The sequence below is a fragment of the Carassius auratus genome, unplaced genomic scaffold (genome assembly GCF_003368295.1).
Source record: "Carassius auratus strain Wakin unplaced genomic scaffold, ASM336829v1 scaf_tig00027369, whole genome shotgun sequence".
NCBI lineage: Eukaryota > Metazoa > Chordata > Actinopteri > Cypriniformes > Cyprinidae > Carassius > Carassius auratus.
Genome location: NW_020525587.1, coordinates 1 through 59,517, shown reverse-complemented (window position 1 = coordinate 59,517; position 59,517 = coordinate 1). Strand labels below are relative to the sequence as shown.

General features: G+C 37.8%; 1 protein-coding gene across 1 annotated transcript; it reads left to right on the top strand.

Moving 5' to 3' along the window:
* Positions 1-308: 308 nt before the first annotated feature.
* LOC113079214 (rho GTPase-activating protein 32-like) lies at positions 309-59,213 on the top strand (the record flags this gene model as incomplete). Its single annotated transcript, XM_026251432.1, is given in 27 exon segments — positions 309-464; positions 7,125-7,233; positions 9,790-9,881; positions 10,030-10,114; positions 33,041-33,127; positions 39,043-39,180; positions 41,788-41,880; positions 42,013-42,135; positions 42,242-42,319; positions 43,931-44,012; positions 46,501-46,551; positions 47,122-47,196; positions 51,828-51,977; positions 54,166-54,268; positions 54,789-54,933; positions 55,488-55,570; positions 55,853-55,960; positions 56,089-56,234; positions 56,324-56,525; positions 56,631-56,776; positions 57,151-57,225; positions 57,304-57,879; positions 57,882-58,073; positions 58,611-58,645; positions 58,647-58,710; positions 58,713-58,855; positions 58,857-59,213. Coding segments are annotated over 27 exon segments (3,627 nt in total), but the record flags the coding sequence as incomplete, so codon positions are not given.
* Positions 59,214-59,517: the final 304 nt, after the last annotated feature.

Sequence of the window (59,517 nt, the reverse complement as noted above, 5' to 3'; positions counted from 1 at the left end):
ACGGGTACAGGAATCAGCTGATAAAAGATAGAAGATCTCATTAAATAACCTGGTTAATCTGCTTGGATTTAAAAAAATTTTATTATCAGTTCAAAATTAATGAATTCAATGTCACCATTTGAATACAGATGAATAACATTTTCCTAAAGTCTAAGCATCACCCTAAAAGAACCTAATAGAGTATGAAGATCAGAGTTTCGCCCTGGTTTCAACAATCTTCTAGAGACACTAGTCCATCTTGTTTTGCCTCTCATTTCTAACTCTGTACTGACTCTACATCTTTTTTTCTCTCTCTCTCTCCCTTGCTCTCATTCTCTCCCTCCCTGCCCCTCTTTCTCTCTCTCTGGCAGGCTGCTCCTGCAGTGATTCAGTATCATGGAGGCTGGCAGTGGGGCTGCTGCAGTGGTGGGAAGTGCAGCTCTCGGACTGCTCGGAGCCACAGGGAGTCATGACATCTCTGACAGGTAAGACTCACCGTCGTTCCTCATCAGATCCCGTCAGGGTCTTCTAACTCACCCAGCTTATTTGACTCATTTTAGGTACCTGTTTGTTTCTACTTGTGTTACGTTCTTGCTCCTGTGTGAATGAATATGTGTGTCTCTGCCTCAGCATGCCCTCTGCTTCCTTGCCGTTTCATTCATAACTGTAAAGGTTATTTCTGCGTGTGTGTGCAGCGAAGTCTTGGGCACGTACATTCTATTCCTCTCCAGGGGCTTGAGGAGAAATGTCAGAAGTGCAAGCGCTAGGTTGGTACAGGCAGATGCAGTGGAAACAATGTAGGCTAAAGGTTCTTAGAGTGATGCATTCATATATCCAACTCATTGTGCGCAGAGCTACATCACCAAGCTGCAAGCATTGATAAATACCCAACTTTAGATCATTAATCACTTAAGAATAACGTCTTTCCCCTCATAAATGTATCCCTGTTGTCATCAAACTCCAAATTTTACAGTCAGATGACATGGTGCTGAGTGCACAGCCTGTATGAAAATCCACGATGCTGAGTAGTAAAGCTATGGCAGCCAATAAAAAGCATTTCAGTGCCAGTACACTCCCACACCCACCCACTCTCCCGGCTGAGCCCTGAACGCAAGTCACATGATCGGCTTCACTCACGAGAGCCTGCACGCTTTGGCATCCTCTCTGATATATTCTGCCCTAAATCCCTCAGCGATCACCTTCCAAACAAAGGTTTCGTGCCCTACAGCGACTGTCCTGAGTTTTGAGGATTATTGTCCAGCCATTTAGCCCTCAGCCTCACTTGAACACAATCCAGATCTGGTATGTGGAGGGTTGCCATGGCAGCCACAGCTTAGCATATATTAGATATTAGCACAACATCAGTGAAGGAAGGCAAGAAAATGGACAACCTTGGGGAGGCTGCGTGTTCTCTCAGCTGTTGTGGAAAGCTTTCCAAATGTGGTCGTCATTTTCATACACACCCATGCTTATGATTCATAGTCACTAGGGGAAATGCTTTGGCTGTGCTGAGGCTTTTCTTCCACAGTCCCTGATACTGTGATGACCTGGAGCTCTGCAATCCTTCAATATTTTGTCCTGCCACTGCACTGCATGTGTGTCTTAAATAAGCGGCTAGAGTAGGACTCTGACATTGAATAGCCTCATGCTAGGCATGTAGTTTGCTTTTTTTAAAGTGCAGAACACTCTGCTAAGAATATGTAATAGTTCATTTTGAAGACTAAACTTTGTTACCATTCTAATCGATGGAATCTAGTTTCAGTACGAGACCCCTAAAGTAGATCAGTTGTTCGTGTGGCCCATTTACTTGACATTTAAGAGATGGTTATTTTCCAAAGCGGCTTACTGTGTGCTGATTACAGGGCCAGTTTGCTCCAAGCAACTTGGGGGGTTTAGTGCCTCACTCAAGGACAATGAAGTGAATTAAAACAGGTTTTGTGATGTCAGGCTCCTTGGATTTTTTAAACCACTATCTTTGTGTTAGCAGTCTAGACCATTAACCATTAGGTCACTGTTTCCATGTAAGACTCATTTTTCACCCAGCTCAACATCCAACTGCTAAAGTTATTGCAGATGAAATGGGACTTTTTGTATATCTTTTCCTTGTGCAGAATGTGGAAAATATACTCATTAACATTTTAAATTAACATTTACAATATTACTGACCAATAGTTATATTATCAATGGAATCTGTACATTTTGTTCTTTTGTACAGATGGAGTTTGTACAGATGGTGTGCCAGAAGAAGATTTGGTTTTGGTGGTGGTGGTATTAAAAATAAAGAAAGTGTTATCATACAACTATTATTTTTTTTTGCTAATAATAAGTGCAGTTACTAAAAATAATTATCCATAATAAAACATGTTTAACTACTTGGTAATACACATTTGACAGTAAAGCACTGAGCTTGAGTTGTGAAGCATACATTTACTTTTATTAATCATTGTTATGGGAAGTCGTGGCCTAGTGGTTAAAGAGTTTGACTCCTACCCTAGGGTTGTGGGTTGAGTCTCGGGCCAGCAATACCATGACTTATGTGCCCTTGAGCAAGGCACCAAACCCCCAACTCCTCCCCGGGTGCCCGCAGCATAAATGGCTGCCCACTGCTCCGGGTGTGTGTTCACAGTGTAGTTGTAGTCCTGTAGGCCTGCTATTTATTGTCCATGATTCCATTGTTCTGTGTGTGTGTGTGTGTGTGTGTATTTGTTTCTTCCATCAAATTCAATTCAGTCTTCAGATTCACAACTCTGATAAAATATAATTTTGTTTTGCTTTGGTGCTGTAGATTCATAGTGGTGCAGAAAATCGTATTATTTTATTTGAATGCTCTATTAGACAATCCTCACAGATTTGTTTTTATAGAATCTGTTAAAATAAACTTGTGTTAGACCGGAATCCAGTGTTAATTTTGGCAGACATTTTTTGATTTAGTCTTAGTCTTCATCTCGAGACAGAAAAAGCTTAATAGTCACATTTTGGTCATTTGAGTCTTTCATAGTTTTAGTCGACGAAAAGGCATTGCATTTTTGTCAACTTTTAGTCATTACTTTTAGTCAATAGTTTTAGCCAAACTGTAGTTACCAAAATGTATTTTGGTAGCTATTTTTATTTACAGTCTTTAAACTAAATAATCATTAATTTGTCTCTCTTTAGACTAAATCAATTAAGATTATGAGAAATTTGAATCAAGGACTGAATTTGGAAAAAACGTGAATAAGTTATGACAATTTTCAGTTTTTGGGTGAACTATCCCTTTAGTTAAAAAGGAGGTATCTTATAAAAATATTATTATTATAATTGTTTTTTTTTAAAGAACGCGTTTCCTCGTGTGTTTTGGCCAACGCGAATTACCGTAGATGCTCTTACCCGCGCTCATGTTTGATAAATTTGCTTCCGGCAAAGAAATAATAATAAAAAAATAATACAAATAATAAAATCAAGAGCAAGATCACGTAAACGGTTAATACTGGCTATTGTAATATCAGCATCAGGTAAGATTACTCACGTTCATTTATGTACTCAGTTACATAATCAAAATTAAACATAAAGGTAGGTTTAGCCTACTACACCAAAAAAGGAAAACAAGTTAAACTGAAGGAACCACACATTAACATGGCTTTGTTATACTAGCCATTTAGTATGTAATAATACTAATGGCAATCATTCTGAATGAATGCAATGCACGCATACAGAGCGCGTGATCTCTGTGATGCCCAGATGCACAAAACAGACCCTCCCACCTCTTTAATAAACACGGAGATGTTAGTCCCGTCCGAATTGGTACATGACGTCAGGTGGTAAGAATCGAAACTCAAACGTAGTTTAGAAAACTAGTCCCGTCCGAATAGGGCTTATAGCATGCATTTTGAATATCCGGTAGTCCTCAAATAACATTATAGTCTAGTTAATGAAGACGCAGCATGAATTTCATCATAATTTCGTCATCATATATTATTTTTAGCTCATCAAGTCTTAGTCACAGAAAAAATATTAGAATATTCAGTAACGTGTAATTGTATTCGTTAACGAATATTTTTCATCGTTGTCTTCGTTAACTAAATTAACACTGCCAGAATCTTCTTGTGTCAGTGATTGGGTAAGACTGAGCAAACAGTGGAGAGTTCTCTGCTTTATGATTCACAGGGTGCATATCTTACAGAATTTTCCTGTCAGTTGACAATTTGTTCATCGTTGCAGTGACAAAGCATTCCTGCAGGACTCGGCCCTGCTTGAAACCGACAACTGTTTGTGAAGCATTAAGTAGTCCACTCAAAAATTTACATTTAGTCATTATTAACTAGTCTTGTGTCATCACAAACCTTTATGCTGAAATTCATTGAAAACAAAAGTAGTATTGTAAATTATCTTCACAGTGATATTCCATAGACTAAAATCACCAATAGCAATGGCCAAAAGCATAGCAAAGTGGTTGTACAATAAGCTTTGTGTACGCATATACAATTATTTACTATAACCTTTATTGTTTTGTAATTGTATGATAAAAAACACTTTGTGTTCCATGGAAAATTGTGTTCCATGGAAAAAAGTCATATGTGCATAAAGGGAATAAATAATCAAATAATATATATATATATATTTATTTATTTATTTATTTTGTATAACTGTGAGGTGCCAATCCCTCCAGAACACCATCATTTAATTTCTCTAAAATACCTTTTCATGATGGAAGAGATGTAGAAGCCGGCAGCCTCTCGTGTTAAAAAAATAAATTTTTTGGTAATTTTAATAGGAAAGCGTTACTCTGTGTAGACTGGTTTGACTCGCATTACTTCACTGACACTCTGCCACTGGAGTTTGCAGATAGAAAGTGCCATGCAGGACACAGTGAGTTCTAGGCCTGGTGCTCCTTTAGACCAATTATCTAAGGCTGTTTTGATCATTCCCACTCTAAAATGCCAAAATGTGTATGTGATTAAATTAACTTCCATAATCGTATTTAACAATCCCAATTACAATTTCAAGGGAATAATCAACAATTATGATTTTTTTGTTGTCATAATCGTGCAGCCCTACTTAGTCTAGAGGTCCCAATTACAGACACTAGAGTGCTCGTATCTGCAGGTAAAAGCATGGGTAGTGGATTTGTAATGATGAATGACCAGAAAACTTCAGACCTTACTGTGAAGTTCTGTGGGTGCAGATTCCGTTTGGGCCTGTTATTAGTGTTTTAGCATATCTCGCTAACCTCACCCCAAAAAACCCTGCTAATCTTCACATGTACTCTATGGAATCCCATGGTCCATCACGCCATGCCTCATTGAGCACTCTTGTTCTGTGAATGATTCACTAACCAAAATACACATGGGCCCATGGCTGCTGAGTTTTGTAGCTCTAGTAAATGTGATCAATCGTGTTATTGATTAAGCACTGCAGTTGGTTGCACCTGGATCAACGAAAAGTCCTGGCATAGTGTCATAATGCAGCATGCTGTTGCTTTCTGTACATCCTCCATCCTGGTAATTATGGATGCAAACTCTGCTGTATCAGAACTTCGTGGAGGAGATGACAGTTTGGTGTCAGCAACATATGGATAACCCAGCCTCTTCTATTCTGCTTTGAAATGTTGGTTCAGTGTGCATGTGAGCCTGAAACTGACAGCAAGAGGGGGAGGAGATGTAGGTGCACTACAGAGACCTGGATAAATCCCGTTTTCTAGCATACCGCGCAAAATCACTTAATCTTTATTTTCAGTAACAATATTGTATCTAAACAGCCTCCAAGCAGGATCAATTTGCACAGTGAAATTGTGTATAGTATTAAGATTTTTGTTCAGAGGATATGTCTTGAATTAAGTTCATTTTTCTCACCCCATTGGCAATTATTTTTCCTCTTTTAAACTGGAATCTGTCAGAATTTAGTGTTTATGCTTAAGAAAAAACTGTTGGCCATTGGTGTAAGAAAAGTAAACTTTATTTAATGTAGATTCTGTGTGTAGAATATTAGTCTTGTAGTTTTGCTTCTCAAGTGAATTGATCGTGTGTTAAAGTTTTTATTTTTGCTTTGTAGTCCGGTGTCCTTGTGCCAGGACTGTTCTTTGGTCATTTTGTCAGATTTTGAAACAATATCAGATTAACAAGAATAATTTTAAATAACCTAAATGTCTATATATTGCTGTTGCTCATCAAATCATCTTAAGAGCACTCTCCCTGGCACATCCCTTATGGCGAGAACCATTTTTACTGAGCTCCATAAATCATCTGCATAATTAAAGGTCTTACATTGACCCAAACCGTGTCATTAATTTAGCTCAGATTTGTGTGGTGGTGTCAAGTTCTTGTTTATTGCAAAATGGCAACATATAAAATAAAATACAGACATACTCTCACAGTTAGTGACATTTGCTGGGCGTACCATTGTGTTTTAAGATGCCCAATCACACATTATGCTCAACATTCAAATAAGCGTTCAAAGCCATTTTCCAGGTCATCTAGATTGATTTAATCCATATCTTGTAACTTATGTTATTCGTTCCATTCTTTTTTTATGGAAACAATTACACGTTCTGTCCAAGCATCCCTCATTTTGGAAAGTGTAACGGTACCACAGACCGCACTGCACTTTTCATCTCTGATCAGTGGTGGTTTGTCATTTTGCCCATGTGAGGCGAGCCAGACTGCCACTTTGTCTTTCCCACCCTCTCAGCAAGGTTGGAAGGAAATAGTATCTGCGCTTTCTTTCATATAACCCATTAAAGACCATATGATTAAGATCAACTTTTCTAGACTACTGGCTTTTCCAAAGAAAACTGCAGACCCCCCCCCCCCCCCCCCCCTTTATATTGGCAGACATCCCTACATGCTGTTGTAGGGATCTCGCTTTGATTGCCTGCTGTGCATGCTGGATAACATTCTTTCCCTTTTATGTCACTGTGATTAGTTTCGACATCTTGCCTAATTGAAATGATGCTGCCATTAACACTTTTGTGAAGGATGGGACGTTCTAATTCACTCTTACATTGAGGACGTGTCATTTTTACTGTCACACTGCCTATTCCACTCAGCTCCACTGTCGTAATTCTCAAAGGCAGCTGCAAAGCAGGCTATATCTGTATATTTCACAGGCTATCAGACTGAACCTGCCTCCCTTCTCTCTCTCTCTCTCCCCATCCCATCCTCTCCCATCAGGATCCTGAGGCCTGGACGGCACCCGGAAGAAGACGATATCGTTCCAGAGCTTCCCAGGAGCATCCACCCCCGAGAGCGACCTGACTGGGAGGAAACCATCAGTGCAATGGTGAGGAGCCAAGTTCTCTCGGTCTCGCACAAATTTAGTGACTCCCTCCCATGCCCAACCTTTACAAAGCCAGTCGTAAAGACAGGAGATAGCACACCCTCAAATTGTACAAATTAAAGATCGACTGCTTGGTGTTCGATAGAGACAATATCACATCTGTTGTTTCTGAAGGATAATTCTGTTCTTTTTTTGTGGGTCCTTGATTCTTTTACGTAAGAGCCATATTGCTGCTGTAGACTGTCAGCCATTACAACCAGTCCAGTTAAAGCATTAAATCAAAAATATTATGCAGAAAAACAATCAAAAATACACTACCTTTTTATGCTCACCAAGGCTGCATCGGTTTCATCTAAAATTCACTAATATTGTGAAATATTACTACAATTTAAATAATTTTCTATATGAATTTATTTTGAAATGTATTTCTAAATGTATTATTTATTTCTGTGATGGCAAAGCTGAATTTGTCAGCAGCCATTACTCTATTGTTCAGTGTCACATGGTCCTTCAGAACTCATTCCAATGTGATGGATCGATGTTCAAGAAGCATTTCACTGTCATTATGTTGCAAACAGTTGTGTTGGTTAATTTTTTGTGAAAACTATGATACTTGATGATTAGAAAGTCCAAAAGAACAATATTCACTTAAGAAATGATCAGTTTGATGCATTAATACAATTAAATGCTAAATAAAATAGTTTTTTTAAAATAAAGAACCCCCCAAACTTTTGAACGGTAGTATACCAGTAAGATTATAGCATAGAGTCACAATTTTGTACTTATTTGCTAGGTAGTCATCTTTTTATACCACATATTGGTTCTTGATTTAGTGTTCAGCCATGCCGTTTTGCTATCAAATAGGTAAGATGTAATGCAGTCAGTTGTTCATTACTGCAAAATACACCCTGACATGAAGCAGCTGACTATAATATGACTTTTCATTGTTGTGCAATAATGAGTGGTGACACATTTGATTGGATTGTAGAAGTCCCCTGACTGACCTATCAAAACGGAGTTATCCAGAGAGCCGTGCAGTAATGGATGATTTTATTAAGCTGCTCTGAATATCTACAGCATCTATAACACTATTTCCCCAGTCTTTGTTCAATACTGCATTAGTTTCAATTCATGATTATTTCACCAGCACTGACATACTTGCATTCAGTGGTGCTGATAAAAAAAAAAAAATGCAACAAAAAAATCTGTCTCCATGGCAACCTGACTGTTGGCTGATGTTGTTTTGAGCACAAACAGATTAGTGAGGACATATCAAGGGAATCACCGTGTATCAGCTCACTCGTATGACAAATTAATGTAACTCTCTTTTGCTCTGTTTTATAATATTGTGTACCAGGATATTAATTGAACTCGTTAATTGTACAGTCAAGGTCATCAAGCTCTAGTCGTCTTTTCACGGTTGTGACCTAGTTTCAGTGTCACTTTTAGTGAAATGAGACTGTGATGATTATTAGACTGGCTGTTACGAATAACGAAATGGAACCAGATTTGGATCAGACCCAGTTGAGTTTTCACACCATGTTTTACACCAGCAGAAGCTGGTCTGTTCAGCCGCACGCTCATTTGAAGGCTGCATGGTCAAGAGACTTTAAATAAGCCCTTGTCTCGGAGCTAAGAGTCACACTTTCAAAGCATTATTCATATTTCATGGAGCTTTCAAATCACTGGCATGTTTTATTTGGCCTTGCCAGATGACTGCATGTCTCTCGTTTGTCTAGGCATTGGAGAAAGTGGCAACAGAGTTTTATAAAGCATACCAGCTGTCAAATGATTTAGAGGCAGGGCACAAGCTTAGCCTTTCTAAAACCAGAGTTCAGGGGCTCTCAGCTTTTTGCCATATCCATTTAACCTGTCTTTGACCCTGTTGTAGATTTCTCTCTCCTTCCATTACTCAGCAGACTTGTTTTATGGTGCGTACAGGTAGTCACTGATATTAAAGGATATTCTCATTATACTGTGCTGTTAACTCGAGAGGTTCGTCTTTTTAGCTTTTATTTGCACAAAGATTTGTGTAGAGATGGAACAAGACTGTTCATGTCGTTAAAAACTGATTTTCAAGTGCTTTATCACATTAATGTAATGGATACATGTTATTGATGGTATTGTAAAAGGCTATTCACATAAAGTCTGAAATAAATATGGTTGAACACAATTTTTTCAGTGGCAATACTGATATCTAACAAGCACAGTAGTTGATGGACAGTTCAGTTGTAGCAAATGAGTGCACACGAAATCAAAATGAAAGTTTTTTAGACAAAATTCATTATTCACAAAATATTTAAAACATAACATTGTATAATCTACGATTACCTATTTTTTATAGTGTTTGACGAAAACTCAGTATCACAACTGGTAATAATTAGCAAAAATATATTTTACATTTTTAATGCAGTACTTTTATGTTGTTTTGTCACATTGGCCCTGGTGTGAACAGGCCATAACTGTTTGGTGAGGATGGGTTATTGGAATATGTCCAGAGACACAGACTGTCATGTCCCAATCATGCCTTGAAAAGAAGCATGTGCATTTTTCTTTCAGGCACGGAGTGCTGAAATTCCAGAGCTGAGCTCTGAGCCTCTCATGCGCTCTTGCAGCAGCTCCGCCAGTATGAAGGTGAAGAACGTCAAAAAGTAAGTGTGAAAAAAAAAAAACAGCCAAAGTCACAAAGGCTTATGCTTTTTTTTCATATTAGCAAAAAGTCATTCACTGACTAGCCCTCATGTTTATAATAGTTTAATATTGAACTGAATATTGGATATTGTCTTGTGATCTTTTCAGGCTCTCATTCACCAAGGGACATTTTCCAAAGTTAGCCGAATGTGCCCATTTCCACTATGAAAACGTTGACTTTGGGACAATACAGGTAAGATCTTAAGCCCTAAATAACAGTGGACTTCAGTGCATTAACTACAGAGGTGACCTCAGTGACCAGACTTGAAAAGGACAGCATTGAAAATGAGGCACATGAGAGATTAAATTCTGATGTGGATGCGTGTTTGTGCAATTAAATGTCAGGGGTCTGCAGATAACGCCAAAGTGCCACAGCTGACAGAGGGACAGTAGGGCGTCTCTAATGCAAGGCTTTGGGGGATTGAAAAATGAGGATCAACATGATTTAATATCGCTATAGCAGCACTAGCACTCTTGCAGATGACTATTTCCTCTGCTGGAGCTGGGTATCACCAACTACTTCACAATACAGTACACATCTCAATACATATGTCACAATTCAATCATGGATGCATCACTATATTATAATTGGATCTTAATTGAAACTGCATCAAAAGCGTAAGAAAAAAACTCAACGCGTCTACGAGAGAGTGTGAACCTGCAGTTTCAGTATCTCTTCACTTTTGAATGCTGAGAAAGACCAGTTTTAGATTCTCTCAATGTTGGTAATTGTGTGTGTGTGTGTGTGTGTGTGTGTATATATACTTATGTATATATATACATATGCATTCATGACATGAAGCACCATTTATTATACTTGTATTAAATTAAATATATTTAAAGTATCATATATAAATTAAGTTTCATTAGCATAAAAAAAATTCTCATTTTGAATAACAACTAATACAAATACACCAAAATGTGGCCTCATTATTAATTTTGTTATATTGCAAGAAACGTTGTGGTCTGCTTGGTTAGAGAAGGGTTTTTATGACCTGGTCTTTGTTACCCCATTCAGGGCTCTTTTGGGGTGAAAAAAATTATTAGATTTTAGTGGAACTAATGATTATCCTTGTAAAACTTGTTTGAATAATCCATTTTAATAAACAGATGTCTTTCATTGATGACGAAAAGGTAGATTCTTGGACGTGTCTTGATTTTTTAATTCTCCCAATATCTCTAGTAGTGTTGTCACAGAATCAAAATTTCAGTATCCGGTACCGATACCAGTGAAAATCCACGGTTCTCTGTACCAATTTCGGTACCATAGCAAAGCACAAAAATATGCTAATTAACAAAAAAAAAAAATCACTCAAAATAAAACCAATGCCATTCTTTATACTTATTTATACTTATACTTTATACTTATACTTACTTAACAATTGTGTTTAAAGTTTTTCTAATAGTAATATAATTATGAAAAACAGTAAACAAGTTTCACCAAAATTGAATTTGTCTTTTAATTAATGAAATTTAAATGTATTTATTGGTAAAAGGGGATTTGCTATTAAAATTAAAACATGGAAGAAATATTGTGTGATTTCTTTAAAAAAAAAGTTTTACATACACATACATTCTACTAAATAATAGTAATATTTCTATCACAATGCCTTTATGTAAAAATTTACTTTTATTTTGACACTGGTTTTACTCAAATGAAACGGTAAAATGCTTGTGAAGTGACTGAAATTACTGCAACCGTCACACGTAGTTGTAAACAAACCCGCACTTCTCTGAACATGTAGTATTCATATTTCAACCAACTTTTGTGGCTTAACATTTACAGATACTGGTCCATATGGAGATTTGATTTGATTAATTTATGCTAACTTTGACAAATTCTGTGACTGTCCATATTAAAATGTTTCATTTTCATGACTGGATTTTGAGATTCCGTCCGCGTTTTCTGCTTCGCTGAAATCACAGAGCTGTATGCGTCAAGAACCGGGTTGACCGGGTCCTCAGGTCCCTTTTTTTAAAGATGTTTCAATTCAAAAGTATTTAAACTTCTAAAATCTACTGCATTCTTTTCCATTATGTTGAGATCCATCTAGCTGCAAAAATCATGACTAAATATAAAAATTCTTAGTATTCAGTTGTGTTGAAAACAAATGATTCACAGTCTGCAATGTTATTCATATAGAAATGGGTAAAATCACTTTTTATTCAACAGTGAAACAAAGCCGGCATGTGGCTCTCGGTAAAGATGAACTTGCAAGTTAATTCGATAAGCAAATTTTCTGCAAATGCATCTGTAAAAGGCCTATCTGCAGAAGTTTGCTTTAAAGTGGGGGTTGTGTTGTGAAGCATATTACTTTTTGTGAAACACATGACTCATGAAGCATATGACTTGTGTCCCCTGAGAAACAGGGTGGGAATCACTAGGTTCGAGGAGTGTGACAGCTTAGGTCAGCGCTGTACATGGTGACTTCGGTTCTGAGGCAGTAACAGAGCTCAATGCTCTGGAAAGGATTAGAGGGCATTTACAGGATGTTATCCCTTTCAAAAACAGGTAGGCAGGGTTAGAGCTGCACGATATTGAGAAAAAATGACATTGCGATATTTTATTTTTCTGCGATATATATTGCGATATGAAATCTAATCAAAAATCTTCTTACAAACAAAAATGTGGTGAGCACAGTTACATTCTCATTTTAAATTATTTAAACATCAACACCATCGTGTCAATTTATTAATTTTATTAATATGCGTGAGGGAGAGAGAGCAAGACAGCGCTCTTGCTCTCTCTCTCTCTCTCTCTCTCTCTCTCGCACGCTCTCTCTCTCTCTGCCCTGTCAAAACTTTCACTCTATGATGGTTAAGCTGTGCAATTAATCCGCGAATCACATTCGTCAAGGGCCGGGGAGCAGCTGGCCTGTACAGTTAATGAATAACGGATCAACTACGACAACCTACATTGTGCATCCTGCGATGTGACTATCGTGGATTCATACATTGAGATATCGATGCTTAAACGTCACATCGTGCAGCCCTAGACAGGGTGCAGACGGAACCAGAATAACTGTGTTTAACTAAAACATGACAGTGCTAGACCTGATGCAATGACACAATTGTACATAATGCCCACTGTACCCAATCCTACTTTCGACATTCATCTTTTGAAGTGGTAAAAAAAACCTTTACTTATCTGTATTTCAGACTAGGTGAATAGGTTCAGCTTCTTCAGTGTCTTTTCAGAATTGCTGTTCCCTTTCACATATTTTACATTTCTCATTATAAACTGTATCAAAGCTCAGTGAAAGCCTAAAAGGATTGGTGGGAATGCTGAATAGTGCCTTGTTGTGTAGGGACAGGAGGTGGGGTGCTGTGACAATGTCGGGAAATCTCTGTGCCTCTGTGTTTGGGATTAAGGGTATAATGGAGCGCTCACAGAATGAGAAAATAGATTGGCATGGTGTTGAGGGCAAGACAATTGGGAGGGAGTGAAGCAGTGGTTTCTTCGGGGGCCTTTACACTGAATAGTAATCCTGCTTTTGGAGGAATCGCCCTGGGAAAGCCAAAATATGAGACAGCTATTTCACATTCAGATGCTGCAGCATCTATATTTCTGTATTACTGTTTATGGATTATTGTAGGTACAACATGCGTAAACCATCAAATAGATACCTCAGATTGTAGCCTGTGCTGGTGTCCAGTAGAGGGCGGCAGCTTACTGCTTTTACCTGTTTGCAGCCCATCAGCAGGGTACCATGGCGACGATGAAGAACATCAATAATTCTTTTTTCTCTGCTACATAATCATGGTTTATGCACAAAACATCTAAACCCAGAGAAGTCCTGCAGCCCTGAATGAATGAGCCTGTGGTTGTACAACAACAGCTGGCACGGGAACATCAGCCATGTTTGGTGTTTTCCTACTAGAACCCTAGATGTCATCCTTCTGCTGGTGATTTATGAATGGTTTGTAATTACAGGCAGATCACTTGACTGATACTCCCAAAAGAGCAGCAGAATGACTGAGTTTCTCTGCATGTTGTCCATACCAGTTATCAGTGATTTTTATATGTATTTTAGGGACGTGCATCTCCATAATGAGGCCTATGAGATGCACATCTTGATGCATAGCCAACAATACGATACATTAAAGATACATATGATGCAGCTACCGATGCCATGAGTCACCCCATTACGATTAGATTCAATTCAACACAAATGCGATTCAGTGCAATATGATGCGATGGAAATAGCTTATATTTGATTTACCCATTACAATAGTCCCTTTACAGTTACTGCTATCATAAAATACATTTATATGTAGGTTTAGAATTCTACAAAAGACACATTTAATGTCCAAGGAAAAATATTTTAGCAAAATTTATATTTTACTCAGAACTATTGTGCTGCTATTCCATTGCACTCCGTCTGTTTAGTTCGCATGTGCGCAGCAGTGCTCATTAACTCAGGTAATCCTCGCCCACTCCTGACAGCAAAATGGATATATTTGCATTACTTTTTATCATTTACAGATGAATATATGATATACATATGAAATTCAGTTATGCACTGAAGAAAACACATCTCAAATGCATTAAACAGCACAAATTTATTTGCTATGAAATTATTTATTTGAAATGGTGGATCAATTATGAAGGGCTACTTAAGAATAAGCGTGCACAAATTAGTGAGATTGTGTGAATAAAATTTTCGTTTATGGAGCCGCTTTAGAATGCAGTTTTTGGTAGGTTGTTTCAAACCCCGCTTTTCTTAGTGTCTTTCATGAAACAGACCTCGGGTCTCCGTAGTGTTGTGATTTGTCAGATTCCGACAGCAACAGCGGTGATGAGAGCTAGAACGCACTTGAGAAACAGTTTAGAGAGGAAAAATCAATCTATATATAAAATATTGGACACAGATATTTGGTCATAAATAAATTATATATAAATCTGTTTTTATTGTTGCAAATGTACTGGTGTGAATCAGTGAATCTTCCTATCATTAATGTACTTTATGTATATGTGTGTAGAGATATATATATATATATATATATATATATGGTCGCGCCAGTGCTACGATCGCTACTCATTAGGATAATGGATTGCGAACAGCTTGTTTTCTCCCAGCTGTCAAATTATCTGCCAAAACGCCGAATTGCATATGTTGTTAATTTTTTTTAATGATTTTCAGGGAGATGTGACTAGATCCATGTTGGACGAAGGCTACAAATTATTTTTGGAACAATTTACGTTTGATTATCAAGGTAACGTTATGTATAATAAGCCAGCTGCAATGATAATGATTTTAGAATTAATTTACTTTTATGGATTATTTTCAAATCGGTTTAATAAAATCTTACTTCTTGTTAACTATATGTGTGTGTTTGGACACACTTCAGACTCAAATATTATTGCAGGGAAAGTGGTAATTAAGGCCATAGGTTAAGAAAGCGTGAAGAACCACATGAGCTTGAGGTAAATACAAACAGGATTTAGTTTAATTATTCATTTTTATTTTTTTTTATCACAAAATGGTTTCCAATGTAGCCTGTTAGTAATCCCACAGTCCATAACATCAGTAACTGTGTAATTTAGTAAGGAAGAATTAAAACAAAATAGGATGAGTTTCAGTTTTTAATTTATTTATGTAGCAATGGTCATCTTAACCTCTGTGCAGTGTTCAGGGTATTTCAGGACCCCAAATAAAATAAAATAAAAAACACACAAAAAAAACGAAGTGTTCCCTTCTTCTAAATGACATGACACTTAATAACTTTACCAAAACAGAAATTGGGATGTCTGATTGTATATTAGTGTAATAAAATCACTCAATGTTCATATAGTGCTTTTGTTTAAAATTGTAATTCTAAATGTTTTCCAGTAAATGGCAGAAATCTACCAGGCAGATTTTTCATGTATGAAAGCAAGAAATGTAGATTTACTTTAAAATTAACTACATATTTATTTTGTATAAGCATTTCATATAAACATGTAATACTTTTCACAAAAATTTAACACAATTTAAACAAATTCCATATCACCTGTATAGTAAAAACATTGAAAGAAGTGATGTTACAATTCATGATTGTCTAGATATCGGTGTTTTTAATTTCACATCTTAAAGCACATTTTTTTATCATTTCAAATATCAGTATTCAACATTTTGGGATTAAAACATCAAAACATTATGCATTTGTAATTGCAGGTTAAATGCATTTATTTCTTAAATTAAAAAGTGTGTGTAAACATCTGTCGGGGTCTCTAGAGAGCGATGTGTAGAGGATTGAAACTTGAGCCAGAGGTTCTTCACCGCTATGAGGAGACCTGACGTTAACGTTCTTCCATCTGGTCTCATCATTCACCCTGATGCTCCACACCTTGGTGCAGATGGCAAAGTGGTGGACCCAAATGAAGAACCTCTCTGTGGCCTGGTAGAGGTTAAGTGCCCTGATGTGAAAGAAAGCAGAGAGGCATCCCACATTGTGTTTGTTGGGGGCCATGCAAAACTGAGAAAGAAACACACAATTGGCATTCCCTGGTCAGCTGATGGTTACTGGCTTAGCTAACCTGGTGTGATCTTGTGACAAGTACAAGAGGTGACTTCCATGTGGAGAGGGTGTGGAAAGAGATCACGGCTAACGTTGATGAATTCTACTTTGGCACATACATATTTTTTGCTAGGAAGAAAATAGGCAAGAAAAATGTACCAACAAATGATGTTCCTGTTTTATAGTAAATGTAGTTCTATAGTGTTCTATTAAAAGAAAAAGCAGTTACCCCAATAATTCATGCTTCAGTTAATTACATTTTATTGTTATTAATGTCATATTGTTGCAACATACCTACCCCAAACTGGAAAGATATGTCAGGAGTTTGTGTTTTCTGATGTGTTCAGAATCTGAAACGATATTGCAGATCATAAGTATAGTTAGATTTTTATTCAAATTTTATGACTTTAATTTTTCCACTAAAACCTAAGCATTAAATTCAGGAAAAAAAAGCACACTAAGAAGTATGTGAAATATTATATGTATAATGTTGGTTAAAACCCTGGCTGAGAAGGTAACAAAAGCTTTGAAGATAGAAACTTACTAGAAGATAGCAAAATTCTTATCACAAACCAGGCAAGTTACTAGCAGGTGAAGAGAAGCATGGTGTCACTAGCAGGTGAGGAGGAGAGTGATGTTATTAGCAGGTGTGTAGATGCTGCTGATGTCATTAGCAGGTGTTTTTTCCAGCTCTTTTTTCCCCCATGCCTCAGCAAAAGCACCTAATTAAAGTAAAACAAACAACAATACATGTATTATTTTGTGTTAAACACTTAACATTTTAATAAAAAACAACTTATTAATTTGAAAAGTTACTATCACATTTATGCAATATACCAGTTGCTTAAAACATCAATTCAAAGTTAAATAACCTACAAACCATTATAAAATAATTTGAATTCTGCTTGTACAACAGGTGTTTGTTCAACTGCTCTTATTTCCTACATTGGTGTGGATTTTATTGATGACTTGAATTGTCTTTGTTAATTTTGTGAAACTTAAGCCAGAAAGAGAGCAGTATAAAAGGGTGATGGCAAAAGTATAAAAACACTGCTTCACTAACCTGCTCGACTGTTAGCATAACTGCTACCATGTGCTACATTAAATGTATAACATTACATCTAACAATACAAATAAAACATACTATATTTTATTAATGTCTATAGTTGCTGATAAGCTTTTAATATAAGTTATTGTTTTAGTTAACACATTACACTCACCTGGAACAGGACGGCTGTCGTAATCTACCTCCTGTACCATCTTGACATTTACTGCTCTGCAACACAAACATCCCGTTTTGACGCGTGATTTAACGTCTCTGCAACTTTTCCAAGCAAACCTGGAAGTCACAGCTCGTGGTGCGAGATCTTTACATAGACAGTAAAAGGATCTTTACGACCGGACTCCGGTTAGACACAGACCTCATCCTCCGTGTACTAAAGTCCTACCTTTCCTCACAGTAAAGATCGCCCCATCCTCTCTCCGTATAGCCCAATTTCAACGCTTTTTTAAAATTTTCGTCTGTGGGAAAACTATGAAATGATAAATAAGGCTGTATTTTATTTGAATTTGAACACAAAGGCACACTACACATCTGATTACTTCTGGTCTCCGCCATTTTTCGGCAAGCGAATGAACGCTAGCGCTTTCACCGGAAAATAAGTTACCCTACTTCCGGTTTGCCTACGTCACGGTGTGAAATAGGCCTATACTATACCATTCAAAAGCTTGTTGTAAATAATATAAATGTAACAAATAAAGATAACTTTAACAAATGTAACAAACAATGCTGTTCTTTCAATTTATCCCCCCTAAAAACACTGAAAAATATTCTCAGCTCTTTTCAATATTAATAATAATAATAATGATAATAATAATAACAATAAATGTTTTTTTTTTTTTTTTTTGTAGAAAATCTGATTGTTAAAAGGATTTCTGAAGGATTGTGTGACTGGAGTAATGATGCAAAAAGTTCAAGCTGTTTGAAAGTTAGCTTTGATTGTTCCTAATAAACTGTTTAACTGCTCCCCCAAGTGGATATTAAATTATGTTGTGGGATAATTAAATATATTCATATTTACGGACATAAAATAATATAGATTTATTTTGTCTTCACATTCTTTCCTGTAACTCTTCCCTCTCAGTGACACACATCTGACTGAAAGGCTTATTATGCAGCTCATTATGCAGGCATTTGTCTTCTCAGGTGTAAATCACAATGATATTCATGATAGTTGACGCCTACTCGCATATGACTTTTACCAACAAAAGTGTCTAATGAGAGACTAAATAAATTTTAATCAATATATTGTTTTCTGTGAGTAAGTAAACAAGATGATTTTCACGTAATTTAGAAAGATAAAATTCTAAGCTGTAAGCTCCAGTTCTCAAACGTCCTGGGACCCAATATTCTGTATGTGTTTTATGGCCTTATTCAAGTGATTTTAACATTTTTAGTTTTTCACTAACCACACATAAAAAAAAATTCTCTAAATTACAATCATGTACATACATGATGCTCACATATTATTATAGCCCAGTCCAAATTTCAGGGCATGACAAAACTTCTCCAGGCCCCATAAATACCCTTAGACTCCAGAGGGTTAATATCCCATATGTAATTACATGCTCATTTCCCCAATTTTTGCATTGACCTTTGCCCTCATCTAACTGATCACTTTAAGTTGATCTTTAGACATTTTAAAATGTAATCTTTAGCAAATATCAAAACAAATATCCTTTTTTTCATGTTACGATGTTGTGCTGTGCCCCACTGCTAAAGGTTAAGCAATAATTGCTGCATTGCCCACATGGCATTTTGTCTGTAGCATCACTCATTGATTTTATTACTGTTTCATTGCTGTACATTGCCTCTTACTGCTTATGTTGCTTGACATTATACGGATGTGGTTTAAAGCTCTGGACGTGACTTTGCATTTGACATCTTAATTGTGTTGTTGGATACGGTGGCCAATTGTCTGTTGGTTTATGTTATCACACAATGGAAGGTTTGTCTTCTGGTTCCTTTCGTTGCCATTGCTCAGCACTGTACCGCATTGTGTGGTAACTGGCACCATGCCCTCACCACAGCCAGTTGAAGACAAAAGCACTAATTAGATTCCAATACAGATATGTCTTAAATTCACCTGTTGCTGTTCTGAGACTGGTACCAGAGGAAATACTTTCCATAGTAAACAGTCCCTGCTGGTGAATGAGTAAAGGCAGTGGTCGTGGTTTTAGTGTGCCACTGTCCCTTCCCCCATTTTCTGCTCCAGGCTCATATAGCTACTCGGTATACTCTCTGGATATATGACCCCCCAACCCAGAGCTTTCATTGGGTCGGTCCTCTGCCAGAGAATGTGCTCAATGCCCAGCATTCACCGTGGTCCATCATGCCTTTCTTTATAATGTATGCTTGGTTGTCTCAAAAGAGCTAAACCTGCTGCATTTTTAGAATATAAAATAGTCTTGGTTAGACTCTAACCAAGAAGTATTTTGTATGCTGCATGGATTTGGAAATCCTTTTACTTACTTGGTCACTTAATATTGTTGTTTAAAATAACTAACTAAATATTAATTTAATATGTGCTAAATTACCAAATTTTCAAATGAACAGTTTTTTTTATATGCTGTACTGCCTTAATTCTCTTCTAGCATTTAAAATAATTGATTGTACGGATTATGATTGTAATGAAAGAGTTTAAGTTTTTTTTTTATTCGCTGAGTATCAGTTCATTTTTGTGAAGCGCTCCTGTTTTTTATTTTATAAAAGCACAATGTTTTGTTGATATTGTGAGTGCACACAAATAAAAGTAGACCCTTTACAGTTAGAAATTATGTATTAATCTTACCTTTATGAGCAAAAATGATGCTGTATTCAATGTTAAGACTCTTTTAAATCTATAGATTGTATTTTAGGCAAGGCGTGATGATTTAAGGCTAAATTGATCAAACAAAGGCTCACTGTCTGCCGCTCACCACTTGGTCCTTAAAAAAAAAAAAAAAAAACTAGCTTATTTTTCCTTCAATGAAAAATTATGATACTGATTTAATTTGAATGGTAACAACTTAACTGTTTCTTATTATTCTATTCTAAATGAATTGAAACAATGTAAAAATTTGATGTGAAAAATGACACATTGATAAAAAAGACGATTTATAAGCATAGTTGAAAATGACATCCGTTTTGTTATAAAAGTAACTCATTTCTACCTCTTTCCAGTCACAGAGCACTTTATTTCGAAAGTTATTTAAGTGAGATTACATCTGTAACTGAGTCCAGATTGGGGGAATTGTATTGGTTAATAATTTATTTTATTATGCAAATATAATCTTTTCCTCAAACATCGGTATCGGTTGGTCACACGTACAAAAAATTGGAAATCAGAATCAGCCAAGAAAATTACAATCGTTGCATCTCTAAGTAAAATACATTATCGGTCCAGATTTTAATATTGTGCATCCCAACTTAGGGCTAAAATTATCTTCTGCTGAAAGAAACCTGGTCATACTACCTTTTCAAGAAATCCAACTAACTAGTTAACTAGCTCAGCCTATTACAGGTCTTCCAGCAAGTGAACCTGCTAAGACCTGGTAAAGGCCAGTTTTGACTAGCTAGACCATATGTCAAACCAGCTACCATCAGAAGCTGTTTTTTTCTGCAGATGCAAAACACTTTTTTTTTTTTTCACTCTCATCCTCTTACATTTTTTACCAAGATATGATAAATCAGTCTTGTGTGCTTCTCAGTCCTATACTATTTGCAGCTCTGTCTCAGGCTGTATTAATTACTTTCTACAGCCTGGCTATTATTTTTTACCCTCTGTTTCTATCTAGCAATCTATCTTCACATCTCTTAATTTATTTTTATATATCATTTATATTGCCTGTGGAGAAAGTCAAATGCTCTTACCCCTCAGCTGGTGCACGACACATTTATTCCTGAGCTGTTAGGCAGCATGGAGCAGAGATACAGCCTCTGACCCACAGGTCATACAGGCCAGTATGGCTGCTGTCACTGTTCAGCCATCACATTCACCTGAATGCATTCTCGTGCCCTCGATGTAAATCTGAAGTGGAGTCATGCAGCATAACAGCAAGTCTAGAACATGACACACTTTATCAAATCAGCTAGTTTAATAAAGAGTGGGTGATAGTTGTTTTTGCAACTAAGATCTCTGGAATGAACTGAAATAAAATAAAGCCACTTTCTCCTCCCCTTTCTTGCCCCTTTATTAATTTCTCTGTCTCACACTGTCTCTGCTTGATTCCCATTCCCACCACAGACCATGAAAGCTTGGATCCTCTTCCTGCTTTGGGCTGGTCAGCTGTTTATTTTTAGGGCAATATTGATGTGTTGATCAGCACCATCTGATGCTTGATGGGAAAGTTACAGGAAATAGCATCTGCTTTGTTAACATTGCTATTCTGATTTATGAGGCAGAGGAAGTAATTTGGTTTAATTCTGCCTCCTAGATGATGAAGTATCTAAATTTTGTATTGCAGCATAAAACTAATCTTTTCCAGGAGTTCATTTCCACACATGAACACTCCACCAGTTCAGTTCTTCGTTGTTTAATGCACGGCTGTCTTTCCAATTCCTTTGGTGTCTGATATTTGCAGGCTCTCTCTTACAAAATAATTTCTTGTTTTACTTCTTTGAACAGACATTTATGCATGTTGGCACATCTTAGAATACCCTGTTTAATGGTAAATTGATTAGTTGCCAGATTGTGAGTGCATACAGATCTTTCATTAGTGCCCTGTGAAATGTAATCCACAGGTTAATCAACCATTTTAAGTGAGAAACTAAAGCTCTAGGAGCATATATGTTGAAAACACAGGCATCTGTGCATCAGTATATCACTACCCATGAGATGCAAATGGAAATTTACCAACCATTCATTGCACACCATCTCTGTACAGTATTGTAAGTTACCCAAATAATAATTTTTAAAAAATTTTAAGTGTATCAAATTAAAGACTGCAATACATACACTACTGTTTTTGAAGGCCCTTTTATTAATCAAGGTTACATTTATTTGATCAAAAATACAGTAATAACAGTAATATAGTGAAATGTTACTATTTGAAATAACCACTTTATATTAATATATTTGAACATATTTTATTTGTGTTTTGGCAAAGCTCAATTTTCAACATCACTGCAGTCTTTAATGTCACATGACCCTTCAGAAATAATAAAAAAAAATATGTTAATTTGGTGATTAAGTAACATTTATTATTAGACATGTTGATAACAGTTGTGCAGCTTAATATTTTTGTTGGAAGGTGATGCATTTTTTTCAGGCTTCTTTGATGAATGGAAAGCTTAAATTAACAATAATTGTTTAAATTGAGGTGAACTTATGGAGTTAAACAGTTTGGAGTGAAGTGAACAGATCCATTGCTTATTGTGTAGGGAGCAGTAAATACTGTATAAAGACCCTGTGAAGCTGAAAGCAGATTGTGACATTTAATGTTTGGCAAGCTCTTGGCTATGAGAACTTGCATTACATTTTGATGTAAGCTGTGCTTTTTATTTATATTTGTAACTTTTTTGCAGGACAGTTGCCAAGTCAGCGATTTGGATGCATAAATCCCAGAGTCGCGCACAGCCGAGACATGATGTCCTATGTGGTCTCCCCCCCCCCCCATCAGAACATCTCAGACCACAGTGTGCATGTGTATCTATCGGTGTGTTCATGCGTGGCCACATAAATCATGTCTGTCAGTTGACCCAAGTATTCTTGTTAATGACAAAATGTCTCAGCTGGTATTGTGGGGTAGAGATATCAGGAGGAAATGACATGTGAAATAGACCTTGGAGGAGGGGAACTTGACTGCCCTGCCAATCTCCCTCTGTCCCCGCCCCATGCCCTCTACAAATAAACAATGGTGATTCAGGAATCAAAACGCTCTTACAAATGACCGCACTCTTAGAAACTGGCCATTTACTGAAGAACTTCTCTGTTGAGCATCAGGCTACCCCATTCACTCGCTGCAGTCTCTTAACCTTCATTTCAGCATTGCTTAAACGGGGTCCTATTATGCTCTATTACAGAGTCTTGATTTTGTTTTGGGGGTGTACTAGAACAGGCTCTCATACTAGGTTTTTTGAAAAACACTTACATTTTCACATTTTTACGTTATTACAAAACCTCTCAACCCAGTCTGGCATGAACGGCTGGAATAGTTCCTGCATCAAATAAAGGCAACCAGGTCTCTTCCCATTCGTCTGTATTTGTTATATCACAAATCCCAGAAGATATGCATGTAGTCCAAAAAAGTATGTAGTCAGTCGTTCGTTGTAGTTTTTGAAAAGTGATTTCTGTTAAATAAAATATCTTCTTTTGAATTGGACTTTGAGCTTTGTAACTTTACAGATCTTTTTATGCTCAAACAGCAACATTACAGACTAACTAAAGTTGGAAAAGTGAAAAAGCATAATAGGACCCCTTTAAGCAGCTTTAAACAGCTTCATGCAATCTCTTTCTATCTGTGGAAATGCTGGCCATGCAGGCTGCTTACTTGGGATGCAACGATAGCATTTTTTCAGAACCGATCTGACACCAAAAGAGTATCAGCCAATTCCGATCCCAGCACAGTTTTTTTTTTTTTAAATCAATGTAGAATTTCTATACTTCTGTAGGTTGATGCTCCGCATAAAAAGGGCAGCGATATTGCTGTGTAGTGTATTATATATGTGCAATATTTTATAGAGCCTTTCCTATAAAATAGGAAGTTTTAAAGTCTCATTTATTGTGCGCTCTTGAAGAAAGTTTCATGGTTTTCACTGTAGTTACCGAATGCAACACGCAGTTTGAATCCTGAATGGAGGATGACAGACAGATGCAGCGGGGAGAAGAGTTTACACCAGCTTGACTTAAATATTCTATCTTCACTTCATATTAAACTATGGAACTTTTTCAGAACATCTGAAACATTTTGGTGCTTTATAATGTTTTTGTGCCTTTTGTGGGACTTAAAGGGGGGGTGAAATGCTATTTCATGCATACTGAGTTTTTTACACTGTTAAAGAGTTGGATTCCCATGCTAAACATGGACAAAGTTTAAAAAATTAAGTTGTATGTTTGAAGGAGTATTTTGTTCCCAAAATACTCCTTCCGGTTTGTCACAAGTTTCGGAAAGTTTTTTTTGAGTATGGCTCTGTGTGACATTAGATGGAGCGGAATTTCCTTATATGGGTCCTGAGGGCCCGTATAGCACAGCACTGAGAGCACAACAGACTTTACTGATCAGAGCGAGAGCGTCGCAAAATGTCACAAAAGAAGTGTGTTTTTGGTTGCCAGGGCAAGACAACCCTGCACAGATTACCAAAAAAAAAAGAGCATTAAGGGACCAGTGGATGGAGTTTATTTTTACAGAGCATCAACGGAGTTGTGCAAGTGTTTTTGTATGTTCCCTGCATTTCTAAGATGCTTGTTTTACAAACAGATTTGACGACAGATTTGCGTATAGTTTATTTCTTAAGGATGATGCAATCCCAACGAAAAAGGGTCACGATCATGTGTTGGAACCGCAGGCGGTAAGTAAAACTGCTTAAAATATCTCTGCCTCCTTGTTAGTGCGTCCCCTCCCATGCCGGAGACACCGGTTTGAGCCCCGCTCGGAGCGAGTCGTTGCTGCTGCTCTCGTTCAGTTTCAACCTCTGGATCTGATTCTGGATCATAAATAAACGGCTGAATCTGACTGTAAGCCATGGTTTGTTTTGGATGATGGTTTTTCCCTCACGATAATGATGCAGTACTACTCTATATATACTGAAGATTAACAGGATATTGAGTGAAAACAAGCATTTCACCCCCCCCCCCCCCCTTAACAATAACACAGAATAGTATACGCACTATATTGGATTTGGATCGGTCTCATCTGACTGATACCCGATCTGACAGAAAATGGCAGTATCGGAGCTGATACCGATACTGAGTATCGGATTGATGCATCCCTACTGCATACAAACATTATACATGTTTGGCAAAGCCTCACGCTGCTGTACCTGTGTCCCACCATGTACTGTTCTGACAGCTTCTGCTCTTGTACCGCTGTGGACCTCATTTACAGAAACCATGCTGTAAGAGCTTATAAGCTGCTGAGTTGGCTCTGTTATAGATCTGTGCAGTATAATGCATTTTTGGTGTGCAAGCACTTTTTTTTATGTCTGAGGGCTGAGCTGACAAACTAGCCTAAATCAAAAATGCTGCAGGACTGTTCCAGAAAGATTTTAATGCTTTTTAATAGACATTAAGTTTTTTAGTTCCAGGTGTTCTTTGGAAAATAGCTTTTATTTGATGCTTCGCTTGTATGTTTTAAAAGTTAGCGATGGAGTTCATTTAGGTATGTCCGAAACACAAATTAGGCTACACTGAACTCCATGTAATACCTTAAATGGGATGAATTTAAAGTAACTGATAGTTTTATTGTTGAAAATGCTTAACAGCAAAAGCACAGCTTATTAATTAAAGCTTCAATGCTCAAACTATCAAAACCTTGATTCTACTTTAAAGGTTTGATGTCAGAATTTTTTTTTTTTTTTTATCATGGTCTCCACTGAAAATCTTAAGCAGCGAAAAAAGACAAATCGGCATATTAGAATGATTTCTGAAGAGTCATGTGACACTGAAGACTGGAGTAATGCAGCTGAAAAATTAAGCTTTACCATGTCAGGTCATCCAACATCTGACTAGATTCTTTAGATTAGTGTGCCCCATGCACATGAATGAGGTTTGACTGGATTTTTTATTAGATTTAATGTTTGTAGTAATTTTATAAGGATATTTATAGTTCTAGTTTTTTACCCTCTTCCATGTGCTTGAATGTTATCCACTTCAATTTCCTGTCCACTTTAAATCCTGTCAGATCTACTTTACTCAGTTATGTCAGCCTCTGAGGCATTGCTGTATCTGGGTCCCTCCTCTGCAATGAAACAATGGCACACTCCACAATTGCTCTGTTGGCACCTGCACTTAGAAACACAAACACTGTAGTCCATTAAAAATACCACTCATTTCACACCCCATGGGTTGGAGAGCGTGGGAAGACCATTTTATACGCACAGACTAGCTCTTACCTCCACATCCAAAGCCATCCATTTTTTCCAACATGGTAATGTTTTGTTTGTATCATTATTCTATAATGTGAAGTGTTCTTATCTGGCTACAGAATATGGTACAGTTTCCTGACCAGTTTCAAAGACTCATTCACCTCAGTCACCTCCCTTTTCCTTGAGTGTCCTCTCAAAGCGTGATTTGTAGAATGATATAAAGTATTTGCCCTGGCAAAGCTGGCACGAAGCCCAGCCACTGTTCAGGCAAATCTGAATGAACTAGGTCACTATTGGATTATAATTTTATATGTGCATAGTTGTTCAGAGAGAGAGTCTTGTTTTTAATGTATCCAGTGGATGATGCAGTGTCCTGCTCCAAGGTTCATGTTGCCCCTTTGGCCTCCAGAATCTGTTTGTGAATCAGATGTGTTTCTTAGCATCAAGTGAATGTCTAACAAAAGACCTTGTAGAATAACTGATATATTCAGATTCTGCAAATACATCTGTAAAATTAATAAAAGCTTTTATTGCACAAAACGAACACTTATGCATTATAACAGAAGGCAATTTTGAGGTCTAATACGAATTTGAAATGTATTGAGGGTGGAAAATTAGTTACAAAAATGGTGCTTTGATGTTGGCTGATGACTCTTTCAAGGGGATGAATTGAGAGATGTTAGGAACACAGTGTGTATCTTTGTAATCCTGAAAATGTTGTACTGTACAAGGTTCTTTTGAGCTTTGCTGAAATTCAAAGATGCAGAACCTGTTTTTGTGGCCCCGTCAGAGAGGCTTTTACCATGAAATAGCAGAATTCTGGATATTATATTAGATTAATAATGATTGAATGTTGATTATAATAATAATAATTCTTAACCATTATGTGCTGTTGTAGATGTTGATGTTAAAATAAATACTGTAGAATACATCAAACCGATGCCTCCTTTACTGACTAATCCTGTCCCATCCGTAATTCATTCCTCTCGGTTTTAGGAATGTGTATTTTCCAAATTCACTCTGGACTTGTTATTGAACTGGATGCTTGAGGGTGTTAAATCTTTCTCCTGGAATGTGTCCACCCTTAAGAATGCTCTATTGCAGCTAATCCAGACACATAAATGAGTAACTGAATAATTATATGACTTGGCGTTTCTTTATTCAGTGAGAACACAGTTCTGTTCCTTTTAAAGGTCATTGTTGTGTAACTTTGCCGATTTTTCTCAGGAGAGTGATTCATTTATTGACTTACATCATATGTGTTTGTAATCTTGCTGGAACACACTTTGTTATCCTAGCAAATGGCACGTAATGTATCATAGATTTAAGCCAAGGCATTTTAAAGTCCCCGAGGTCTCGTATTTGTTTTGGTCTGCGTGACCTCTTCCACCTCCATGAAATCATCTAAACACAATTGATACCAGCCAGCCTCCCTCCCCAAACTCGTCAAACAAACTGAGGGAGCCATGTGTTTCTGAGCGAGTAGGACTCCAGGGAAGGATTTCTCATTTCTGCAGGACGAATAGCAGGACTTTTGGATTCCTCTTGTGTTCTTTGTGGTTGGCTGCCGCATTTCACAACACTCCTGGAAAATCTTTTTAATCACCCTCAGATGTGCTGTGATGGCACAAGTGATGTCATTTGGAGTGGCCCATTGCTTTCCTCTGTCCCCTGGACTGATTTACAGCTAAAAATGTTACATGTATCTATGTATTTGTTTGTGTTTTCTTGTACTTCTGTCACAGTCACTGCCTTAGGCCATGTCTTATCTTCAGTACCCATGAGATCACATGGGGCAGAGATTTGGGCACTATCTGTCACTATTAGACCTTGAATTAGAAGTCGGTTTAAACCTTCAGAACTGACTAATCAGTAAATACATTTACATAAACTATTTGATTTCTGTCAGACTAAAGCTCTTAAAAAAAAAAAAAAAATTGTGAACACTTTAGTTCAATATAGGTTGGCTTTGTCCAGCATGTATACATTGTAATCATGAAACAACTGGCCCACTCTAGCTTGATTATAAATGAACATTTAGACACATTGAATCGTTTGTCTGACGTACCAGGTGAGTAGTTGGTTGGTGGTAAGTAAACGCTATATAATAAGGCATGTCCAACAGAAACAGAGTGGGCACATTTGTTATGGATATGAACATGAAGTGCAGCCTTACAATCAGTCAGCTGACACATTCAGCATATACAACAACTTTTTGTTTTTCAAAATTACCATCATTCTCACAAACAAGCAATTAAATGATGCATAATAACATGAACATTGCTCACAGGAGTCTGACAATAATTGTTTAATGTATTGTTTATGTGGTAAATTTTGGCAAGTTTGGCAAAATCAATGGAATTAAAATGGAACGTATTTAGAAATACAAATTCCAACATACTGAAATCTCATCCAAGAAGTTGCAATTTTAAATTCATTCTCTTTAACCACTATTAAAATATTAAAGGCATAGTTCACCCGATAATGAAAGTTAACTACAACTCGTGTCTAAACCTGCTGTAATTTTTGTTCATGCAATGAATGTCAGTTGGTTCCAAAGTTTTGGACCACATCTGCTTTCATTTTATGTACAAAAGCACTAGAAACATTAAATATTATCATTTTTTGTGTTGCGCAGAAGAAAGTCTTATAGGTTTAGAATGACATGAGTGTGAGTAAATTTTCTTTTTTGGATGAACTATCCCTTTAATAAGCAGCATTAAACTGATCAGCCCCACTAACTGAATAGTCAGTTGTTGAACCGGTTGACCATCCTGACCTGACCTTATTGTCTTCATCAATGAACATGATAATTAGGTCATTATAAATGGCTCTGAACAGAACACACCCCCTGCCAAAGTATGAGGCATATGGAGTCTCTTTGTTTCATCTCTTTGTCTTTTGTGCTACTACAATTGTGTGATTATTAGACAATACAGCCCTGCTGCCTTGAGCACCCTTTGTCGTTCATTAAGAATTCTCCAGACCTTCTCACTGCTGCACTAACATTTTTCTCTGTCACTTCTGTTCCTATCGCTCTGGACTGCGCTGGTCCCCAAAGGATCGGGATGAAGAGTGAAGGGCACATGCTGGAGAACCGCTCTGTGTTCCTACAAGGACAATCCCCTCTTCACAGCTCTCCCTACTGTTTTTTTTGGCTCGCCAGCCCTGTGCTTTGTCCCAGGGACTGTACCATTGAAAGCTAGTTAAGGGGGGAGGTGCTGGGGGTTGGGAGCGGTGGGAGACCAATAGAGTCTGGAGAAAACGAGAGACTGTAGTAAAAGCACACCACAACAGATGCAAAGGGAGAAGAGCTTTTTTCATCATCCTTTTTTCTTCTATGTGTTTTCCAAACCACTCTTGGCCACCAAACTAAGCATGCAATGAGTGTGCTCGGATATTGAGGAATTGCAAATAACACGGAGTGAGAAGGACCAAAACATCTCATCAAAACTTTTAAAAACCAAACTACAATGAAATCTCGGGAAACTGTAATTTTGCAAAAAACCGTCCAGCCAGTGCTCCACTCTGTGTAAGAGTTTGCAGGAATGCACCAAAGGAGAAACCTCAGTCCTCGTGCTTCACAACAACTCAGAAGGGACGGCGCACCAGAGGGGGTGGGAAACTCAACTGACATCTGTGTTCTGCTGAGTGAATTTGTGCCGGACAAAACAACGGGTGTTTCTCTCACACATGCTTGACTGATGGACGTTGAAGGTGGGAATCCTTGAATGTTTAGGCTTCTGAATTAAGCTTCGAGTGTGCAGCCGGAATCTCGGGGTGAACAAAAGATGCTGCGTTAATCAGACGGGATGTTGTACCTCTGTAAGTTGTCTTTGCCCCTCTTGCTGACTGCTTGTTTTAATTTCCCACCATTTTCTTTTTCCTTTTGATCATACCTTCACTTTAATCTCTCTTTGTTTACACTTAAAGCGCTTTGAGTGCCTAGAAAAGCGCTATATAAATGTAAGGAATTATTAAAGGCTGCAGATATGCTTTTAGGAGATACCTAATGTTTTCAAGTATTACTAGTATAGGGCCGTTGACTTTATGCTTTGTTCTTCAGATCAGTGCTGCGTAACCATGCACTATGGAGATTTACACCCCTAATGGATTTCTGTAACAGCTCTTGCAATGAGCTCCATGCCTCCTGAGCACCCAGAGTGCTTTAATATCTTTCATGCCTGTCAGTGCTTGAAAATGATTAGCTGAAGAATCCCGCTAAATCTAGATGCTTTCCATAAGGGCTCCACCAAACAATGGAGTTTGAACGTTCTGTACCGCCAAGGATCACTGATAACTGCTGCAAATGATTTTGTCTACGTCCCATTGGACTTCATTTTTAAAACCCTTTGTGGTCACTGCTAAAGTAAGTTTCCCTAACTATTTTGGTCTGGAAGCCCATCTGAGTTGATTTTCCTGGCACTGCTGGCGGGGATACCTCTCTTTCTCTCAGCACTGGCAGGCTGTTGTTATTGCTTTTAACTGGGTCATTATTTCTCACGTTACCCAGTGTTTTCCAATGAGCTGCATTGGCTCACCGGACCTTACTGAAGCCCACAGCTTTCAAACTTCACGTACACCTGGTTGTGCTTCTCTCTAACCTCTTCCCACTCTTCTCAAATAGACCTCGCTGGTGAGAGTTCTGTTTCTTTGCTCGCGTCAGAGTGTCAGTGTTAGATTTCACTTTTCACTTGTAGGGATGTGGAATGAACAGAAATCTTCGACCATGGCTCAGCCGGGCCTTCATGTGGTATTGTTAAGACATCTAAAGTTTCACTCGCACACTCACTGAGACAGATATTTAATACTTCACAGCTCTCTGTAACCCTGCCTTATTTAAGGGCATAATCCTCTTGCTCTAAAGAGTGAAGTGCCACTAAGCTTTCACTCATCGTAACAGGAATACAACCTAGCGGCTGCTTTCTGAACTCAAGTATAATTAACACTGCCGCACAGTTATATTAGTGAGATGGGACTGCAGATTTCAGTATTCACATAATCTTTTTCTTATTTAAAGAAACATTTAGTACTATTTACATGGATTGGATCATTTAGGCATAAAATGGAGACTGTTCATAGACAACTTTTCTGGTCAAAATGACTGTATAGTGTTGCATTGAACCAATAAAAACGATGGCGCTAACATACTGCAAGTATACAGGTGTGTATGAGTGCAAATCATTTTGTAATTTAATCAGAAATGTATGTGACCACATTTGTAATGTAAATGAGTCCTGAACAACAGCATAGAACATTACATGCAATCATTCCACAAAACCAAGGGTTTAATATCTCAACCTTTTCACTGACGCTGCCTTGCCTGAAAACTTGTGATTAGATCACCTGAAAAGGATGATAATATCAGTTGTAAACAAATACAATGTGGTTAGAGAGAGTTGTCACTTTTTGTTCTTCCACTCTCATATTTATTGCTGCCTGTGTAAACCTCATTCTCTCAAGCTGTTTAACTGGATGGATGGAGATATAGAAACACTCTATTGATCTTGAGGGAAATTTTGTGTAAATGATTAAATTATTTCAGTGGATCCACCTGGATGCAAACTTTTATACGCTCTATCAAGATTTACAGCTCAGTGCTTTTTCTACCGACTCGAGTCCAAGTAGCTGCTGCTCTTATAAAAAAAAAAAAAAAAACGGAAATATTGACTGTTCTGTTACTCTTTTAATGCAGTTTTCAATGTAAGTCTAGTATAGAAGATTTCTGCATGATAATGTGTGTTTTATTGTGGGTTACTAGCTGCGCTTGACCGAGATGTAGTCAACGTTTGTCTTTGGCGAGGCAAAGTTTTTTTTTGTTTTTTTTTTATGTTTGTGTGTCTCTCGCTGAGGTCATCACCCATCTCACAGTATGAACAAACTCAAATGAGTAACAGAAATTAGTCACTCACACAACACATAACAGTGGAGACATTCACACACACACACACACACACACACGCGTGCTTACACAGAGTCATTGTGTGAACAGCCTGAGATGATGTAATGGGTAATATCTGAGTTAATATATGCTGAGCATGGTAAGAGGATGTTTTATATGAATGATATAAGTTAGTCATAGTACTTTATTGATGTTGATGATGGTAATATTAATAAGAGTTGTTATTATTTGTATATATAATGCAATATACTATAATATTAAATATTGATGAATATTCCATGTGATGTTTCAATTAATATGAAGCCTTAGAAATTATTATCCTCTAAAAGCTAGGATGGACTGAAGAAATTTAATCAGAATATCAGTGACTGCTTTTCATGCATGGTTCAGTCTGTGCGTCGTCTGTCATTGGATTCACTTTCTGTGCTTCAGTATTTATTATTCATAATATGTGGGCAATATGCTCCATCTGGTGACAAATCATTTAACACCTCTTCTAACCCGAGGAATCATCTTTTGCACCTGAATACAGAGAGACGCTTCGCTGCTAGTCATTTATCCACTGATAGCACCAACGCTACAGATCACATTAAAAAAAGAAAGTGCACTGTACTTTCTGTTCATCCCTTCTTTCATCATCTCTTTCTCTACAGTTAACCCTCGCAGATGAACAGACTGAATTGACACGGAATGGCCTGGAGTCAAAAGAGCCTGTGTATTTGGTTCAGATCTACTGTCAGGTAAGATAGAATATCTTGTATATTTTTTGTCTGTGCACACACACATAAGCATTTTTGTGCGTTTCATTCCATCTTGCAGGATTTTATCAATGTCTCGCCCATTGAGCACTGCTTTTTAGATTACCAAATTTAAAAGTCTAAAAGTCTAGCAGAATCTAGTAACAATCTGCAAATGTAAGAGAGTGGTCATCATCTGCTTGAGATGCCCCTGTAAAGCTGTAAATTAAGCCCAACTATGAGCTGTTGCTTATAAATTTGTAATGTAGACCTCCTACTTTTTGGCTTTAGTTGGTTGCTACAAAATGTTAGCTGTCCTTGTTTTACAAAAGTAAGAAAAATAGGCAAAAAAAGCTTCTTAAAGCAAAGAAAAATGAAAATTGATTGTTTTCATTAAGTGAACTGTCCCTTTAAATTTAGTGCAGAATTCAAGCAGCTGGCTGCTTGTGCACTTGATTTGAGCACTGGCAGCTCTGGTTGAAAAGTCAGTGGAAAAATATCTGAAGTCTTGGTTTGTGTGTTGAAACCTCATTCCATCCTGGTGTGTGAGAAGATGTCCAAACCCACAGCACTGCTCTTGTTTGTTTATAAAGGAGAAAATAAAAATGTTAATGACTGAGGGTTCAGATTTGGCCAGGAGCCATCTGAATGGACAGAGATCAGACACACGGGAAAAGCACTTTAGTTCTAGTCTCTACTAGGCAGTTTTTCCCTAACAAATGTACTACTCGGTACCCTATGAAATGCATTGGAAGTAGGAAGGCTGAAAAACTGTTTGTTTTCACTTTGTGCGCACTAGTACACTAGCATTTTTTTAAATGTCTTTTTTCCCTAGCTCTGATTCAGAGAGATGTGTTTAGGTCAAAATAAAGACACTGAGGTTTTCCATTTACTGTGAATATGGGATCTGTGGCTCGGAGACTCAAGAAATTAAGGGGAAAGTGCAGATATTCCAAAAGAGAGAGAAAAGGTTAATTTTTTTAAAAAGGGTGTTGTCATAAATTGATTCACAATACTGATTTCACAATACAATACACCCATTACTATTATGGGCAATAGTTGCATGTGCTCCACTGGAATCTAAATAATTGTCAATTAGGGCTGTAGTACTCGAGTCCGGTCTTGGACTCGAGTCCGGACTCGAGACATTTTTCTGTCGTCTCGGACTTGTCTCGGACTCGTTGCATTTGCACTCGGACTTGTCTCAGACTTGGCCATTGGACTCGCCAAGTCTTCTAGTTGGTCTCGACCGAGTCCAGCAAAAAAATTAAATAAAAAGTTTCTCCTTCAAAACAAAACCACATTTGCATGATGTCGCGACTGAAAACGTATTGAAAACGCTAGGCGCACCGCTCTCCTTATTTCCAAAGCACTCTGTAATCTGCGTTTGCGCTCCAGTGGCGTCTGCTGTTGCTGGGCAACCATGACCCGCTCTCCATGATGACACAGAAGTTTCAGAAAAAAAAATAAATGGAATTCCAGCACTTAAAATCACTTGCAGTAGCTCTGCTAATAGATTCATTTAAAAAATGGCTATCCTTGTTCAGCTATGATCATCTGTCTCTCCATCTTAGCTTTCAGTATTGTTCCGGGAAAGGATGTGCATGACCAGTGGTGCACTTACTGCGACCTGAAAAGTTTAGATGTTTCTAATTTAATTTTCTACCTGTTAGATTGTGTTTTATTTACGTCTACACCTAGATAGCCTTAAACGTATCCTGTACAATAACGAAAAACTAATTATTGTTGTACAGTATAGGGGTTGCAAGACTACTGATTTCTACTAGTCGATTTTTTAAATAAAAAATGCTTGAGTTACTCGGCTATACTCGTGGTTCATGCTATTGTAAATGAAAACACATTAAATATTTTTTTTTTTTTTTATCAATAAACGCGTATTAATGTATAGCCTTATGCAACAATTACATATGTACATTTTAAAAACTTTATAATTATGACATTACATATTTACATTTTCATGTAACAGCCAGTATTTGTATCTGTAACAATCACAAAATTTTTTCTATCTGCATTCGGATACAACATCGTACAGTTACTTGATAAGACTGTTATGACTTTTAATGTATATTTTTTGTAGTTATCACTGAACAAGTATGTCGTGTTAAACTGAAATAATTATTAATTTCTAAAATAATATTTATCATGCAAGCAGAGAGATGTCATGACAAACGTTTAGTGATCATTTGAACACGACTGAAACCATTTAATGCACACATTTTCATTACGCAGAACACTTTGAGCGAGTCTTAATGTTAATGAACTTCACTTAACAGATGTGTGTGTGCCGCGCAAACCAGCAAAAGGTAAATATGCAAACATGTAGGACAAGTAGACAATGTATCCGTATCGAAGCTGATTATTAGCCTACTATTGAGAGATAACTGGTTAGGTTTTTGAGAGACTGAGATGCGCAATGCTGCTGTTTGATTGGTGAGCGCGCTGTGCTTATTCCATTCATTCGTATCATGGTAGCCTAAGCTTTCAATATTTGCCTTTTAAATATATACAAATAATATAACGTGTAGCTATTATGTATTATTATAGGTAAAATTACTCTTGCAACGCTCTGATTTCTGAGAGATGCACAGAGAGGCGACAACAATGCGGTGTTTCATTTGCGCTCTTTTTACTCATAAAGTTTACATTCATTCACTTCTGGTGCTGGTCCCCTGGCTCAACTGTTATCTAGCAAACACCAGACTCTGTCAGCTTTAGCCGAGTATTCAGGCAGAATTATTCCTTGAGCGTTATTCGTTTTTTAAGCCATTATCCATGCCATTCCGAATAAGGTATTCGGCTTCAGGCACAACCCTAATTAATACATTACATATTTTATTTTTACATGCAACATAGATAAGGTCATATAGTAACAGCTCCACGCAATATTGTAATTCTAAAATTCACGTCGTACTTGCAAACACTTTGTATGCATTATGGTTAATGCATGCTGGAGTAGTCGATTGTTTCAGACAGAGCTCGACTAGTCTATGCAAGCACTAGTACAGTATGACAAAAATATCGCTGTATTTATGTGCGCATGTCCAGTAGAGCCAAACGTATCCATTCTAGCTTTGCTGCGCGCATTTGCCATATCCCGAGCTTTGCGTGTGTCTGTGCACTGTGCCAATTAGGCATAGTCATATACATTTTTGACCACAGATATAATGTCAACAAAAAATAAAGTACTTAAACATTATTTGACTTTACAGTTCCAAACTTTGTTTGTTTATCCAAGTTTAGCTCCCAGGGTCGGACTGGGGGTAAAACCAGTACTCATTACCAGGGCCCCAAAGGAAGAGAGGGCCCTTGAAAAGTAGGAATCTGAAATATATATTTTTTACCTGGATATTTTCATGGGTGGGGGGCATGGGGGCCCATCAGGACTGCCTATGCATAGGGCCCGGGATCTTGTGTAACGCCCCTGTTAGCTTTAACCCTAATTATACACACTTGAACCTAATCAAGCTCTTACTAGACACACTAATCTTCCAGGTGTGTTAAGGCCAGTTGGAGCTAAACTTTTCAGGACATTGGCCATCCAGGATGTAGTTTGTAGACCCCTGTCCTACAGAGTTGTTACTTTGCACATGCTTTTTGATCATTACAAATAATAATGTAAAATGATTTTCTTAGAATAGGAGATATGCTTTCTCTCACATCACAAACATTATCAGTAGTTAAGTATGTGGTCTTGAAGAGGACCCTTTCTTCTTTCATTTGGACTCGGTCTTGGACTTGGACTCAAAACTTTTGGACTTGGACTTGACTTGGACTCGAACCTCTTTGGACTCGGTCTTGACTCGGTCTCGACTAGTCCTGGACTTGGACTTGACTTGGACTTGACAAAGCTGGACTTGACTACAGCTCTATTGTCAATATTCCCATATCAATTTGAGCCAGAATCAGACCCAGATAGCAGTAATGAAGAGGATCGAGTACAACCTCTGCAAGCACAGCTCTTAAAAGACATTTCTGAATGGAAAGTAAGGTTTTTAACCATTGTTCAAGTAGTACAATGTCTGTAGAAAGATCAAACACAGAAAGGGGTTTATGTAAATTTCTGGGAAGTAGCTCATTGTAGTCACTAACAAACCATTTTTTTAGGCATTAAAATTGTATAGTTTCAAAATTTGAAGCAGAAACAGATTGGTCCGAGTTAAGCTTTGTGAAACTATACCACATAAAACATCTACACTAATTGAACATGATACGTTTAACATTTCAACTGACTTGCATCAATTCATATTTTTATCGATTTTCAAATGGCTCGGGGTGCATCTTTGCATCCATATAGATTTGAGGCTCATTAGAACAGACACTAGATCTATAAAATTTAAATTTAGCGAGAATGCAGTTCATTATACTCTTATCACTGGTCCAAAATACATTTTTGAGCCTAATTTTCACACCAGTGGCAGGTGAATTTTTACTAAACCGTATGTTTGTTAGATGTAGAAGTAAACACAATACATTTTACAAATTTATTTGAAATGCAAGCAGTTATTTTTTTCAGTCTCTGCTGTATATAGAATATAATACCTTTTTTTGTAACATAACACACATAAGCTGTTTAATTAAGAGATCTAATTGGCCGAATGTGGTCAACAGTGGGTCTGCAGCAGTGCACAAAGTGTCCTAGTCAAACTGCACAGGACTGTCAGAATGATGGATGCTTTACACGGCAGCCACAGAAGACAGTAATGTAGTCAAATTCTGTAGATTTGGCCCTTTTCAGAGACATTCTTGTAAAGGTTGAGTTGATGTTCGGTGTATATCATATCAAGTTTGAGCATGGTATAATTTTTAAATGTTTTCGAAAGAAGTCTCTTATGCTCAACAAGGCTGCATTTATTTAAAATACAGTAAAAACTGTACTTTTGTGAAATATAATGTTTTCATTGCAATGTTTTTTAATATGTAATTTATTCCTGTGATAGTGAGTTTTCAACAGCCATTATTCCAGTCTTCTGTGTCACCTGATCCTTCAGAAATCATATTTGTATTCTCATTTTCTGCTCAAGAAACATTTCTGATTATTATCAATATTTGGAAATGGTTTGTTTTCAGCTGCTTAATATTTTTGTGGAAACTGTGATGCATTTTTAACGCTTCTTTCATGAATAGAAAGTATAAAAGAACAACATTTATTTGTAATGGAAATCTTTTGTAACATTATAAATTACTGTAATGTAACTTTTTTAATCAGTTTAAGTCATACTTGCTAAATAAAAGTATTAATTTCTTTAAAAAACAAAAAACAAACAAAAAACAATTTTTCTGACCTCAAACTGTTATGATGTTACCGCTTCCTTTTAATTTAACTTTCCTTTATAATTTATTTCATCTTAGCTGATAAAATCCAGAGCTCGTCTGCTTAAACTCAGCCAGTGTTGTTTTCTCAATACTTAACATATCTTTCTCCTGATGCAATATGTTTTCTTCCTAATTTTCTGGAAGTTATATAAAACAGTTTTGAAATCTCCCACCGAATGCATAGTGAATTGGAATTTGCATTTATCAAAAATCGGGGTTACGTGGTTCCATATATTACTTTTCCTGAAAACTGGATTCTTTTCTGTATCTAAAAGTATCAGTATTTCCTTCAGGAAATGCAATTCTGTAATTCAAAACTGTAAAAAAAAAAAAAAACTTGTGTGGTCACTTGTCCCTCTCCTCGGTGCTTTGAATGCTGCTTTGTCCAGGATTGAACACACACAGCTGTAATGTGGCTGCTCTGAAGTGGCTGTTGTGTGTGGTCATCATGTTGCTGCACTGGCCAGATGAAGTTTATCCAAGAACTGAGCCCTCATGTTTACCCTGCAGACCAAACATCAACACACATTCAAGCACTTGTTTGTTTACCTTGTAAGTTACAGCCCTCTTTTACCGGCCCGCAGGGACGAAGCTGGATCGTGAGGCGAAGCTATGAAGATTTCCGAGTCCTGGATAAGCATCTCCATCTCTGCATCTATGACCGCCGCTTTTCCCAGCTCCCCGAGCTGCCCCGTTTCGACAGCCTGAGGGAAAGAGCAGAGGTAAGACCCCCAAAAGGATTCTCTTTTATCACTTACCTGTGGCCAATGACACATTTTAGGCTCTTGCCTGTAAACGCAGAATGATCAAACCTTTCATACCCAGTATAAACAGTCCTTATCCTGCAAGATGCCCCTCTCAGAACAGCTTTAGTTATCTGTGATGAGTGAGTGCTCAGTGAGGCATCCCATGAGAGACCGTCAGATGGATATCCTTGTAGTGTTCGAAAAAACCTCTTCTTCCTGCTGTAGTGGGCATACATAGCATTTGTTTACAGAGTTGTATACTTGAACTGTGCCATATTTTCACAGCTAAAATGACCTGCTTTGAAATTTGAGGGGCTGATAATGCCACTCATTATGTTTTGCAGTAATGGAAGTCTCTCTGAGCTGCTAAGTGGAAGCTCCCACAAAGGTTTTGTGTGTAATCAGGTGTTTTGAGCTTCCCAGTGCAAGAAAACAGTTCCAAGGTCATATTTCATCTGTTGGATTGTGCTGTTTTATTTGTAGAAAGGCAATTTAGAGATCTTGGTAAAGATGCATCTGAATCTCGTAAGGAGAACTCTGTATTACAAGCCCTGAGATGATCTTAAAAGGTTAACTGGCTCTGATTTATAGGAACCAACACCTCAAAGGACAGACTAATTATGAGGCTTTTCCTATGCATTAAATGAGCCTCATTAGCACATGAACAAAACATGCCAAATAACTGAAGCAAGTGACCGTATCATTAAATAACACTGTTCATTTTCTGTTTACCGGTACCTGCATTCTTCATGTTGTTTTCGAGTATACTGAACCCATCAGAGTTGCCTTGGATTTTAGAGATAAATGAAGTTTAATAGAGCATGAGAGTTCTCACAGCTGGCTGTTCGGTCTTCTTTGACCTAATTATGCTTCCTTTGGAGCCCCTTTTGGCCTTCGTTTTACATTTTGGTGGGTCTGCCAGCAAACGTCTGGGAAAGGAATTGACAGGAGGGTGGATCTTGGGATACGTTCAGCTGGATCAGATCCCATCAGTGCTCTGTGGATCCTGAATAAACTCTTATGGGCTTTTATTGGCTTATTTTAATCTTTAGCTCTTATTTTTTCTTGTTGACTGGCTGTCCATCGGTAACCAAAATACTTGTCTTTCATATTATATAATATACTATCTATACTATGTAGCATCAGACCCCTTAATTAGAAGAGGGTGACTATAATGCTTAGTAAAAAAAAACAAAAACAGAAATTATATGAAAATTATATGAAATAGAAACCTTGTGTAAGATTTGAAATATATATGCGGTCACATTTGATCAATTTAATGCTTGTGTTCTGAATAAAAGTATTAATTCCTTAAAAAAAGAAAGAAGAAATAACGGACTAATTCACATTTTTTATAATAGTGTACCTTTAGCAATGATGTGTGCATTGTTATTGTTTATATTTGGCCAAATTATCCTCCCAATATTTGTGTCAAATGCAAATATGCTGTGACTGAGGAGAAATATTCGAATTTTTACCATTCTGTAGAAAAGTGCATCAACATATCTGATTGTGGTTTTCAGCTCATTTGAGCTTTTCTGAAAGACAGCCATAGAAAACCTGATTACTGTTAATCAGGTTGTTTGAGTTGTTTTGTTTTGACCTTCCATATCTGTATTTACTGGAGTATAGCTTAATACACGCAGGGATGCATTATAACATTTAAAGCAAATGCCACAGACCAAACTCGGATGTGGAGCATCACAAACAGAGAGAAAACCTACACGCTGAATTTTTATGGAACAAATTTACCTTCAATTAGTTTTACAGGCTGAGATTTAAGAAATTCTCTCTCTAATTATCTCTGCCTAAAAAATCCTGTGTATAGCACACACACACACACACACACAAAAACACTTTCTTTAGAGCTTCTGTAGGCTTGATACCACAGTGAAATGACTTTTGCAGGTTTTAACATTCAGCTCTTTTGCTGATGATCTGACACCCTCATGTTTCTATTTTCCACTAGGAACATTATTATACTACTGTTTTTTTAAGACTGATCTGTGTGTAATGTGGTTTAAATAGAATGTTAAGTTTTAGAAACGGATGTGTGGTTGAAATCTTTTATTAGACTGATCTTTTGAGCTGTATAAATATAAGACAGCTCCACCTCACCTCATGCTATATTAGCTTTTATGCAAGCCATGTGGAAGTATAATCCAGATCATTTTATATCTCAGAGTGCAACTGCAGCCCTTTAAAGTAGCCACAGTCACCAAACATGCACTCCAAAAAACAATAACTGTAATGCCGCAAATAAATTTATACCAAACCCTTTACAGCGTATTTCACTGAAGAGACTAACATTGTTTCTCAGAGTATAAAAATTAAAATGCAGAGTTCTGTTTTATTTCTTTATCTTTTAAGTTTAAAACTCTACACCGTTTCTACACGAAAGCTGCATTCCTTACACCTACCCTACCATTCTCTAATGAAAAAGTATGCAATCTCAAACAATTTGTTCTCAGTTTTATGTGAGATTTTTCCCTCCCAGTAAAAGTACTCTGTATTTATAGAATTACCCCTTTGGAAGTTGTCACTCTAGCTTAACCCTCCCTCTCTCGCTCTTTCTCCTTACAGGCAGTTTCCCAGATGCTGATGGCTTACCTCTCCCGTCTCTCAGCGATTGCTGATAATAAGATCAACTGTGGGCCGGCCCTCACATGGATGGAGGTACTGATTTGATACCATTTGAGAAGAGATAGCTGATTAATTCACTTGAATAATCAGTGAGGATGAGGGATGTTCACTGAACATATATTCAATGTTGCCTATAGCTGGGGTGTCATTTATATCTTTCTTCAGGTTGACAACAAAGGGAATCACTTGCTGGTGCATGAAGAATCATCCATAAATGTTCCAGCTATCGCGGCAGCCCACGTGATCAAGCGCTATATTGCACAGGCAGCTGATGAGCTATCATTTGAGGTGACTGAGATAAAAATAAAGAGAGATTAATGATGACTGCCATGCTAATTTTGATTATTTTGTGAAGTCTTGTTGATTTCTTTCTCACTCTTTCTCGGTCTCTCAGGTGGGGGATATTGTTTCTGTAATAGATATGCCACCCAAAGAGGACACCACCTGGTGGAGAGGAAAACATGGTTTCCAGGTTTGTTCCGTGTGATTTAGCCCTCTGTTTCAAGTGTTCATGGCAGTTGGTATTCAGGGCTTCTCCAGTGAGTCACAGCTAGGGCCTTTGTAGGGAGAGCGGTTCATGGTGGCAGATGTGTGCTGGATCCATCGGGGGGCAGTCTGACACTGAGCTCTGGCAGGCTATAGCTGGGTCGGGTAGCCAGCATCTGTCTGCATGGAAAAACAGTGGACAGCAATGCCAGCTGTCACCACGAGAAGCAGCACACACTGATGTCAGCAGGGTCTCAGGGGGCGTCAGAGTCATAATCAAACTCTAGTGTAGAAGAGGTCTGTGATTGGTCACAATCTCAATGTTATACTAATAGGCATGGTTAATGTTTTCTGCAAGATAAGCTCATGCTACAGAAAACCTTGTCTTTTTTTCATGAACTTAATTCATGTCATAGATTCATAAATCTGTAGCTGTTTAGTAGGTGATAGAATGATAAAATACAATTTTAGGTCGTAAAACATGGCAAGCATGTACATTTGGCTCATTGTGTCCTTTTAGTTTGTTCATGTTGGTGAAAGAGAGACTGATGAACTTTGAATCTTCTTTCAGGTCCTTTTATCTGCCGTTTACAAGTCAGATGGCCTTGAAATATATAAGCCTTGTTTTCAGAGATTTTTTCATTGATATGAAAGCCAAATATTCATATAAAAAAATGCTTCAACCTTCTCCTGGCATCCCTTATTGTCCTGTTATCAAATCATCATAATTAGCAAGTGCAATGCAGAATGTATCACAGAAAATTGCAATCATGCAAATAGATCAGTTAATGTAATATTTTCAGAGGCAACATAGCACTGACCCAAACTTAAGTTTACATACAGCACAATTCAAGTTGGAGTCAATAAGATAGATATACTTCAAATAAGTGTTATTATTTGGAACTTACATTAAAGAATCCTAAAATAATGTATCATGATTTCCACAGAAATATTAAGGAAAACAACTGTTTTCAACATTGATGATACCAAATCAGCATATTCGATTGATCTCTGAAGACTGGCGCAATAGCTGCAAAAAATGTAACTTTGCTGTCACAGAATTAAAATACATATTTTAATGCATCAGAATAGAATGAGTGAGATTGAGTCGTTTTTTTTTTTCAAAATTCCCCTAAAATTTGGAACACTAGTGTATATAATTATTTTCTCAGCTCTTTTAGATGAGTTACAAATCATTCTAGATGTGCTGATGCAGCATAAAAGAGTATGCCAACTGATAGATGCCTGTTTTTACTGTGCTGCACATTTCTCGAACACTCAAAGGGCCAAAAATATTAGCATTAATTAAATGATATAGGGCTGCATTTAGTTTTGATCAAAAAAAACTGTATTATAATCTATCAGTAAGTATGACCGAATTTTCAAAAGTTACTTTTTTCTTTAGCTTAGTAGTTTGTCCCTTGAAGAATTATTACAGTGTATTAGCAGAGTTACATGTTGTGTTATGAAACAGTAACATGCCATTTTCTGATTATGACCAGAAGCAGAGCAGAACGTAGAGTGATATGATGAAGCCTTGGCATGTCTGTCTCCAAAAAGAGAAGGAGCTTTCTCAAACCTTCTCTGCTCTTCACAGGTTGGCTTCTTTCCCAGCGAGTGTGTGGAGCTGATAAATGACAAGGTTCCGCAGTCTGTTACCAACTCCGTGCCAAAACCAGGTACCACAAAACACACACATACACAAACAACATCATCAGGAAACCTAGTGCAAGGTCACACTTGATGTTCATATACATTGCGATTCCTACTGAGGCATGAAAAGATGCAGGTTTTTGAAGGCTAGCTTATTACTCATGTCTTGCAATGAGATGTTAATCGTGTTTGGAGAGAGAGAGAGAGAGAGTGGATTGGAACAAAGTGTACAAGAAGTGATATGTTGAATCAGTCATGGATCGAATCTGTTTGGTGTGTGTACTTGAGTGAACTGGACCAGGTGCAGAGTGGAGCCTCTGGGTCCTGTTGCATGAATCACAGATCTTCAAACCTTCATGAAGAGAAAACTTACAAGCTCCTTTTTGGGAAGGGCACAGCTGCTTTTTAAGAAAGTGTCACTTTAGATTTCAACAAATTGGTTATGAGACATGCAAGGTTTTCAGATTTCATAGCACATCGCCAACATGCTGCATGGGAAAATTTGTGGTTCACACCCAGTATGCATTCTTTTTTTTCTTCTCCCTCCTCATGAAGGAACCCTTTGACCCTCTTCATTTATTACATTCGTAGTTGAATCTGCGCTGTTGTTCGCTTTGCCTCTTTTCATTCCTAATGGTTTGTTGGGGAGTGTGTATGTGCCTGTAATGTACATCACACACTGTGGTCCAGAATGGTACGATTTATTCCTTATATTTACAGAATATCTCACTGGCCAAGCACTGAAATGTCAAAAGAAACAACATGATTAATAGAATCTCAAATGGACTGTTGCTAGCTTTCACAATCCTAACAAGCACAATACATTTAGTCATATTTGGAGTGGCTGTGGACCATGTGGACTGCTTTATGAGAGGTCAGTTTACATCATAACTTGGACTAACTGGCCTGCCAAGCTGTCTGAAGACTTATCCATCTCCTGCAGCCGTTTCTGTTTGGTTTTAGCCGTATTGTGTATCAATCAATGCTTATTGGCATCCACAGATGGGTGAATCATCATCATCATGACTCACCGGACCAATCAGAATGCTGGCTTTAAGTGGGTGGGTGCTAGGGCTCTGTGGTAAACATCGTCTTTTGAGAGTTATATTATTGCAGAAAGTGTTGTATAAAGTATCCAATTGTCATACTTCAGTAAAAGTACAGATACCTTTATGGAAATTGACTCAAGTGAAAGTAGAAGTTGTTTATAAGAAAAACAATTAAGTAAAAATATTAAAGTAACTGATATGAAAAGTACTTAAGAATATAAATTTGTTAAATAATGGCACAGCTGATTGTATCAATGGCGACCTAACTGAGAGTCTGGGAATATATTATATAGATATGTTGGAGTTAAAGGGATTGTTCACAAAAATTAATTATTATTATTATTTTTTTTTTTGTCGTTGTAGGACAAAAGAAATGTCCAGTAGAGATGCACTGATCTTGATTATTGATGGACGATTCTGAATCCTATTTTATTTATTTTTTTCTTGTTTTTTTTTTACAAATATTTAAAGCTGCGGTAGGGAACTTTTGACGCTCTAGCGGTTAATAAACAGAACTGCTTGCGTCTTGCGGAAGAACATTGTAGCCGGAGCTACTTCTCTCTGTTTATGTCTATGAAGAATCACAAAGGTACTGGGTTACTCCGCCGCAGTACCCCCGAAGCAATCTAAAATAGTCTGAATATAAACACTTATTATAGGTGTACCCTAGTGATTCAGGACAAGCTAAAAACACGGTTCGGAAAATGGATTCATGGTGTACTCACTTATTATATACATTTTTCTACATTTTGAACACAAACAAAGTTACGGAGCGCAGCTCTGATTGGTTATTTCTTACCGGGAGCGGATGGCTTTCTGCAAATGACAATAGGACCACTGGGAGGAGCCAGAGGAGCTTGATTTTTTTCACAGATTATCTGTCTCATATTCTACTGTCAGGACATAATGACAGGTTTAACAAATATGTAAAAAAATATATATTTACAAAAGTTACCTACTGCAGCTTTAAGCAAAAGAATTAAGAAAAAATTACAATATGAGTACAAAAAGATGTTTTGCTGTATTACAGCTAGAACTGTAGCCATTGAAAACTAGAGGCAACCACTGCTTTTTAACCATTATCCAAACAAAGATATAGATTGAGCAGTTTCTGATTTAAATTCAACTTTATAATTTCAAAAACAGAATGGTCTGACTTTGGCTTTGTGGAATTATGCTACATAAAACAACAGATTCAGCAGCAGGCTGAATGACATGCAAATTCACTCTCTGACAGCAGGTGGCTGTAAACAAGCAGCGCTGCTCTGCTTTGTACTTTTATACTTTAACAAAGTTTATATTATAAGCTTTTACTATGCAGAAGGTTTTTGCTGGGGCTAAGCGCTGGTTTTTAATCTACCGACTCTGGGGTGACACTGTTTGGAATGTATGTTGCATTGCTTTGCACTTCATGCATGCATGTGTGATGTGTTATTTGACCATGCTTCCTCCACTGCTTCCTCAGCGTCTCCCTGCTCTGGTCTGCGGCCGGCCTCCTGGAGTCTGTTCCCACCCTGTGCGTGCCGGTATACTCTCCCCAATATCTCCCTTTTTTAACTTTATAGGGCTAGTTCAACCAAAAATAAACAATCTGTCAATGTGCTCATCTTCATGTCGTTCCAAACTCATATGACTTTTTTCTTCATGGAGCGTCAAAGGCATTTTTTTTTTTACATTTTGTTTTGTTTGTTTGTTTTGTTTAGTCACACATCCTCCATCTCCTGCTCTCTTTTTCTCACGCACACACACACATTTTATCACTATGTTTTTTTTTTATACTGCATGCATTGTTGTCCTTTGGCAGAATCATAAAACAGTATTTCTCTTGCACTGTATCTTTGACCACTCTTATCCATTTTAGTCTAGTGTGTCTTCATGTACATTTTACTGCATTTCTTGTTTATCACTTATAGCAGCCTCAAAACTGTTGTGAAACTTTCCTAATGGACAGGAAATGTGGAGTGATGGGAACACTCTCCTGAAAGACTGCTAAGCTGATAGAGCCTCATGCGCAGCTGTTGTTCTCATGTTCTCTAACTGGGTCCATCCCTCCCTCCCTCTCCCCTTCTCTCCTCCCGGCATGCAGATTTGGAGATGGAGAGTTTAAAGCAGGACAATGCATGGGTCCTCGACCCATTAAACCCCTACAGGCTGAGCTCAGGTAGACCAAACTGTTTATCCACGTACTACGTCTAACACGGACTAACCCCAAACTCTCCTGTGCATCTCTGCACAGTTGCCTGCCACTCACGAGTGCTCTGAACACCACTGGCACTCCATAGCTTTAGAATGTAGTTTCACTGGTCTTTCCTAACATCATGTGTTAACTATATGAAGATTTAATGCAAGCACAAAACGTTTTGTCTTGTTTTTCCACTTAACACTCTTCTGGTATCTCTAGTGTGGAGAGACCCTTTGACCCTTATCTTATATATTTATCCTGATAGCACTCTCTCTCTTTTGACCTGCATTTGAATGCATGTTTCTGTTTAGCAATGTTTTTATTTTACTGCAATACTGCTGATTTGTCTCTCTTTGTAGAAATGCATGATGTGTAGACAGTATATCGGCTGTCAAACAATATTAGAGATCATCAGTATTGGCCAGTTTTAGATATTTAATTGTACATGCTCATTTCCTCGATTTTCACGTTTAGATTGTCTTTGCCATAATTAAATGCTCACTTAAAATTAATCTTTAAACATGCTAATGTAATTAAGATACATTATTAAGAAGATTTTTTAATATATTTAAATATAGTATAGAATTGTAGAGTCCGCTATTTATCAGTCATAGTATGGAAATATTGCCCAGTATTGTATTTTCATTGTACAAACACATACTCATCCATATTGTTACATTCAGATGATCTTTGCCACCAATAAACAAGCACTTTAAATTAATCTAAAAATTAATATTATTAAACAAAATGTAAAATGTTCTTACTGTGTACTGTAATGTTGCAATGTCTGAAATCATGAATCATATAAGTTTTGATTGATTTTAGTTTTTAGTGTTTTATTTTGAATTTATGTGGACTAAATAGAATATTATTTAAATGTCTGTTATTTTTTGCTTGTCATCCATAACATGAAAAATCTAGCCGATACTGATAATTTTTTTAATATCATTGCATCTCTACTTATTTGACTATGTCTACACTTACAGTAATGTGCATGTATTTGAAATGAAGCTTGTGAGATCAGTTTATGGCACTGCTCCATTGCTCTTTCAAGTGCACCTCATTGTATTTTCCAGAAAGCCTCATTGTGAAGTTATTTCGCAACACACTCCTGGGCTGATTTACATGACCCTGGATAGGAAAGGTTATAAAATAATCACATTTTTGTCCAATGGCAACATGAACTACAGTCTCTCCATAGTGACTCAAACATATTCTTGTGTACTGCCTTTGTACATGCTCAAATTCAGCATACCTCTCTGCTCCCCTGCAGAGCTTTAGCCGAGCAGCGAGCACCTATCAAACAACACTAAATGCTTTATGAATCATTCACCTCATTAAGCAAAATTCCCCATGTAAATGGTTAACCACATAATGTCCTATCATGCAGGTGGTGTAACGGTGATAAAGGTTGCTGTAATGTTTTATTTACCAAGGTTTCAAGCAGGAATAGGGCATATTGTACGTTCTGACAATGCCTGAAGTATAGTAATTTCTTGTTTTTTCACATTCACAGACTAAGCTGTATTTATTTCATTCCCTTATTCTGAGCTGTAGCAGGTGCTGCTCCAGATGTAGCTCCCATAGCTCCCTCTCACTTCCTAACTTCCTTGTGGGGCAAGTGTCTTCCTCTCAGTGGAGTAAAGGGCAGCTGCCTTTACAACAAGCCAAGACAGCTGGAAGGAACTGTGAGAGAATGAGAGACAAACTTAATAAGGTTAACATAGCAATATGTGTCCGTTTGTCCTACAGGGGATTGTGTACTTCCTTACTGATCTGTTCTGAAAACAGAGACTTTTATACAAACTCCTGTTAGCTGTTGGGTTGGGAGACTGGTTTCGTGTTGTTTGTTTTTAATCATGCACATTCTGTCAACTCTCATAATGGTTTAAGTGTTTTTGTTTTATTAGTAGTAGTAGTATTATTGTGTATGTATGCACACTACCTTTAAAAAGTTTGGGGACTATATGTTGTTTTTAAGGAGATTAATGCTGTAATTTATCAACAAGGCATTAATCTGTTTAAAAGTGATAATTTAAAAAAATATAAAAAATGTCTATAAATGCCCCACACGTTTACATTTTTGACTTTTTCATTGCAACTTATATCACAGATCTGTCCAATTAACATCAGTGGGTCAGCATTACTTTGCAAAGCACATATATTTGTGTTGTTTGACAGTTTTGCCACAGACGTGTTGCTTTAGAGTGCAGAGAGGGTTGTCTTTGTCATTTCCTTATGGCTGTACCATGTCTGGGTTGTAAAAGCTGAATGGTACATGGGCTTGGCTATCAGTGAGTTTCTTTAGAAAGAGTGCATTGTTTTTGTGCTATTGGTATAGTCAAATGAGTTATATTTATGTTTGTCTGACTTCTTGCCTTGTTGTAAACTTTAGCCTAAATGGAACATCACAGGAGACTGCTGTGTTGTACTACCAGTGTCTTTCAAAACACATTCATCACTCGATAGTGGATATCTGGTAAATGCAACAGCCTCTCGTTCTCTGGGTTGCGTGGCTGCTCACACCCCGATCTCTGCAGTTAGAAGCCAGGGCTGTTGTAAGTTGATATTAGGGGCTGGACAAAGTCCGAAAGGAAAGAGAGGAGGGAAAAAGGAAAGCGGAAAGAATGCATGCTGACTATTAGCTTTTACCGGCTGGCAGGGAGAGCGTGATGATCCTTCACTGTTGTGTCTGGAGCGCTCCACAGCAGCTGCTGCCTGGCAAACCTAAGAATACACCATTTCTTTGCTTTTTTTTCATGGATATTTTATATTGAGGTAAGTTCTGAAGTTGCAGTTTTAGTGCCAATAAAGTTGCTAAACTATCTCAGACTTCTGGATGCGACTGAAATGCTTTCTATTGCCAAGTTTGTGTGAATTAGGGTTTAATCATTTGCACTGTTGAAAAAAATATAATTTTAAATATGTGGTGAATGCATTTTGTTGATTTTAACATTATTTTAAGACTTTTGTTTTCTGATTGCCTTTCTCAGTAGATTTTGTGTATTCTGATTTGTGTAGCAAAGTTATATTTGTGTGTTTTTATTAAGTAATTTTATGACAAAAATTTTGGCAAGCCATTGGAACTCATGTTGTGAGAGTTGATTTGGAGGAAAAAAAGAAAAACGTATTATGTGTCAGTCACGTTGCTCTGTAACGTCATCAGTGTCTCCTCAGCGGAGGTAAAGTGCAGCCTGGAAGAAACACTCATTCTTCAGTGTAGCAGAGTCTTCTTACTGCTGCTCTGCACTGAAGCACTTGCCCTGTGTCTGAAATAAGAGGATCTGTGAAATGTGTGGTAGTTACTTTTATTGGCTCTTGAAAAGTAGAACAGGAAATTCCTACGACAACTCTTTTTATGAGTAAAAAGATTACATTTGTGAGTAATGTGCCTTTTTAATAGGTAAAGACTCACAAAGGAACAGATGAGATCACAGCTGGCAGATGTCCCCTTGCCACGTTCACTGTGGTTTCAGCGTGCAAAGAATCACACGTCCTTAAAATCACCAGGGAGTTAAACTGTTAAAATAAACAAGTGTAATATTTGTAATCATTTTTACTCCGTCTCCTGCTAAATCCACCAAATGTGCCCACAAACAAACACAGATGGACCAGTTTGTGGTTTTCAGGATTCCCAGCTGCATTTGTAACAGCTCTGAAGTTGTTTCCGGCAACAGATTGTTTGCTGATTCATACAGCTTCATTATGCAAACAGTTATTTGGTTCGGAATATTTAAGCTTGCTAATATTTTATGAGGATCATTGAAAACAATCCAAGTTAAATGAGCAATTGCAATACAGGACTCAGGGTTTTATAGCAAATCCAGTGTAATTATTTTGGTGTGTTTGTGTGTCCCTGTCAAATCCTTGGCATTTCTCTCTTGATACTTTTCCTCTGTATCGTCCAAGATATTCTCATGCAAATTCTAAGTCAGGCTGCTGAAATCATTTTTTGGGGGCATGGCGGTTAGTGTCAGGGTGTGATGACAACGCAAGCTGCTCCGAAGACCAAACAGCTTGAGTCGTCCTTCCTGCTTGGCCTCATTAAAAAATGAAATGAAAGGAAACATTTCTTTCTTTCATAAGATGACTTTCACAGGTGTTGTATGGTCAGACACTCATCAAAAGGCTTTTTCTTCCAGTGCTGAGCTTTTAGATTAAACTTGTAATGTGTATAGTTGATTATATGCTACTGTACTTGTGCCTCTATAACAGTTGCATTGATCCATAGAGAATGAAGTGGTTTGAATTTGCTCTACCAAATGTAGAACACACACCCAGAGATGGAGGATGGAGGTCCCTCAGAGGAATTTGAGTGAATTAACAATTCGGCACGGTTGACAAAACAGCTTACAATGTAGGATTTGGGAAATTCCTTCAGTAAACGAACAGGGTTAATGCATAAACCATTATTCTTACACAACCAAGTGCATTTGCTTTCTTCATTTTATAAGATCTTGGCTCGCTGACATGATGTGGCTGGCACTGGCCTGTTGTTAAACAGGATTTTCTTGGGGTCATTTATTGTTGCGCTGCTTGAGATACATAGTGCAGTTTTTCTTTGACGTGAAAATGTATTTAAATATGCATATTTTCATTTTGTCTTTCAGTGTCCAAGAAACACGGGAAACTGATCACTTTTCTACGCACATTCATGAAGTCCAGGCCGACCAAGCAGAAGCTGAAGCAAAGAGGTATCCTCAGGGAGAGGGTGTTCGGCTGTGACCTAGGAGAACATCTCCTCAACTCCGGCCATGACGGTGAGCTTTGCCCCCTTCTTCTCCTACTCAAACTCCATGCTCATGATCCAGACGGTGCTTGACACTAATGTGAGACTATGTGGGTGGGCTGGAAAGCATAGCTAACCCCCCTCCTCTAGAATAGATCTTGGATCTGGCTGCATGGGTTGCCATGGCATCTGATTGGCTTAAAGCGGTCTAAAGGTCAGGAGGAATGGTTAGGGGGCCGTGTCTGGAGATTTCTTCTCCATTGATTCAAAGCTCCCTGGCAGCCTTCAGCATTTACTCCATTTGTTTGACTTCAAATCTTCCCTGAGCCATTGCCAGCCCTTAAAATCTAAGCCTTGTCCTTTTCAAAAGGGATCCACGCAACTTGGTACGACTGCTCGACCATTACATTTAGAAGAATGGACATTGTTTCCTTCAGGAGCAAGTGTCCTCAACACAGAAATTCCTGGTATTCTTTAAAAATGTGTTCCTACAAAAGGTCGTCCATTGTAGTTGGTTAGATACATGTAGATGATACAAGTTTAGTTTTACTACCAAGATCTGAACCTTTTGCTCCCTTCACTGTCCTCTCTTACCTATGAGCCCACTCAGCTTTAATGTGTTTTTAAAATGGGTAATGGCAGAATGTGTACTCTCCATCTCAGACGCTCTCAAAGGAACATGAGACGATGATGGCTAAACACTTTGTGCAAGTCATTAGAATTGATCAGTCATATTAACGTAAAGCTCTGCAGACCTTCCTAATATGCACTCATTAAACTCTGGGACAGTATTTCGCTAGGGAGCAAAACACATCAATCCAAATTTTCTCTTTCTCATTTGGTGCCATAAGGATGTTGGCGTCCTTTTTCAAAATATTGAAAGGGTTCCAAAAATTCTGCTTGCCAAATCGAGCCAATAGTTTTTACATTTTACATTTACATTTTTATTTATTTTTTTGAGGGGGCCAAAAAAATCCAACCATTCAAATGAAGAAGGTTACTAAAATTTAAAGAAATTTATCCTTTTTTTGTCATCAAGGATAAATTCAGCTATTTTCAAAATCAGTAATAAGATATGTTTCGCCAAATCAGCATATTAGAATTTCACATGACACTGAAGACTGGAGTAATGGCTACTGAAAATTCAGCTTTGCCATCACAGGAAAATATTCGATTTTAAAATATAGTAAAATAGAAAACAGTTATTTTAAATTGTAATAATGTTTTACAGTTATTGCTATTTTTACTTTATTTTTTATTTAATTTTTTAAAAATCTTGGTGGGCCCAAGATATTTTTTCATAAGTTTTTCATAAACCGTACTGACCCCAAATTACAAATACAGTTGAATGGTACTGTTTTTGTTTTATTGTTATATTTACAGCAAATTACTAGGTTTCTAATTTGCATCAACTGGAAATTTTACAACTATAATTTACCTCAATGATTTATAAACTTTTTTGCAGGAAAAAAAGATTGTGATTTGTCATTTAAAAACCATTCAGACTGATGCTTCTAAGAATATCACAAATCATTCTCAGTTTTGTCAATTCATCTGTGTTTGCCAGCTAGATGGCTTTAGCTGGATCATGTATATAAATCTTTTATAATTCACAACACAGAATCACAGAAAACCACATAAAGCATAAAAACCCATGTGCATGATCAGTGAACATACTGTAAGATATAAAGAATGTATTACTGGCCTTATATGGCAAGTGACAGCTACATTAACTGCCCTGAAACACACTCACAATGGGCATAGGCCATCCTTATTTTGAAGTGCTGATTGAGGAGTAAGGATGCATTTTTGAGGATTTTGTGCTTCAGACTGCTATGTCAGGAATGTAGATGAACAGCTGCCTCTGAGAGTCTTGGACTCACTCATCTATCGGATAAAGGTTGTCAAGACTAGAGGCCAGTCAGGGTTGTCTGTGACTATGATTCCTCTGGGTGAAACATTGCAAGGTCACATTGGAGGTCTGGAGTTTGTCTGATGCCACTGGAGCAAATGTGAAGCTAAAAGCTCTGCTTATACAGGAGAGCCTGGAATTGCTATCTGACTATCTGGCCTGTCTCCAGCAGTTGTTATTTATAGCTTACAAAATCAGAAATTTACTGCACAAAGAATCTGGCATTCTATTCCATTGGCATTTTGACAACTCTCACACTTTACGTGCCAAAAAGGATGCTCCAGTAACATTTTGTCTAAACCTCTAGTCCCCCAGGTACTCAAGAGCTGCACTGAGTTCATTGAGAAGCACGGAGTGGTTGATGGAATGTACCGTCTCTCTGGGATTGCCTCCAACATTCAGAAGCTGCGGTAAGACATAAACACACTCCCCTAATTGCTAGAAGCAGAGATAGGGATTCATCATACTGCTCGAGAAACTCTGAATGCAGTGGCGGAATATTAAGCTGCTGATAATTACATGTTATAATGGGAATGTTTGTATTCTTGAACACAGGAGGAAATGAGTACATCAGAGTAAACAGATATTTTAGTGAAGAAATATAGAAATAGAAAGTTCAAAAGAGCAGCATTTATTTGCAATAGAAATAATTTGTATCCTTATTAGTGTCTTTGCTGTCTCTTCTGATCAATTGAATGCATCCTTGGTGAATAAAAGAGTTAACTTCTTCCTCGGCACTGACCATTGAAAACCAAAATTGTTTGTCAGTTACTTCAAATGTTATAAGATGATACAAGCAAATGTCATTTCATCCCAATTAGTTACAATTTAGGTTTTAAGCACAGCAAACAGCCTACTGTGAGATTGTTATCACTGTAAGATTATCTACTGTGAGAATACATCAAGCACTTCCTTTCTCTCTCACTTCAGGCATGAATTTGACTCCGAACAGATCCCAGATCTGACAAAAGATGTTTACATTCAAGACATACACTGCGTGGGCTCCCTGTGCAAGCTTTACTTTCGAGAGCTTCCCAACCCACTTCTCACCTACCAACTGTATGAGAAATTCTCGGTAAGCGTTTATCCCACAACGACAGGCCTTAAAAAGAGCCTTTTCTCAAAGTCACACACTCTTTGTCATACAAATAGCTCCAGCTGAGAGCACCTATTATACTAAAACAACCAGCCCATACTTATGATATCAAAACCTTCTTAGTTCTTGGTGTGATAATATGCATGGGTCTCTTATCTGAGACTGGCAAAACGGTGCAGAAGTCGTTGAAGGCTTTAGGCTATTTGTTGCCATGATTGCTTTTAATGAGTATGCAAAATGTCTCTTAGAGCCCAGCTTCAGAAAGAGTTCATCTGCATGCCAAACAAAGCACTGACATTTACAGCATCTGGAGATAAGCCACTGAACATGAAAACAGCCAGAGTTAAGAGTGCATCAGTGTTTTCAGGTTACAATGGAAACAGGGAAACTATAACGCACAGGAAATGTGATTGACCATGTGCTTTTGTCCACTCAGCAGTAAAGTGTGAACATGGGTTTGAGAGCATTTTCGTTGGTTAGAGCTGTTCTAGATGCAGTGACCCTGATTTACAGCCGTACTTCTCCTTTTTTAGGAGGCTGTGTCAGCAGCCACAGATGAGGAGAGGTTGATCAAAATACATGATGTCATTCAGCAGCTGCCGCCCCCGCACTATAGGTTTGTAAATGACCACAGTGCCCTCGGTTGGTTGCTATAGGACTTGCAGTCCTCTTTTCAACAGCCACATTTTTCAAATGTTACAGCTTTTTATTAATCTACTGCATTAAGCATACCAATTATATTACTAATGCAGTTCAAGTACGTTTCTGACTGAGGGCTGTTATTACAACATTGTTCACTCAAATGAGTGTGCACCTAATCCATTATGCTCATTTTACATGGTGTCTGATTTTAATGTGTCTGTTGTTTTAACATTAAATATTCATGCTTTTCTTGTAGGACACTTGAGTTTCTTATGAGACATCTTTCACACTTAGCAACCTTCAGCTATGTGACAAACATGCATACGAAGAATTTGGCCATCGTTTGGGCCCCCAACTTACTGAGGTAAGATCTCTGCATGATGCAACTGTAATGTATGTGAAAACCGATACTTAAGGATACAATTTTATAACTGTGAATATTAAAACCTAGTATTCATAACTAATCTCTGATTTTTATTCCCAACTACAAAGGTCAAAGCAAATCGAATCGGCTTGCTTCAGTGGCACAGCAGCCTTCATGGAGGTGCGAATACAGTCGGTTGTGGTGGAGTTCATCCTCAACCATGTGGATGTTCTCTTCAGCCCCAAACTGAGCTCGCTTATACGAGAGGGAACAGGTATGCAATATGGACAGATTCAATATGGACAGATATTTAAATTTATTTATATTGCTATATATACATCACACGTTTCTTTGTCTTTGTAGGACACAACTCTTTGTCTCGGCCTAAATCTTTGCTGGTACCCTCTCCATCCACAAAGCTGCTAACATTAGAAGAGGCACAGGCACGTACCCAGGCACAGATCAACTCACCCATCACTGCAGACAGCAAGTACATCGAGGTGGGAGAGGGTCCTGCTGCCTTACAGGGAAAATTCCACACGGTCATTGAGTTCCCCACTGAGAGGTGTTTTCTAAAAATTTTTAATGCTGTTATAAAGAGACCAATTATGTGCCTGTTATTCTCAAAGAGAAACATTTTGTACATTTTATATTTTTTTTTTTCCCCTAGGAAAAGACAGCCCATAAAATCTAAAAAGTCTCCAGTTGGCAGTTGGCGGTCTTTTTTTAACTTGGGCAAATCTTCCTCAATGTCTAAACGAAAGCTGCAGCGCAATCCCAGTGAACCAAACGAACTCAAGGCCATGGCATTGGCTGGTTAGTGTCGTGCCATTTATTCATCTTTAAATGTCAGATAGTCATTATCACAAGATAAACCCAGTGGTTAATAAGGCCTTGTCTCTTTTGGAAGATGTTTATTTTGCAGTAATGACCAGCTGATTGTAAATTACCCTGCTAATTACACGGCTATTTACTGAATAAATAAATACATGGACATGAAATATTGATTTGAGTTTAAAAGATTTTATTATATGAGAGCGGAGAGACTGCAGGACATTTACGAGAGACAACAACAATATATGACCACATATTGACCAATCAGAGTCAAGAATTCTAGAACTCTTGGTGTTTGGTTATGTATAAACAGTTTGTTGTATTTTCTCTGTTCCTGCTTTATTTTCTCTGCTCAGGAGGAAGAGGAGACACCGGTACTCTTCGGTCTGCAAAAAGTGAAGAGTCTCTCACCTCTTTACATAACGTTGAAGGTATAGCACTCCGAAAAAAAAATAAAAGGGACAAACCATTATGAAATTATAACTTTTTTTGCTTTTCTGTTAACACAGGAGAGTCTAAGGTGTACAGGCCACGCAGACCTCGTTCCAGCAGTGATGCTCTCTCTGCTTCCTTCAACGGTGATCTACTGGATAGCAGACAACACTGTAACTCATATGACAACCTGGGCCATGGGGAGAGTGATGGGGATGATGGACCAATCTGTGTGCCTGCTCTTATCTCCCCACCACGTTCCGCTGATGATGTGGACTTGAGCCCTCCTGACATTGGCATGGCCTCTTTAGACTTTGACCCCATGTCTTTCCAGTGTAGCCTTCCTCTGGCAGAGACTTCCATTTTCTCACTGGACACAGATGAAAGCAGTCTGAAGAGGAGCCCGGCCAGTGCCAGTGGCTCAGAGCCAGTCTCGCCAGTCAGAGCTAAAGTTACGAGTCATTCTGTGTCTCCAGGCCACAGTCCAGCCTTAAAGGATAGAAATAAACTGCCCCCTGCTTCTTTCTCAGAGAAAACTCCAGTTAAATCCCTTGAGAACTGCGAGAAGTCATCTGTTGTGACTCCTCTAAGCATCTCTGAATCAGCTGCCTCCATGATAAGGAAAGCACCAGAGAGCACTTTGCTTCAGCCCTCTTCCCTCAATCTCCAATGGACTCCCCTGCAAAATTGAGCTTTCTGTCAAGAACCACCGATATGCCCCTGAGTGAAGCCATTCAACAAGAGCTTCTTTCTAAAGCTACTACCTTTGAGAGTAAAGAGAGTAAAGACATATCAAGCATTGAATGCTCTCAGCCACCACAGGTCACCTGTTCTCAAGAGCAGCCAGGTAAGCTGAACTGAAACACAGGGATATGATAGCTTAAATCCATAATGTTTTTTGAGGAGTCATTGACATTTTTATCCTGAATTAGTTTAATACACCTCTTCTAGGATGAGAACTTTTGTTGACATTTTCATTTTCAAACTCCTGAATTGAAATACATTTTCAGAATGTTAGGGTAAAGCAGCTGATATAATTTTATAAAAGATTTTATAATGATGATTAATTTTTCAACAATATTTGAAACCAACATGAATACAATGAGTACCGGTACATTAAGAACCTAAACACTAGGTTTATTGTAAATGCTATCATTAACAATAAGTTATCATTAACAAGTTATACTGGGTTTCATAAGATAATTATTAGATTTTTTCAGGTTTAGTTCACCAGGCTTTACCTGTAGCGCTTTGCATGAACAGCCTCAGTGTAGAGAAATCTGTCCACAGTCTGTAGAAATTTAACATTTCCCTTTCTTACCTTCACATGAATATTAGCCTGCCTTCTCTTTGTTTGAGTTCCCTCTGTTTTGTCCATCTGTAGGAGCCGTAGCTCTGGACTCACCAAAGGGCAATGTCGCCTGTCAGCTCTGTGTCCCTCATACCTCCCCCTCCCCCACCAAAGAATGCTGCCCGAATGCTTGCACAGCTCTAGCAGAATCTGCCCAGCAGGCCACTATTCTTTCTCAGAGGCAATCTCTGGACCCCCTACACCAGTGTCCCCCATTAGGGCCACAAGAGTTACTGGAGACCATGGAGTGGCCTCCTCCTCCTTCCTTGCCATCACAGGACATCCTTGGAGGAAGCTACAGTAGAAGTATCAAAGAGGTCTGCTCCTATGTCTTCACCACCCTCCTCCCCAGTTGAAAGGTTAACTCGCTCTGTCAGTCTGCACCTCAACACAGGTGATAGTGGGAAGCTATCCAGCATTTCTTGCAATAGCCAGTGTGTTGTCTCAAAAGAGACCCCAAGTCAGAGTGCAATGCCTTCTAGTCAACCTTCTCAAGTTTCCCAATTACAAAAAAGCCCAGAAAGGCAGCAGCCAGCTGTGGGCCAGACACCTGTGAGCACAGACAAAACCACTACCACAATCACCACACCATCTATCAGCAGCAACGATACCGTCATTCAACAACCTTGCTCTGAGGTAAGCAGTGGTACATGCAGGGATATAAGTAGCACTAGTTCTTCAGTACCAAGGCTGAACAATTAATAATGTTATAAATATTTATGAGCCAGGCCTTCACCATTTGTGAATTCAGAATTAGAAAATGCTGAATGTTGTCTGATATTTCAGTTTTGTCATATTGCAACAAAATTAATGTCAGGAATGATTCAGTCATTAATCTGGTATTGATATAAATAGCTAAAATTACAGCACATGTAAATACAAAAGGCAAATGTGCAAGAAAACCTAACCAATGTTTGTTTGGGCTTAATCCCTAGTTCCA